The following is a 51,226-nucleotide window of genomic DNA, read 5'->3' as shown; positions in this document are numbered from 1 at the left end:
GTCGGTTCGGGCCTCTGAAAAGTCTGAAACACACTTTTATTTTTCAGTCTCTGTGAACATGAACTACAGAGGGAGGTACACATGTTTACAATTTCACTAGATTGTTCATAATATTTTGTTCCCACATGACCAGATAACAGCTACAGCCTCTCCCAATGGACAAAGCCTAATCTCCAATAAAGCCCCAACTTCTTGCAATCTTTTATCAAATTCTTCACACCTATTCCTGGCCCCTGTGCCTCCCACCCATACTCGCTATGGTCAACGTGATTTTACAGTCAGTTCTCCTGCTCTATGGAACTATCTTCTCTTAGCTATCAGTCAGGCCACACTTCTTGACTCTTTCAAACCCATGATAAAAATATATTTAAAAAAAAAAAATCATATTTTTGCAACTTAATGCTAATGTTTATACATTATAAGTATCCCTGTTATACTATATTACCACATTTTGATCTACCAATATATTAAAGTTTGAGCTATATAATTATGTAATCAATTGTTGAATCATTGTCTGTAAAAGTTTCTATTATTGTTAAATGTGCTTTATAAATACCATGTATTATTATTATTTTAAAAGTGGAGAGGTACATAAAAAATCTTACCCACTAAAAACTTCAACTCTAGAACAACCACCATCTACTACTACTACTACTCTTTAGCTGGTAATAGCAACAGGATCAATTACCAGACAGGCTACATCCACACACACACACACACACAAAATAGACCCTTCAACACCAACGACACTGCGAAACTCACCTGTACAAGAACTCAATAACAGGAGCTTTGTTATAGAAGTCGGTGACTCGGACAACATCCCCGAAGCGGTATCGGTAGAACCCACTCATGTTAGTCAGCACAAGCTCGTACGTGGCTCCTTTCTCCACTTGTTCCATTAGAAGGGTAGAAGGTTGCTCTTCATCACTGAAAATGTAACACAAAGTAATGAATCCACAGAAAACTCGCTGTCATGGCAAAATGTAGTTTGATAGGTAAATGTATCACAATCACAAATCTGCAATTTGACAATTTTAGGTTAAAGAAATGCCTGCTCAAATAACTGCCCAAATCCATAATCCAGGACATTTTAGGTCAGCGTGCAGTCATACCTCAAAAGTTAAGAGAGTAACCTGAGAAAGGATACTAAACAAACAGATACATGTATGATATGAAAGAAAGTTATCAGTGATATTAATATGATAATCAAAGAAAAATGTCAGTCCTTGCAGTGCAATTCAACTCTAATAGCAACTGAACAGAATTTTGATTTTGTTGAAAATGGCATGAATGTGAATCATGATAATTATACCACTACTATTTAATTAGTCTACTATAACATTAAATATGTATCAGACCTATGTGAAATTTAAAATAATGAAAATAGTACTTGGATTTATAGAATTAAACAACAGAATTAAACAATAGACATTAGATTCAGCACTAATTAACCAAATCTAAAGAAATTTGCAAACAACTAATCAATAGGATTGTAAGGCTATCCATTTACCTCTTCTCGACTGGTATGAATTCACAAAACATACTCTTTGGGACCAGCAGATAGCGCCTTTCCGCATCAAAAGGCCAGATATTGATTCCAATGAGGCCTTCACTGGCAGCGTATAGGCAGGAGTAGATAGGAATATCTGAGAAAGGAGTAAAATATTTAACATTATATGAAAAGAATTCTTGGAGTCTGTCCAATTGAAAAATGACGACTCTGTGTAAGGTTTTCTAAGTTTCAAACTAATATAGAAAAATGAAAAGTGGCCTATTACAATGTAGTCTACAAAATAATATTACCACTTAACCGACATTGGGAAACAGTATTGAATTTTTAACAACTTCTTACATCTTTTTAAAACATGTTGATACAGTGTAAAAATTGCAATGAAATTCCAATTTCCTTCAAATTAAAGTCTTTGTCAATTATTCACAACCTAAAATCTAACATTTTGGCTCATATCAATAAGCATCAAACATGCAATACCTTTTGTGTACTTTTCTCTTAGCATATTGCCATAGACCTGGAAGGCCCCTGAATCCACGGCTACGATGACCTGAACATTGGGCCATATTCTCTTGGCAATGTTGTCAAAACCTCTCTCAAACTCCTGCCTCAGCTCCTCTGCCCTTTCTGGATCGGGACTCAAGAGGGCGTTCAATTTCTGTCGCACATCTTCTGGAATGTTCAGTTGAGGGCTCACTTCTCCTCTCGCAATATCCTGGACCAACTGTTCCCAGTTCTCCTCCAGCTCCACAAAGCATTATGTATGAGAGGCACAAAATTTGCCTCGATGGCTCCAATCTCGCTATCTATAAGAGCAAACAGCAGATGCGCATACAATGCCTCCCTTTCTGTTGTTATATCGAAGGCAGCCATGGGCGTGCTGTACATGTCAATGAAATCCTTTGAGGATTTGGGCGTGGCCGAATTGGGTCCGATCGGAACTCCTCCAGGGGAGGTGCGTGACTTGGGGTTGTAGAAGATCTTGAGGGTTCGTCTAAGGTGCTGTGTTTCCGGAATCGCCTTACGTATAGAATCGAGACAGACAGTGACGCCGTTCAGCAAGAAATACGTAGACTGTGCCTTGATCATTGGAACCAGGTTGTGGTGTCCAGATGTCCCGGATGTCACAGCAAGAATGATGGGATCGTCTTTGGTGAGCACATGATGCGTGCCAGAAGCAATCTCTTGGACAAAGGGGTGGTAGTGATTGGCCCTGGTCAGAGGGTGCTTCTGGCAGTAGTCCTGAGGGGATTTGATATCAGCAAAGTTGAACTGCTTTCCATACAGCGTTTCACTTGCTGACTGCAGTCGGGACATTAGAATCTCTGTTTGGACCTGGAAAGGTATGAGAAATATATAGTCAAAAGTAGAAATTCATATTTATAAAACTATGTAATGATGTACATCAACTTCTCTTTCCCACACGGTGCCCCTCCCCCCCCCCCCCCCCCCCCCCCCCCCCCCCCCCCCCCCCCCCGTGTGCCCCCCTGGCAAGAAATTCCTGGATTCGCGCCTGCTTTAAGTGTCTATATCACAGTATATCCTTCCTTCCAACACCTGCATCTTCGAGCAACTTCTACCATTTCTAGCAATCCTGACTCTACAAATCAATTACATTAGTTGTTGCTATGTCTGGAATCCTCTAGCACGCTTTTCAGTTTCAAGAGAAACTTTCATTCAAGTAGTGCATATATTTGATAAACCCGAAACAGGTCTAAATACATATTAGATTCAAGTCAAAATGTTTGTTTCATAAAGCTAAATCACCAACCCTCTTTACAAATAATATCATTTTATGTAGATCTACTAACTTTCCTACAAAAACACATATATATGAGAAATGGAAAAAGAGCATCACCTCCTGACAGTTCCGAGTGTCCTTATCGAGCTTCTCTCTCATACGATGGCCAATCAGCTGAAAGACGCGGTTGGTCGCATACTGCTTGGCTGCCGACTCAAATGTGTGGCTTTTGGACTTGTGAAGTTTCTTGAAGTCGCGTCGGATGTAAAGGCCAGCAGCACAGCCTGCTACTACAGGAACCCCAATAACTAATACAATAGGAGAGAAAATCATACAGAGGCATTACTAAAACATTGAAGCAGTGCTCACTCTTGTATATATATATTCTGATCTGATTTTAATGGAATCGGATGTCTTATAATTAAAGCAATATTTTGAGGAAAGTCAGGACTAATAAATACTAAAAAAGAGGCTCTAGTCACATGAGTCAGGCACTAAATTCTAAATTGTTATTAAAGGATGATTGATCGAAATTGATAGAAAAATTCAAACTAATGCAGTACTAATTATGTAGGCCTACAGTTAAACTTGTCTACAGCGACGACCGCCCAAGGGAAACAATAAATGAGCTTGTTGTAGACGGGTGGTCTTTGTAGACAGGTTCCTTTAGTACATGTTTCAATGAGAAACCATTTTCAAGGGAAACAAAAAATGTGCTTGTACTAGACAGGTGGTCACTAAAGCAGGTTTGACTGTAGATCGAAAGCTTCAGTCTCTGATATCGACGGTTGTTCCGCTGAGATTGCATCTGGCTCCTCTGACCGCCTCTCAACAAATGTCAGTTTTATTAAAGAAATGACCCACATCAGACGGTTATTTCTGCCTAGTTTGACTGTATACTAACAAATAAAGTGTCCTCTTGACTCGGGTGTATTCTATGTGAATTTTCAACAATCTTTGAGGTCTTTTTTAATCCTTCCTCCATCCTCCAAAAGGAACACCCCCCCCCCCCTTTCCTCTCTCTCTCTCTCTCTCTCTCTCTTTCTCCTCCTTCTTCTTCTTCTTCTTCTTCTTCTTCTTCTTCTTCTTCCATCTCAACATCCTTCTACCTTTCCTTCTTCTTAATCCTTCCTTAAAATTATTTTGATATAGACTTCTACATGTATTTCTCATTTCTTTTTCTGAAACACTCATCATATCATATACACCATGCAAACGCTAATGTAATTATAAAACTAGATCTAGGTCTAGTAGTTACCACCCAAAGTGTAATTTAGCGTTGATTATATACCTCACTTAAGAAATCCAGCCATCTGATTGGTCGAAATTGCATTCATAAACTTTAACTATTTCTGTAAAATTCCCAGTAACCATGGTTAAAACAGTTCTAAAATCCCAGTAACCATGGTTACCGGGAAAATAGTTCAGTCTCCATGGTTACCCCACAGGTTTACATGTTAAAAAATGTTTTAAGCGATCAAGGATACCGTACGTGTGCGAAGAATTGGTCGGTATTTTCATACAAGACAAGACAATTCCAAACAAGACAAAAATGGCTAAAGAAACTGTCCCAAGATTTCAACTTATCAAATGCAAGACTCGCTGACAGCAAGAACAACAAAAAAGGTACGTGAAATTATCCATAAACATATTCGTTTAGTTGCTGAAAATGGAGTACCAGCATAGACGTAGACGAAAATAGATTCTAGATCTAGTTGTCAGGGTGTCTGATCGCGCACCCGGCACCCGATGTTGTGTGCTATATTCTTCCCATAGAGATTACACGCAATGCAGTCTCTATGCAGTCTTGCGCGACCATGCAAAAAAAGTTAAGTTTTTTTTTTTCAATTCGAGTCAAACCTTTGTTGTGATCTGTTGTGATCCTGAAGGTGATACTCAATAAGTGAGGTGTCATATGAAAGCGCAGGTTCTTCTCTCTATTCCCCACAGGGCCAGCCCACCCCCAAAATTGTAAAAATATCTTGCTTAGACTAGAATCTAGATCTAGTCTACTCTCAAAGATACACTCATAAAAAACAACCGTGCAGATAAACTAGAGAAAGGCCAAGGTGGTGTCATTAGTTGACTCTTTTGTTTTCGGCATATAAAAGTATTAATGACTGCTTTAATATTCAAGAAATACAACTGTAGTTGTTTTTATACGCTCGTCTCAGGAAGGTTACAATTGGGCCATTGCCCTCGGCACGCCTCAGGGCAATAGCACAATTGTAACCTTCCCTTGAGCGTATAAAAACAACTATTTCTCTCAAATACTATACCATTCCACTCATCACTCACTCTGTTCAGAGTCATATTCATTGTATTATTATTAATAGTAAACCACGGCAATGCATTATGCATGCATGCACGAGATTATTATGTACCCTGGCGAAAGACTCGCTGGTGTAATATTAACACCCACACTCATTCAGTCATCGGTCATGTCTCAATCTCATTATGCAATGTTAAGATTTACCTGCACCAATCATACGAAGAAAAATCCCCATTTTGACTGACAAAGTTGTAAGTTTCTGTGAGAAAATTACTCCATAATCTTCATCATTCCGGACGCATCGGCGCGGCAGGTCGAAAGAGTCGAATCGTGGAGTCTACGGGTACGGCGCGGCCGCGGCCCCTCATCCGCTGGCTGGTGGGTGGTGCAGGTGTAGACAGCAATAACCATCTGATTTGGGTCATTTCTTTAATAAAACTGACATTTGTTGTCATTCCCCAATCGGAGGTCTAGTGGAGCCAGACGTAGTCTCAGTGGAACAACCGACGATTAGAGAGACTGAAGCTTTCGGTCTAGTGCAGGTGGTGCTGGTCAACGGTACGGTCGCGCTGGATCGGAGGAGCTGTATAGTTGCAATGGTGTCTATACAAACGAAATTAATATATATTTATTTTACGTTCAAAACGTTCGATCATTATTTTTATAAATGTATATCACGATTTTATTCGGTAAAACAGAGACGAGACGAAATTAATCTCATAGTGGATTAGAAATAAAAGGAGCATGTCAGAATTTCGGGCTATCCGCTGTAGAATCATTGGTCTAAGTTCTGGTGTATTTAATTTTAACAAGATCCCCCATCAAAATGGAAACGGATTTCAAAAAGATTAAGAGAGGGAATTAATTCGCCTCACCTAAAAAGAGTGGGAACCCCCAATCAGGCGCGGATCCACTGTGGGGGGGGGGGGCGTCGGGCCCTGACCCCTGACCTTGAAAAGAAAATAATAATGTAACTGAACAAAATATTTTAAAATGTTTTATATATGGTAGCTATGGTGCTGACCCCCCCCCCCCCCCCCCCCCCCCCTCGGGGAAAACTTCATTTAGACGACTCGAGAACGGTACAACGAATCGTTTTCTTTCTCTCATAATTCGCGCAGAGGGAGGGGGGAAACTGAATTCAGATAAGGATTCAGAGCATGGGTGTCGACCCCGGGGGGATGGGGGATATATCTCCCCCCCCCCCCCAATATTTTAGGTGGGGGGGATGGCCTGTACAATCATCCCCCCCCCCCCCAAATAATTCACCATCAAAACAAGAAAAAGAGAAAAATTAATGATGAGAGCCCGATGAGAGTAGTTAATGGTTATTACTCGCAAGATGACCATCAATATACACATTTTGCTATCTCATTTTCATAATACATACATATATAAATAGGATACGAAGTAAATGAGACGACCGTATAATTATGAGAAAAGAATAAATTGAATTCTCGCTCATACGGCTTCATCAGGAATTGATGAATTTATTCAATTTATTCAATCAACAGCATTATATAAATGCAGTGCGCCAAATGCAAAGCCACAGCGTTAAAAAGCAACGAGCTTAGTAAATGTTAAACGCGAAGCGCAAAAGTGCAACGGTACAACGAATCGTCTTCATTTCTCGAATAATTTAATCAAACGTCAAAGCTTCCGCGCTTCGCGCGGGAAGGGGGGAGGGAGGAACTGAATTCAGCAAGGATTAAGAGTCGAGAATGGTACAATGAATCGTCTTCTTTCTCTAATAATTTAATGAAACGTCAAAGCTTCCGCCCTTCGCGCGAGAAGAGGGGAACTGAATTCGGCAAGGTATAAGAGTCGTGAATGGTACAACGAATCGTCTTCTTTCTCTCATAATTTACTGAAGTGTCAAAGCTTCCGCGCTTCGCGCGAGAAGAGGGAAACTGAATTTAGACAAGGATTAAGAGTCGAGAAGGGTACAACGAATCGTCTTCTTTCTTTAATAATTTAATAAAACGTCAGAGCTTCCGCGCTTCGCGCGGGAGGGGGAAAACTCCCTGCACTAACCCCTAGGAGGTGCTCACTACCGCCCCCTAAAATAAAATCCTGCCTATATGCTTGAGAGGATAATAATCTAGGTAGCAAGCATGTGGGACACACATGGGTCCCATATTCTCTAAAATGTTATCTTTATTGAGGGTGACTTAAAAAAGTTAAAAACTTGGAAAGGAGGGGGTGCAACCTGCCACACGCCTCTACCTCTTGGTTGCTTTGATCCATTGCCGAAAATATTTTGGCACCTATCATCCCCCCCCCCCCCCCCCCCCCCCCAACCGAGGCTACAAATCGACACCCTTGGTTCAGAGTCGAGAACAGTACAACGAATCGTTTTCCTTTCTCTATATTTTGATGAAACGCAAAAATTTCAGCGCTTCGAGCGGGAGAGGAAGCTTCATTTAGACGAGTCGAGAACGGTTCAACGAATCGTCTTCTTTCTCTCATAATTTAAGGAAACGTCAAAGCTTCCGCGCATCGCGCAAGAGGGGGGAACTGAATTCAGATAAAATTTGGACTTAATAAGAGTCGAAAACGGTGCAACGAATCGTCTTCTTTCTATAATAATTAAATCAAACGTCTAAGTTTTCGCGCTGGAAGGGGGAAACTGAATTCAGACAAGGATTAAGAGTCGAAAACGGTACAACGAATCGTCTGCTTTCTCTAATAATTTAAGGAAACGTCAAAGCTTCCGCGCTTCGCGCTAAAGGGGGAAATTTCATTCAGACAAGGATTAAGGCTCGAGCACGGTTCAACGAATCGTCTACTTTCTCTAATAATTTTACGAAACGTAAAAACTTCGCGCGGGAGGGGGGAAAACTAAATTCAGATACGGATAAAGCGTCGAGAACAGTACGCCAACACCGAATCGTCTGCTTTTTCTCATAATTTAATGATACGTCAACTTGCTTCCACGCTTCGCGCGGAAGGAGGAGAAACTGAATTCAGACATGGATTAAGAGTCGAGCACTGTTCAACGAATCGTCTACTTTCTCTAATATTTTAATGAAACGCCATAACTTCCGCGCTTTGCGCGGGAGGGGCAGCACTGAACTCAGATAAGGATTAAGGGTCGAGAACAGAACACCGAATCGTCTGCTTTTTCTCATAATAATGAAACGTCAAATCTTCCGCGCTTTGCTCGGGAGGGGGAGAAACTGAATTCAGACAAGGATTAACATCGAGAACGGTACAGCAAATCGTCTACATTTTATAATAATTTAATGAAACGTCAAAGCTTTCGCATTTCGCGCGGGAGGAGGGGGGAGGAACTTCATTCAGACAAGGATTAACAGTCGAGATCGGTACAATAAATCGTCTTCTTTTCCTAATAATTTAAGGAAACGTCTAAGCTTCCACGCTTCGTGCGGGAGGCCTATCACCCATCACCACACCCCCCTAATTAGCGCGCTTCGCGCGCTCTTTATGTGATTCGCTTGCTCACTACCGCCCCTCCCTAAAATAAGATCCTAGCTCCGCACCTGCATTCAAATATATAGCTTTGATGTTGACTAAGTTGACGAAATAATTCGTATATTTATGTCGTCGAGGAAAATGATCATTTGCGCATACGCAATTACTATAGATAGTCCATAGGAAAAACAATTTAGCCTTCGGTCCCGGGTTTATAGGGTTAAATTTGTAGATATTGGGACATTTAATTTTGTCGGTAATTGGTGGCAAGTTTTGTCGGTAATCATTGGCCTCTACACACCCCCCCCCCCCCCCCCCCCCACTGAAAAAGGTCTAGCGACGCCCCTGTCTTCAGGCACTTCCTGGAGTAATATGACGTAAAACTGCTTAAGTTCTATATACCCCCTCCAAGAGTAGGGATCTTTTACAATCTTTTACAACTTTGTCTGTAAGCAGACAAAGTACCTTGGTGTTGTGATCCAGAACGACCTCCGATGGAATGGCCAAACTCACCTCGCAACAACAAAAGCTATTGGGGTTTTGAGTTTTCTGAGACGCAACTTTCATCACTGCTCAACTTCCATTAAGGAGAAACTCTATCTCACCCTCGTTAGGCCACACTTAGATTATGCAGTTGCTGCTTGGGACCCATACACAGCTAAGAACATTTCTTCTATCGAACGAGTCCAGAGGCAGGCAGCCCGTTTTGTCACAAGCACTTATCAGAGAGAAGCAAGCGTCACCCACCTTCTAAATTCTCTTAAGTGGAACTCCCTCCAAGACAGACGCGAAGCTCACCGTCTAAGCTGTTTCCACAAAATGTTACATGGCCAGCTGGACATAGATCCCCGAACCCACATTAAACCTAAACCAGATCGTAGCAGACGCGGGCACTCAAGTCAGTTTGAAATACCATTAGCCAGATTGGATGTATACAAGAACTCATTTTTTCCTCGCACAACCGAAGCATGGAATAATCTCAATCCGACCTTAGTATCCCTGACTGACTCAGCAAAGTTTAAAGTAGCACTCCTTCCGAAATAAGTCCACTCTCTGCCACCACGACCTCCAGTTTAAATTCCACCAGGAATCTTTTGGAGGAACAACAACCAAGTACCAAGTACCAAGTACCAAGTAACCACATTAATTTAGCGCATTAATGTCCACCGGCACTTCCTGGAAAAAAACAAGACCTTCTGATTGGTTAGAAGTTAGAGAAAAGTGATCTGTCACGTCGCGATACGTTGTATATGCTTCGTTGCTGCACAAAGACGGTGGTCCGGTACTTCACCAGTAGTACTTGCAAAAATTATCTCGAGTGTATAAACTGTGTTGTCATCAGGGGCATGCATGTATAGAGGCCACCGATTACCAACAAAACTAGCCACCAATTATCGACAAATATTTTTCTGCCAATGTCCCAATGTCTACAAATATAACCCTATAGGCCGGGGCCAGGAACTAAGTTATTTTCAGTTGCCCTCCTCCTTTGACACTTCATTAGATAGTTAGAGAAAGAAGACGATACCGTTCCCGACTCTTTTCTTGTTTCGCCCCTCCCACGCGAAGCGCCGAAGCTATGACGTTTCATTAAATTATAAGAGAAACAAGACGATTCGTAGTACCCAGGCGCGTACGCAGGGGTTTTAGAGTAACCCCCCCCCCCCCCCTTGCGATTTTTTTTTTTTTTTTTTTTTAATTAAAAAAAATATATTAAAAAAATAAAAAATGATAATGGGTGACCAAAAAACCTAACCTTACCCCCACCCCCCACTGAAACGAAATATTGATCGATCAAATTTTGGGACCCCAAAAAACATTCTTTGTCCGATAAAAAGTCACAGTTCGTAGGGGAAAAAAATTTGCAGGCCGACCGACATAATACATCTCACCGACTTCAAACTTCTGCACCGGTAAATATAGTACACACGAGGATCGCGCAAGAATACCGACACAGCAACAAAATTATATATATGCGTATCTATCTTGCCCCCTCGCGGTGGTGACTCCACCCAACGTCCCCCTCTCTCTCCCATTCCCACCCCTCTTCTCTCAGGCTCTTAATCCCTCTCTCTCTCTCCTCTCCTTCACCCCCCCCCCCCTGTTTCTTATGTTTCCCTTTTCTCTTCTTTTTTTCCTTTTCTCCTTTTCTTTCTTTTCTTTCGTTTCCTTTCTTTCCTCTCCTCCCTCTTTTTCTTTTTTCTTTCTTTCTTCTCTTCTCTTTTCTTTCTTTTCCTTTTCTTTACCTAATTTCCCTTTCATTTCCCCCGACAGCAGCGCAATTTTACCGCCAATATCCTGACAGGTGTGGGATGTCGCACCCCCCCCCCCCAATACCCTTTAGCGACGCGACGCCCCTGGTTGCTATCCCATTATTCTTTTAAAATAAATGCAATTCCTCATGCTATTGCATCTCTCTTCCATCGTTGTTTAATTCTGTTTGATGTTTTCCTTTCTCCCTTAACTCACAAATTCTCTCTTTCCCCCTTTTTTCCATCTCTTTTTTGTTGTTCTTGTTGTGTGAGTGTGTGTTGTTTCATGAAATTATGCAAAACTTCAAAATTCCATAACTTTCTAATTATATTTTGTCCGATTTTGTCTGTTCGCCGTTTTTCTCGCTTTATTGAATTAAGCTTGCATGAAAATGGGCCGGGCTCGCCCTTTGGGAATCAGAGGTGGGGATATAGGACAGTATAGGCGTGAATGTTGTTATCGTGATTGCTGAATGAGGTTAATTCTGCTAAATTTCGTGCCCCCCCCGCCCGTTTCCCGGTAAAAAACAGCTTTTTACAATATCATCCCCTTTCTTTCTTTTTCCTTCTCATTATTCTCCCTTTTCCACTTTTCTCTCCTCTGTCTTTCCCCCTTTCTTCCGTTTCCGCCTTTTCTCTCCCCTCTCTTCCCTTTTCTTCCTTTCCCCCTCCTTTTTCTCCTCTGCCCTTTTCTATCCTTCCTCTTTTCTTCTTCTTTCTCTCTGACCTCTTCTTTCTTTCCCCCCTCCTTTTCTTCCCCCTCCCTTTTCTCCTTTTCTCCCTTTTTCTTTTCCTTCCTTCCCCCTTTCCCCGTTTTTCTCAGTACCGGTGGGAGGGGGGCACGTGCCCCTGTGCCCCCTGAGTCCGCCACTGTGGGCTGTATGCGAATTGGCGAGTTGATGATCATGGTCAGTCTATGTGATACATATCTGTTTCATGAAATTATGCAAAACTTCAAAATTCCATAACTTTCTAATTATATTTTGTCCGATTTTGTCTGTTCGCCGTTTTTCTCTGGGCCGGGCTCGCCCTTTGGGAATCAGATGTGGGGATATAGGACAGTATGGGCGTGAATTTTGTTATGGTGATTGATGAATGAGGTTTGTCTGTTTGAGAATTAAAACAAATGAAAACCAGTAATGAATACCCAGCTAGCTGAGGATTTATAGTTTTCTCTTTGGTCGGTTTTTAAGAGATAACGTAAATTGAATGTCCTCAACTCACTGATCTCTACGGAAGATTTTTCCGTAGAGATCAGTGCCTCAACTCCATTGGGCTACTTCTAGCGACCAATAAGAGAAACGGTCCGCGACCAATAAGAATTCGGGCGAAGTTAGCGCGGAGATCAATACACAAATACACTTTGGGCGACCTTCCACGCAAGCCGCCGTAAGTGGCGCTACAGTTGGGGGGCAGCTGGGGGGCTTCTGGATAGCACCTGAATGGGAAAGTTGAATGAGCGAGAGCTCGTTCGTACTTAGGCCCGCATCTACTGGCGGTGTGGTGAGAGTGCCTCCGTACCGTAAGATCGAACTCACAACTCTGCTCCAGCTAGCTAAAATTCCTTGAATTATTTATATTCTAACTCTAAATCATTCCGTCTCTCACTCTCTTCAATTCAATAAAATCATCTGCATGTTAACATACACGATAATGAATATGTGGGGCACCGTTACAACGGCGTCTCCCAAACTTCGATTGCCGAAAACGCACGCAAAACTCGCCAATGACGGACATCATCTACCCATTCATCCATCGTAAATGAAATAAATTTAGACAAAATGAAGTTGAAATGTCCGAAAGCGGCAAGGAATAATAAGTGGTTTGTCTGTGAGAAAGCAATGCCAATGATCGTTGCATGCAAGATGAAAGCGCAAGCTGATAGAAGCCCCCCAGCGTGTAATGATAAACGTAGAGGGCTCACATCCATGAAAATTCGCCCGTATCGGTGTATAGAATTAGGGCTATGGTGTCTTCAAAAAGAAACATGCAAAATGAATGTGTAACATGGGTGATAAAGAAAGACAAATTAAATAAAAGCTCCTAATAACTGATAAATTTGATTTAGGTAATGTCAATTATTCATGTGCATAATGCATTTCAGCGTGTTCAGAAATTGAGTTGAAAATCTCTTTATGGATAAACCGATACTGCAATATATATATTTTTTTAATCAAACAAAACCAAGATGGTATGGTATGGTATTTATTTCATTCTTCATAAAAATGAAATATATAAATGCATGTAGAAGGGTAACATTACAGATAATATGAATACAATAAAATAAATAAATAAAGGAAACTAGGTAAAAAAGCAAATTTATGTCGAATGAGGGGTCAACAAAAAAGAGCATTTTGCCTTGTTAAACGTTGACCCCTAGATAATTAGCCATTTCAAAATAGCTTCACCACACTGACGTTATATAAAAATGTCCGATATTCCTCTCAGAGGACGATCCCAACTCATAAAGCCTATTCTCTCCTTTTTCCCCTCTCGTGTTCCTTTTCTTCTGCAAGCGGGCGGGGGGGGGGGGAGGGGGTATTTGCCCGTGAAAATGTAGCTTTGCATTGATGGATTTACACATTTCTTCCAATGAAAGCCCAATCTCTCTGTTGCCCTCTTTTAGTTGATTTTCTTCAGCATGCGCGGGGGGGGGGGGTATGTACCCTGTGAACATGTTTTGTAACTTTGCCACACAAATATGATTTACGATATACAGACGTTTATATCTCATCTCATTTGATTTATAACTTTAATCCTCTTGGCTTAACATATCGGATCGGATGAGCAAATTATGAGGAGATTAGTTCAATTATGATTGAACATGCAATGGAAAAAACTGAACCACCTCGGTTTTGGTTCATATTTGATTAAATGTGACAGAGGCGGATCCAGGATTGTCTGTAATGGTTGACGGAAAAGTGCTAGCATTTTATTTATTTGCGGGAGGTTGTGTTTATTCTTTTGAGGACCCCTCAAAGAAGTATGTTCAGAAATAGACCCGTTAGAGGAAGACAATCGCACAGCACAGCCAGGCATTTCCTATATCTGCTGGTCATAAATGCATACTCTTCAGCCTTAATTACCTCGATCTCATGATCAAGGCTGAAGTGTATTTTGTAATTGAACTCAATTTGTAAATTGATACAAGCAGTAGCACTTCAGGCCAGGTGGGCCCCTGTAATCGATACTACCCATCAATTGCCAGGTACTCATTATTAGGCCCGTCTTCACTATCTCGAGATTGCCAAATATCCAGCTATTTGAACTATCCCGATCGCAAACTATCCAGCTAATTGCGTCTTCATTAGAACGAAGTAGCAAATTAGCTGGATAGTTGGTCGGGATAATATCCCAAGATATCTTGGGATAGTTTGCAAAATATCCTACTATTTGGCAAAATATCCAGCTATTTGTCCCGTGCGTCTTCACTAGACCGAAGATTCGCAATACACGCTAACGCTGAGCAAAATATCTCGAGCTAATTTCTCAAGGTCGAGTTTCAAGTTTCGAGGTCGAATCTCGAGATAGCGAAGACGCGATTTGTTACTTCGGGATTATTTCCCAAATAGCGGGCTATTTGGCAATCTCGAGATGAAGACGCACCTATACACATCGTTCGGGGGGGGGGGGGGGGGTAAGAGGACACTTTTTTTTTTTTTGTATCGAAATTTGAAAATTTGACATTTTGCTCCGTTGTGGGGGGGTAAGGTCAGCCATGGGAATATTTTTTTTTTTTTTTTTTTTTTTAAATAATTTTTTTTTTTTTTTAATCCAAAGGGGGATGCGCCTGTGTACGCGCCTGTGTACGCGCCTGTATGCGGTTCACCAAGGCTGCATCGCACCGCAACACCGCATACATTACTATAAAGTTTACACACTGAAACTTGAAAGAGAACGTCATGCTGAGTCACACCTACCGTACATTTGTTTAAGCCCGCCCCTCCCCCCCCCCCCGAGAAAAATAAGTTTCAGTTGCACGTACTTCAACCTGGTTATTGAGCGCAGAAGAGGATATACATGACAAGACACTCGGCGTTCATGATAGCTCGAAATATATCTTGACTATAGGACAGACCTGTATACCAGCTAAACCTATATCATACTGAACTTTAGAATATGTCGAACCAGGCAGCGATGGATCGGGAACGGTGGAGTTTGCGATTTGAATCTATTGGGACGAACATCGGCTTCGTAGCCTGTTTTCAGAATTTATGGCGCTTCCCTTACCTCTTCTACTCCAACGGCGGGGGTAAGTAGATGAAATTTTATTTAGATTATATTTCCTTGCTGTGTTGAACTGGCACGTACATCAGGGCCCCGTCTTACAAAGAGTTACGATCGATCCAAATCAATCGTAAGTCCTCCAATCAATCGCAAGTTTGCAGTCTCCTATCTCTTATGTACATAGTTACGATTGATATCAACTCTTTGTAAGACGGGGCCCAGGATTGTTGCTCTATGTGGGGGTGGGGTCAGTCAGACCTCAGTGGTATGCAACCGCGTATAGCTAGGATTTTATTTAAGGGGGCGAAGCACTTACAAAAGCGCGTTCCGAAGGAGGGTGGGTGCAAGGTAGGGGAGTCCCTCCCACCCGCCCCCACACCTCTCTTGCGAAGCGCGGAAGCTTTGACGTTTCATTAAACTAGTAGAGAAAGACGGTGATTCGTTCTCGACCTTTATAACCCTTGTCTGAAATTTCAAAAATAATATTTTCTTTATTGTTAGGTCTATACAAGATTTCGATTTGTTTTCTTTTAGAATTGAGCATCATGCATGTGATAAATATATTGACCAATCACCAAGCAATCAGTATTTCATCATAAGATTTCCTTAGTTGCTTGCGGGAAATATGTTAGTCATTATTTGCCACATTAGTGTGACTTATTTCTTGTTTATTTCTGGTATGAGAATATGAGAGCGGGGTTGTATATACATACTGGCTAGCAATTCCTACTCTCTCCTCAAAGAATATACAGCAAATACGTAAAGAACCCGCTGTACATAAAATATCCGTCGAGCAACGTTGAGTTGAGTTGAGTTGAGTTGAGTTGAGTTGAGTTTCAGTTTATTTTCATATTTCACACATGTTGTATAGTACATCATTACATTTAGCATTTGTTACATTTTGAACTCATTTTAGGATGCGTTTATACAAACAAAAAAAAGAATGATACATAAGACTAAGTTGAATAAGGGAAGAAATATGATGGAACTTAAAGAGAAAGCAATGCTTGTAGGTCATAGGCTCCGGAATTTACAACAATGACATAGTCTTTTGTATATTAAAAAACGTAATTTAATTAAATTGAAACTTATTATGAAGAAAAATAAACAATATTCATATACTTAGCAATATTTGTTTAACATTTTCACTGCCCGTGCGCAATGGCAATTCTCATAGGAGCATACAAAGATGTCGGCATCAATTGACAGGGAGTGTCGCTGGCTACGTGCCGGTAAAGTACGATGTTGTAGAAAATTTAAGTGTAGCCGCGCTGGCGAACAGACTGGTTGTCAATGACGCCAGCATCTTGGTATGATGGAACAAAAATGAATAGAACATTTTTATATATGTTTTTTTGTTGTTGATACACATCTATGTAAAACTAAATATGTTAGCCCGATGACAAGCCGCCATATCCACCTGTCGTAATCACTGGAACTCAACAGCAGGAGCGCGAAGTGCATAACCCGTCGCTGCGAGGTCGAACAGACATTAAAGGTAATACAAAGTTTTAGTATGGGGTCATGAATTTGGTTCAAATAAACATTGGAAGCATATAAAGATCCTACAATATTTAGTGATCGTTGTCGCGGTTGAAATCGAGTCTAAAGTTATGAAATTGTAAATAATAAACTCTTTATGTTGTATAGCTCCCTCTAAAGGTCAAAATATTATTAAAGTTATAAACAATGTTTCTTGACGAGAATCGACCAATTAGCTATTCCCATTAGAAAATTATATATCACAATATATCACATATTCTGAGAATTTCATGGTCGCAGCTATCATTGTACGGCCGTAGACGCTATTTGAAATTTATCAAAATTTACCGGGAGCACCGGTAAATTTCTATATTCAATTTTTCTCGAAAACAGAAGTATTTTAGAGTCTAAATTTTCTAGTGCTTTTAATACATCCACAGGGGCATCTAAATATATCAAAATTGTAAAGAATCACTATCCACCCAATTTTCAAAATTCCCAAAACTTTGTATTACCTTTAACAACAAACAAAGCATGCACCTCGCTCCCCGGCCACCGAAGCACAATGACATCCCAGCAGGTGAATGCAACGGCCCGTCACCAGGCACAGGGTACAGCAAACTAAAAGAAACATTCAGTCATTGTATAGGTACGTTATGTCGAGCAATACGAAAGGCGAACTGCGCTGGGCTGGGCTTATGGCTATAGAATTCAAAGCTCATTTCACAATTACATGAAGAAGAATATAATTATGATACATATCTGATGTTTCCTTTGTAATCTTGTTATTTGTTAACGCAGTCTAATCTGTCACGTTCCTTTGTCTGCTCCTTTTTCTTCCTTCGTCCTCTTATTTTTTTCTCATCTCTCTCTCCCCCCCCCCTTTTTTTTTTGGGGGGGGGGGGGGGAAGACCACCTCAACTCTTTTGCTTTCCAGTAATACCTAAAATATATTATTTCCAGTCAGGAGCTAGCGGAATACAACGATACTCTTTTCACACTGGTTTTGCTTAACCCCGCAAAAATACAACGCTATGTCAAAATGTGATTGCAAAAAGAACAAAATTAGCCGAATATTTGGGCTCAATTTGCATTAACTTCCAAGTTCGGAAATATTACAAATAATATACCAAAAGAAAGAGCAAGAATCGTAAATTCAGTTACCACATCATTTTTCCATGATACCTGAATATTTTTTCCAGAGGGAGGGGTTCTGTTCGCTCTTTCCAAATCTCGTGACATCTCGCACAAAATCTCGCGATTTGGGTTCGTACGGCCGTACGTGAATCTACAAAATTTCAAAAAATAGCTCATTAACACGGGCGCTGCGGTTTGACTGGAGTGCATCAGTGCCCCTTCAAGAGGGTGGATTGATTTCATTTATTGTTGTCATTACATTTATTTATTTAATCACGGTAAATTCGCTTCAGCCTAAACGATAGTTTTTCAAGGAATTTATTAACTGAATAACGTCTAATAATTATTTGATGATGATTATTAACCTAGTATAATTAAATGATTATTAGACCAAGTAGATAGTAGACAAAATTGGATTTCGACAAACAGTAATAATACTGATTAGGCTTATTATGTTATCGTCACTATTGTTATAATTATCATTGTCATCATTATCATTGTATTCACTATTAGTATTAATAGAAGAAGTATTATTAGCGGAGACCACTGCTCTACCAACTAGTAATAGTAGTAGTAGTACAGCAGTAGTAGTAAAAGCAGTATGCTTTGGTAACACTTTTGATTATGTTCTCTCTCTCTCCACAGTTCTGTTCCTCGTCCCATATTTACTATGTTCCATGTTTCTTGCGATTCCTCTCATGTTCCTGGAGACGGCACTCGGTCAATACACCTCCTCGGGTCCCATCAGAGCATGGAAGATATGCCCACTTTTTCAAGGTAAACATAACTAATTAATTAATATTTCTGAAAAGACATACAAAACATATATACATTGTTTAAAACAAGAATTTAGTAAGGGGAGACCACGAAAAGACGAAATGGCTAAAACGTGATTCCCAGATACGTAACAATACATGCGCTGTACGTACAGTACGTTAGGTTCACACAAAAGTCCGTAGTTTTAATCTTCAAAGTTATTTTAACCGTTGTTAGGCACCGTGTCGACGCAATTGTGGTTACGAAACTTTAAATGCGTAGACGTGGGCGTAGATGAGAGTTTATATCTTGGGATGCATTTGTACTGAGAAGAAAATAAATATATAACAAAATATTTTGGGGGTGCCTTCATTTTCGATAACCCTCTAACAGGCAAACAGACAAAAGAAAACGTAATCACATGTTTGATGGTGAATTTTTGCTCTTAAGTCACGGTTGGTTTAGAGTAGTCTTTCTGTTTGTTTATGGAGGGGTGATGGTGCGTGAATAAAGAACAAAATCGTGAGGGAATTTTGATAGTAATCTCCCCCTGTCCAAATCGGAGAGAAAGTGTCAACCATCCCCTGTATTTCCGACCATGGAAAGACATAATAAACTAGCATTCACTCAGCTTCGACTCCCATCTTGGGGTTCAAGGGGGTGGCCGGAGGGGCAGGGAGGCGATCGAATTCTTGTCATGTTCGGCAAATGAGGAAAGTTATAGCGACTTAGCATGAAAGGGTGGTAAGGGGCCACCCCTCCATTCATAAGAAAGAATAAAAGCACATGTAAATAATGCTCAATAAGATTTTCCATAATTTAACACCAGATTTTATCCAGACTAATCTCTTTTACAAAGACACCAATCAGGCCTATGACTTATGAAATAGAGTGGTGAAGCATTACGTCATAACAAATCTATTTTTAGAATTTCTCAATTTTGTCTTCATTTTCCGAAAGGGCATCAAAAATAATTTCCAAAATTGTCGAAAACCAATTGTCTATGTTAGGTATTGGCTGAAATATGACCATCTGAATAAATATATTTCCTATAGGAACCCAGTGTTATTTTGCTCTGGCTCCTAACCATTACGAGTTGGTCATTAGTAGTTATCAGATTTGTATATTTCTCTTTCTTTATTCCTTTTGAATGATTACATTTTTCGTAATTCATGCATGTACAGCGCATAGAGAAACTTTTGTTTATTATGCGCTTTATATAGTATTAATATAATTATTATTATTCCTTACCTCGGATTATTCATTATTTTGTATGACTACAAAATCAACCTTTTGCGATAGATCAGTTTACCAACATTGACGAGTTTACATTACTTTTTTCTCAAAGGAAACTCAATAAACTTTGATCCCTGATCATATAGATCAAAGGATTCAATTCATGACCGTGATTTTTTTTGTTCTCAATACTATGTTTATAAACAGCAAATGCTATTTTCACAAGCCGTTGCGAAACACAATGACGTAGATTTACATTGATTGACTTTGATAAAGGGAATGGGTGGAATTCCACTCTTTTGAAAAGTCATATTAGGAATCACTTCTTGAGTCGTCTAATCCACTCCAAATTATAGTAGAATCCAGTCCAAATTAGAGGGTAAATAACTCTTTGAATTTTGGTTTGAATATATTTATATAGGTTTCTGCATCATCTTGTGAGATAGGAATTCCACTACTTTTGATCGTGAATGCACTTTATTTGCGCATGCGCAGATAGATTCTCCAAAGTGGCTTATTACGACGACCATAAAAAATGTATTTTGAAAAATATCCTCCAGTTTAATATATTTTCACGGAGGCTCATAATAAAAACATGATAAATGATCTCTCTGTTGGCGTTTCATGTTGGTACATCAAAGGTGTCTTAGTCGAGGGGTTTACACACTTGACTTAAGATGCGAAGGCCGTGGGTTCGAGCCCCGTGGCTGTACCACTGTCCTTTGGCAAGTCATCAGTTTGACATTTCCTACATTCGAATCAACCAAGGTAGTTTTAAATGATATATTTCATTACAGAGCACTTGTTACTTTTTTTATTCTCAAGGGGTCTATAAAATACAAGCCATGCCTTTTTAAATAGACCCTCCACTATGTTTAAACCACCTTGCCAATCTTAATTGATTTATTTGAATAATTGTTTAATTATTTGTCGTATAATTTGTTTAATATTGTGTTATTGAACGCTTGTATATTATATATATATATATATTGCATATTCATTTTATTACATTATGTGGTAAAAATATTTTAAAAACTTGAAACCTTGAACCTTGTATTATTACATGGATACCTGGCCGGTAGGAAGTGTTTCTTAAATTATGTGAGCATACAGCAAAATCGGTAGCCTAGCTGGAGCCGGGTAAGTTTTTATAAAATATATGTTGAACGTTTTTTTTTTTTTTTTTTTTTTTTTTTTTTTTTTTTTTTTTTTTTTGTAATACTCCAAGCCCAAGGCTTGTACAGAAATGACGCGGCATAATCACGGCTGTATTTTTGTTTAGTGATGACGTTACGTGTACAATACACGGATCTCAGTGAATACGCAGAAGTCCTTTGTTGCGCGTAGTTGCCATTCATATTACATGTACAAAAACCCGGGCGGCTCTTTTTGTGGCGGTTTACCACGCCCACTCCTGAACACGCCTTTAATTTGATCATCGTAGGTATTGGTATCGCCACTACTGTCGTTGCTTGGTGGCGTACCATCTACTATAACACCATCCTGGCCTGGACCCTGTACTACCTCTACAGTTCGTGCCTTGGCGGTGAGCTCCCCTGGGAGAGATGTGATCATGAATGGAACACAGCTTCATGCCGTGTTGGCTCCGTAAGTCTAGACTCTGTACATCCCCCCCCCTCCCCCTATCCCTCTCCATCCCATTATTTAAAGCTTCCTCAGTGGTGGATCGGGGAGAGTCGGGCACACAAGTCACCCCCCCCCCCCTTCCCCTGGTAAAGGGCAGGTCCAAGCTATTGTCCCCTCTGGGGGTCAAATTTCATCTTTTTATATATATATATATATATATATATATATTTAACAAACTATACATCATTTTAAAGCTGAAACTATGAAGTTTATGAATCTGATAAAAAATATAATTTTTTTTCAAGATACGTCGAATGCCAAGGTCACGAACTTCGATTTTTATTAATTAGTGTGACGTACGGGACATTACATTTTTATTTTTGTATCCAATTTGAATTATTTGTTTAAAATTAAATATATGAGGACATGCAGACCATCATGCTAGAAAATTGGAAACAAATATAAAAACTTTCAAAATTAATTAATTATGCAAATGAGGTAGGTTCCAAAGTGTGATGTCCCGTACGTCACAATTTGACATTAATTTGTTTAATTTTAATTATGAAAATAATTTTTTTTTTTAAAGATATTCTAGAAAGTTCTAATTTATATGAATACCTAACAAAAAATAGGTTTAACAAAAATTACAAAAATTCTGTGTTGATTACATAATCAAATTAAGAAATGTGACGTACGGGACAAGTGTGTGACGTATGGGACAACCCTATATAAAACCAATGCAAGATGTGAAAAAGGAAATGACCAAAAGGAGAATATATACTGTGTTAGGAAACTTGTTGTATACAGGGATAAATGAACATTCCAACTGGGTCCCTTCTAGGAATTTAGTTGTACTGAATTTGATGTACACTGTAATAAGTCTTCAAGCCAGACCCCTGGTATTATCAACTTTGGTATTTTGCCAGTTGATGTCCCCAACATTGGCAGGATGCTAAATATGTAAATCATAATAGTGTACTAGTTCCTGGAATGAGTCTAAAGAAATTATAATGGTAGTAGATGCACCAGAAACTGGCTTTTACAACTCATAGATGCTGCAAGCAAGAATAGCACATGGTATCAAGCTCTCCATGTGAGGTTGTCTTTTTGATATTCTATTTATATATGATTGTAAACTAAAGGATTACAGCATACAACATATTATGGAGTCAGCTCGGGAATTCTGATCTCCTAAAAAAAATAAAAAACTTTTAAGGAAGGATAGCCTTTTTGAATATTTCACACTCTCACCCACTTAAGATTTTCATCACTTTTACACCCAAGCGCTTTTGTTAATTTACGCTTTAATCTTTTTTAATTGTGGAGAAGGTCACACAAACCTTAAAGGTTTTAATTACTTATATCTGGTGGTGTTAATAAGATGTCTTTAATCAATACAAAATACATTCAAGATTTATATTTTTGTATCCATCATTCACAAACATCTACATTAATGTACATCAAAATTCTTGAATATATGACAGCAACATATACATGTTCTGTAATCTGTAATAAACAAATAAAAAAGAATTATGTTCTGCATTATCTTTGAATTCCATCAAAATTCTGTAATATTACTCAAACAAGCTATGAAGAAAAAACTTCATACTTGTAATGTACATGTGTATCTTTGTTCACAAACACGTAGAGCATAAGAAATGTTCTTTGACAAAATGTGATGTGCCGAGTGTGCCCCTGTGTTTCAAACAAGTTTAAAACAAAGTTTTCAAGTTCAAATTCATCTTCCTCATTAATTTTCATTTAAAAACATTTAACAATGTTGAATGGAGTGGATGAATGAAATGAGAATAGAAGCATGACTGCACATGACAGATGGGTAAATGGAATAAAAATGGTAATATACAACTGTAGTGTGTGTAATTCCAAGTGTTTTCTTTATTAAAGTAATGTTTGTATTGATTTACCTCATAAATTAACACAGAGGATATTAAGTGATGGTCAGAGGATCTAGTTGGGCCCTAAAACACTCTCATTGTCACTGATTTAAGTTAAAATTGTTCACATTTAACAAATTTGAACGAAAATTCTTCATTTCAATGCATTTTCCATACAGACATTTATGTTTTGGTATATTACATAACAACGGAGGGTCAGAAAAATATGGTAATAGTTGTGATTAATGCTTGATTCCATAATGAATTAAGATATCATTACCATAAATCTCATAACTTAATAAATTCAGAGATCTTTTACGATGAACTTATTTTTGAAAAAGTCAGAAATTCTCTGGTCCCGTACGTCACGCAGCACATTAATTACATTAAAAATTAATTAATGAATTGGTCAGAACTAAAACTTTCCACAAATGAACTGGCCCATAATAGCCACAGACTCATACCAAAAGATAGCCATATAAATAATTTCATCCATTGTTATTTCTTGTTTAAAATCTCTGAATGTCCCGTACGTCACAATCCAAATAGCTTGGACCTGCCCTTAACCAAATATGGCAGACTTATACGACAACGACACGTATCTAGGGAACAAACAAAAATGTAATCAAATTTAATGCAGAAATCTTTCTTAAGAGCCTCCTTACAAATTATTCTTTTCACAGGCTACGAATTGTATTTCAATAGACAGAATGCAACTTGCTAACATAATGGCCCGAATTCACAAAGGAGGTTTGTCGACAAACCGAGGTTTATGTACGTCATAGACGCGTTTTGACGCGTTTTTCACAAACCTGGTTTGTAAAAACTCGTCGAAACGCGTCATATGACGCACAAAAAAAAAAATAATAATAATAATAGATCACATTTATAACGCGCCTAATACATTGTAACGAGGTACTTAGAAAAGATTTTTGCATTAAATTTGATTCCATAACGAAAATTGTCTATTCCAATACCCTATGGTACATGTATATCACATATAAATTCTATTCAGATTCTCTTATCATACATTTATCGCACATTTCAGTAGGTAATGGACTAGGCTATTGAGGCCAAGGGCTTCGGCAGTGAGTTCTCGAAGGTCTTTGTGATCGTGCATAGCTCTAAATGGGAAGGTTGAGTTGAGTTAATGATACAAGTAATAATAAACACGATCGCAACTAATTTCGAAATATCAATTTATTGTATATCCCACAGAAATCCTGTTCAAATTACGTCACACGTCTTTTTAAAGGGAAAGTCCACCCCCAAAATAAGTTTGTTTCGATAGAGGCAGAATAATAAGAAAATCAGGTGAGTGAAAGTTTGAGCAAATTCTGAATGAAAATAAGAAAGTTATAAATTATTGAAGTTGTGATCAATCAAATACAAATTGGCAACTCTGTGACTTATTATACGAGCTCTCCTTCATTTGCTTTGTGCATAATATTCCATAAAATCATGTTTTCTTCGTTATTGATGACGGAATATATATTTGTTCCTTGCAGGGGGAGTATAGAAACATATTTGCAATTATTATATTTAGGGTGCATGTATGGTTGAAATTTTTCTTGAGGGAAAATGAAAATTTTAGATTTTTTTAGTACTGAGCAAATGGAAGTTGAGCTCGCATGATACGTCATAGAGTTGCCAATTTGTGTTTGATTGATCACAACTTCAAAAATCCTAACTTCCTTATTTTTAATCGGAATTTGCTCAAACTTTCACTGACTTGTTTCTCTCATTTTTCTACTCCTATTAAAACTAACTTAATTTTAGGGTGGACTTCCCCTTTAATGTTCGCACATCTCAAAAGGCGATGTACAAATTAAGGCCATTGAAATTGCCTTAGGCTGATTTTCGAAGGTAGTTGCAATCGCGATAATGATGATGATAATAATGATAATAAAAATGATAATAAATATGGTATTAACAGTTGTTGTTGCTATACTGTATCACGTTGAATTCATTGACTCTAGTCTAAATGGGTGTGCTTCAACGGAACCTATATCGGCAACGAGTGGGATTCGTATTCGGATGTAGCAGGGTCTTCAGATAACCCTGACCATTGTGGTTATAATCCGGCCTACGAGTTCTGGAAGTAAGTTTCATGATAATGATGATGATGATGATGATGATGATGATGATGATGATTCTAAAACTCACAGTATCAATACTACTATATCATCAACGTTTCCCACTTAGACCGGTTTACTAACATACTCAAATTGTATACATACTTTTCAGACGAGGTTATTCTTGATAAACCGAACGCTTGTTCGGCGCTTCCCAGACATTTCAACAAGTAATGTATACTGGATTCCAAGAATTGTAGTTCTTTCATTAATAACAGGTTAATGGGATAACTCATGACTAGGTCCCCTGAATAAAAACTTTCTTAACTTTGAATATGTTACCCAAATGTGGCAAATGTAGATTAACCGCTTTTTAAAGAACATTAGCGTTGGGCCGAGGTTCGAACTCTCTAAGTTATGATCTACAATCATAACAATTAAAGCGGACCGGGTCAGAACTATTTGGCTTATAGAAAATATGTACGCCAAATTCGATTCAATTCAATTTAATTCATATTTATTTCATTTCCAACAGAAAGATAAACAAAGGTATTAAATTTTTCATACATAATTCATTTTTTCTGGTAACTATACAAATACACTTTGCACATAATTAAATTTATAACAATAAATGAATGATTTTTGAGGAAATATGGGGCTCCACTGATAAGCAGTGATTGTAGTTTGTGGATCCCTCAGAAAAAAATATCATTGTTTCAAAATTGTATATAGCATGGCTGAATGTCTGTGAATAAAGTCTGGATTATGTGATATCCGATATATACAAAGGGGCTCCGGTTGAAGTAATGTATTTTGTTAAAGCTGATTGGCATATTTTGTGAGAGGCGCAGTCATCCCCCCCCCCCCTCCCCTCCCCTATCAGGCGAGGAACTAGAAGAATAATGGGGATAGGGGAGCTTGGAGCCCTTGCATTCATTTTCTACATGTTCCTCGCTTAAATTCATTTATAATCAATAATTTGAGGGGGCTTGGAGGGAAGAAGGGTCCCCTTAGCCCCTCTCTTGAACCGCTCCTGCCTGAAAATGAGTAAAGTCAACATCTTTGTCTAAAGCCACATCTGGGTGTATTACTGGTTAAGTCTACTGCAGGATATGGCATAAAAATCTGGGGAAATAGAACATGATGGGGGGGGGGCTCCACTTCATCTTTATTTCATCTTGAATATCGAGTGTTCCTAACATTCACAAATTTCTTGACACTCCTTTATCTACTAAGGATTCCATACCTCATATTATCATTCCTGTTTTTATGCATATTTTATGTAAACATGCATTATTGGTCCCTGGACTACTGCATTGTACATTGTGTATGTTGATATTAATAAACCGAAATGAATTGAACCGATGTCACCTTGCAGCCTCAGTGATACCACAAACTGATGCTGTAGTTGTTAACGCTTCCGTCAGGATAACTCTGTATTATTTTCTGTATTCTTTGAATTAAAGTATACTTTGAGAACAAATTCGTATTTCTTAGTAGATAAAGGAGTGTCAAGAAATTAGTGAATGTTAGGAACACTCGATAATAAAGATGAAATAAAGATGAAATGAAATGAAAAATGGGCTCTAGTTTTATCAGTTGTCATTTTCCTTTGCTAGATTCAAGGTGCTAGGCCAGACAGGGATAGACGGGATACATAACGTAGGAGGTATTGTTGGGCATCTTGCCCTAGCCCTCTTCCTCGCATGGACGCTCATCTACTTTGGCCTCTGGATGGGAGTCAAATGGAGCGGCAAGGTAATGTTATATTTTTTGTTTGTTGTTTGTTTATTTGTTTGTAATTTTATGACGAAAAAAGGGCCCCCAAAATACGAAATTGCAATGATTTGTTTACAGTCTAGTCCTTGTAATTGTAATAATGATGACGACGATGCTGATTGTGCTCGTAATAATTACAATAATGGTAATAATGATACTTACAATAATAATCATCATAATAGAAATAGTAATAATAATGATGATAATAATGATGATGATAATAGTGACGATGATAATGATAATAATGTTAATGAAGAAAAGAGGAATAATATAGTGGGTCCTTGTACAACGAATATGTCTGTCACACTATGAGCTAGACACCCTGTTCTACTGCTAAAATGACCCTGCTTTTTAGCTGCATTGGTCATACTACGTACCCATTTGCTTAATTTACTTTTTATTGTTGGCTGTGAGCATAAACATTTAAGCAATGCTTATTGTAGTTAAACTAGTTAAATAGCTTGGTTTGATTAAATACACTACATTAAAAGGTGCACTCAATTCATAATTCGACCAGTACACTGTGAAAAGGTTGGGCAAAATTTTCCAACACTTTGCCAATAGTCAACCCAACCATCTATTGGGCAATATTTTCGTATTTTGCCCAACAGTTGGTAAAGATTTTCCCAACAAGTGGGCTACCGTAGTCGGGCAGTTGAAGGGTCATATCTTCGCCCAAATTTTTGTCAAAATACGAAACAATTATGCACGTGTAAAGTAGGGCACTTACGTTTACCAATACCACTGGGCAAAATATTGCCCAATAGATGGTTGGGTTGACTATTGGCACAACGTTGGGCAAAGTGTTGACAAAATATTGCCCAACCTTTTCACAGTGTAAATCCGAGAAATAATTTGTATATTACTACTTTTTGTTCTGTTTTCTTATTTTTAATACCAATGATCATTCTTTTATCGTGTGATTTCGATCAGAAATTAATCATGTTTTTTTTTTCCTTCAACTTGCCCTTTTTTTAAATTGAATTGAATTAAATGTATTGTCTTGTGCAACAAACAAATCAAATTACATTTCAGCGATACGACATTATTTTGTTTGAACGTTTACAAAGTGTAATAATAACAAAAGTTGACATTAAAACAACATGATACTGATGACACTACCAAGAATTATTCATGAAGAAGCCTGCAGAAGAAGGGCTATCACAGTCAAGCGCTTGCTTGATAACGTGATAGTCCGGGGGTGGGTGTTAAAATATTATTAAAAACGGTGATGGTGATGATGATGATGATGATGAAAAATTAAAAATAAAGTTTGTATCGAAATTCCCACTTTATGACCATATTGAGTGTAAAATTGTTGAAACCGAACTAGATGTGATATAATTATTATTCTTACTTCTCTTAATTTGCAGATGGCTTATGTCACCGTTCCCTATATACACCTTGTACTAGCCGCATTTCTTATACGTGGGGTCACTTTACCAGGAGCGTCTTTGGGTTTGCGGATTTTTTTCTACCCCAAAATATATTTACTTGGAAGAACACAGGTAAACGGTCTTCAAAGCTCGTATAATATCTTGCATCTGTTGATTTCGCGAAGGTATTTCCTATCGTGTTTTCTCTCTGATTAGAGGACCTGTATGTATTCCCATTTTATGTAATCATTTGAATTTGACGAATTTATTTGACTTTGAAAATTGTATTGTTATGCATCGATATAAGCGCATCTCATTCTCATAAAATAAAATCATTACTTGACAAAGCCCTAAGGGCGACAATTTGTAGAACAATATCTTCGTCTACGGAGCATTATTATTTCTTGTATTTTATATATTATATTACATATATAATATATATATATATTCATATATATATATATATACACATTAAATATATTATTTTTTAATCATTTGTTTATTCTGACAAGAACACGTATATATAAGGATAAATGCGAGAGATCATGTACTTGAAACTCCTTGAACATATATAATACCATTAACTCGTTTATAATTCATTTCATTTATTTCATTTCATTTATTTTCATATTTCTCATAAACATACATATATTTCAAATGAATTACAAAATTGTTTTTTTCAATAATACATAATAATAACAAAGATAAGTGGTCAATATGAATTAGTGATTTAACTAAGAGAAATATGATGGGACCTACATGAAAGCAAGCTTGTAAGGCTGTAGGCCCCAGTAAAGTATTTGTGGTAATAAATGGAGGACGGATATGCATGTAATAGTGACCAGTCTAAATGAATCAAAAAATAAAAAGGAAATAATAATAATCTTGCGGTGGTGCTGTTTATATTATTCCTTCCTTTCTTTAAGTGTAGATAAAAGCACACGTACTTAAATTATCATACAATGGGTGCTCAGCTGGTAAACGAACATTACAGATAATAGTAAAATTAATACATTTGTATATTACATACATAAATAGAATAACGAAGCGAGCAAGCACACTGTGTCAGCCGTCGCACTCTCGGATATAGAAGTAAAGATGTTTTATTGTTGTTGTTGGGTTTTTTTTAAATACGTATTTTCGAAAGCACGACAACCAGACACAACGTGCTTGCATGCAAAAGTCATACATACATTGACATCAAGATATGCTTTGAAAAGCAGTTCCTTCAGTTTACGTTTAAAAGTATATAAGGACTGACTTTCAATTAACTCTAACGGGAGGGCATTCCAGTAACTGGGTCCTGTAAACATAATCGTTTTTTGGACAAAAACAGTTCGGGTACGTGGAAGGTGCAGGGGCGTACGCAGGGGGGGTGTTTTGGGGGTTCAAACCCCCCCCCCTTTGGTATTTTAATGTATGTAAACCCCCCTACAAAAACCTAAAAAAAAAACCCTTTGGCTTTTTTTTTTTTTTTTTTTTTTTTATTTAAAAAAAAAAAAAAAAAAAAAAAAAAAAAAAAAAATTATACCCACGGCTAACCTAAATAAGGTGACCTTACCCCCCCCCCATACGTAAAAAAATGTCAAATTTTGAAATTTTGAGACCAAAAAAAAAAAAAAAAGTGTCCGCTTACCCCCCCCCCCACTGAGCGACTTTTCTGCCGGCTGAGTCGATGCGATTTTTTTTGGCCTCCAAAAAAAAAAAAAAAAAAGTGTCCGCTTACCCCCCCCCCCACTGAGCGACTTTTCTGCCGGCTGAGTCGATGCGATTTTTTTTGGCCTCCAAAAAAAAAAAAAAAAAAAGTGTCCGCTTACCCCCCCCCCCCCCCCCCCCCCCCCCCCCCCCCCCCCCCCCCCCCCACTGAGCGACTTTTCGGCCGGCGCGATTTTCAAATTTTCGGGAGCAAAATATTTTAAAACCCCCCCCCTTGAAAAAATCCTGCGTACGCCCCTGGGAAGGTGGTATGCGTTGCTCTGACATGTGGGATAATCATGTAGGGATCTATTTCTCCGGAACATTCGTACAATATTTCAGGTAGGTTATTAGTAGATAAATTGTACATGAATATACCAACATTGCAATAGAATAAGTCTGATAATTTTAGGATTCTGTTTTCATGGAACAGGTTGTTGGTGTGAAAAAGGTATCCTACATGATTAATATTTCTAATAGCGCGTTTTTGAATGCGAAAAAGCATATTTATTAGATTTCCATTAGCGTTACCCCCAGGCGAGAATTCCATAGGTGAGGTATGGAGTCATTATAGCAGAATAAACTGATAATAACATTTTACTGGGAAAAAAGTGTTTAAGTCTATTAAGTATACCAGTATTTCTTGAGAGGACCTTGCTCAAATTAGTAATGTGGGATTTCCAAGATAAATCACTATCAATATAAAGTCCCAGAAATTTAGTGCAATCGACTTGTTCTAGTTCTAGGTGGTCTTGAGCATTTATGAATCTACCTCGAGAGAAAAGGTTAATGTGTATCAAAGCAAACAACATTAACCATTAACTTTGTGGCCCGAATTCACAAAGGAGGTTTGTAGATAAACCTAGGTTTATGTGCGTCACATGACTTGTTCCGACGCGTTTCGGACTAAAATTTGTCTGAACCTTGGTCTGAAATGCATCGGAACGCGTCATATGACGCACATAAACCTAGGTTTGTCGACAAACCATCTTTGTGAATTCGGGCCTTTAGGATTTGTTTATTTTAATATAATTAATATTTCTCTTTGTCTTCAAACTAGTCATTCCAATATTTGTAAAGCTCAGAACGAGTAAAACTATGCAGCGCTACCTTAACCGTGTCTGAATTTAATAGGCAAAATAATCTCCCTTTTATAAATCATGATTTGAATTTATATCTGCATTTTTTCAAAATACACTGAATAACAAAGAAAATGTAAACGTTAGGTATAATAAAAATACGCTAATAATATAACTTCATTTTAAATTGTGATTAATACAATATATACATATATAAACGAACTTCTTCTATACTATATTATTATGAATTTGAAGTATTATCCTAACTATCTGTGGACAAAAGTCCACGAGACTGCCATCATAAGCGACGCTTTACTATGATGGCGGTCTACGGTTCATTGTTTTGTTTTGTTTTATTTGTTGTTGTTTTTCTTTCGTGTGTTTGTTTTGGTCTCCATCCACTTTCTTGTTGTTGTTGTTGAATGATTTAACTGGAAATACCGACCCAATAGGAGAACTGCATTCAGTTTACAATAAAAGCACATGAAATACATAGCAATCGACAGGCATTTGACTTTATTTTTCTTCATCAAATGGTCTGTAAAGGTGTGGATAGCCGCTGGAACAGAAGTTTTCTATTCCTTCTCGATTGGACTAGGTGCTTTCACAGCCCTTGGAAGCTTCAACAAATTTCATTACAACTTCTATAGGTTGGTACAAAAACACTCGCTTGTAATATTCTCTTCTCGTGGCAAGAAAAGAAAAGCAGCGGGCACTAAGGCAAACTCAGAATCGCTCGATCAGCTATAAGATTTCAAGAGTTTCATTTAATTGCTAGCACCGGAACTCCATACGAAAACCATTAGTTTCGTGGAGCAGTAAGTAGACCAGCAAATGATTAATAAATAAAATATTTACTTCAACCGCATTGGATGAATCATATTCTTCATGAAATTATTGTTCTCAGGGTTTGCAGAACTTTACCGTCTGAAATTTTCAAATATTACCTTTATTTCATATATTCCACTGTTTTCGCACTAGGTATTTGAAAAAGACGGTTAAATTTTTGTTTAAATTCATGCAAGTGTAAATTCAGGTCAATTAATTGGGATAAATGATACCCCAACCTCCAAACAAAGTAGCGAAAACACGTCTTTCAACGGTTTCCGGTGCATCAGGAACAACATGCTATAAACAATCTAAGAAAATCGGACACCGGAAAAGTGGTTACTTTAAAAATGGCGTCCAAGATGGCCGCCAATGAACAGATCATCAATCACAAATTAGTCGGGTTAATATAATTATGGTTAGACCCCCGACCGTTGCGGCAAGAAAAGGATTTTCAACGGTTTCCGGTGGTGTTTGACATCAGAAACAACATAATGAACAATCTAAGAAATTAAACCCCCGGAAAGTGGTGGTTTTCAAAATGGCGTCCAAGACGGCCACCCAAGCCTCAAATAGCTGTAAATCATAATATAATCATCTTAAAGATTTAATTTTGGTGTCGATACCTAGGTTTAGGGTTCGAAGAATCCATTTATACCACTTACATTACTCATTAGGTTATACCTACCAGAAAATCGGGAGATCCAAAATGGCGTCCAAAATGGCCGACAGTCTCTCAAAATAACCGGAAGTTATTATTTACAGGAAAGCTGTAATACATGTAGCAATATTAAAAAAGTATGACCCGCCGGAACCACCGGAAACCGTTGAAAAAAACTTTTTCTTCTTTTTTACAATTTTGGGGGGCAAACCGACTAATTTGCGATCGATGATCTGTTATTTCGGATAATAATAATAATAACACTCAGTTTTTTTATATAGCGCTTATTACAATCACTAAGCGCTTCCAAACTTGGAGATTATTACCCCGGCGGCTTTAGCTGTGCTGCCATTATGGCGCTAAAAGCATTTCAAGGAATTAATTCCTGCCAGGTACTCATTTACATCACCTGGGTTGAGTGTGGACAATGTAGATCAATGCCTTGCCAAAGGACATTAGTGCCGCGGCAGGTCTCGAACAGCGGACCTTGTGCCCAGTTAGCCCGGATCATTGATTCATTCATTTTGTTAAACTTTTTCTACTGATTTCCTTTATCTTTTGTTTTGCTTAACGATATAATCTTATAGAGATAGAAAGAGACAGAGAGAGAAGAGGAAATAATGGAAAAGAACACGGATGAATGACCTTTATTATCCGCTCAAGGGAAGTAATATATACTGCAATAAGATCATAGCTGCGGGAAGAAAACATAGTGTATTTTTAATTCAGATATGGTAGACCTCCGTTCATGCATTTTGATGATTTTAATTTGTCTCGATTTTTACCCGGTATGTCTTAAAGGTATAGACCAGTTTTGGAAACGCCCCCCTCTCAAAAAGAGAAATGGAAGCTCTTATTACTTATCATCTGAAAGAATATGATTTGACTAATACATGATGATACAAATTTTGCCGGGAAACCGCCTACTAATTGATATATTTGGTAAATTATCATATCGATCCGGCCTAGATAGATATATAGATATATATCCAACATTGAACATTTGGGCATATATTTCTGTTTTTGCGAATTTAGTTTGAAGTTCTGCCATCTAGAACCTCTGAAGGCAATATTTAAACAATATTGAATGGTAATTTTGCACCCAAAATACTTGAACCGCAATTTTACCACTACCGGTCTATGTCTTTAAGAAAAATATTTTTTAAATAGAAGATTGGGTTTTCGGAAAGTTGAAAAATATTTATGAGCTTAAAATTCTTTGTATACGGTCAGTTTGAAAGAATATCATAGCGAAAGTGTCTCCTGAAAAGGATCGCTATTAAAACGTCGTCTTATATGATGAACACAAGAAAAGTACGAAAAGTGTGGACCAAACATTTATATGCAGTCCCATAACTGATTTCTGTGTGATATTTCGCAAAATGAGTCTTTTTATTAATGTTATCTGAAGCGGTTCTAGGAAAACAAAAGGGGGCCTTGGAGAAATGAAAATCAACATCCCCCTTCCCACCCCCTCCCCCCTAAAGCCTAACCCTAGATCTGCTACTGATGTTAATCATTACAAGCTTTTTATTATGTTTATTATAAACATCAATTCTCTTGTACTCCATAATCAGCCTTTCCCAGTTGCTTCTAGATTGTTTCTTTCACAATTTACATGTATGATTATTACTGATTTTTATCTTCAAGGCTATTTTTTGTATTATTGATTGTCTTTAGGGACAGCATGATCGTAGCCTCCTTAAATGTGATTACAAGTATCTACGGTGTTCTCATCGTCTCTTCATTCGTTGGCTTCGTATTGACCAGTGAGGGATTCCAAGAAAATGATGTCTTTACTGGTAAGAGTAGTGTCGTGGTAAGAGTAGTGTCAGCAGTCTGGTCAGCACCACTACCCTAATCCTTGCGCCACTATTCTTCTGGTGGGGAAGTGATGTTAAGGGCTTCATCCCTCCCATCCCTAACCTTAACCCTAACCCTATCACCACTGACCTACTGGTGGGGAGGGGGGTGAGGGCTACTCCCCTCCCACCCTCTAACCTTAACCCTAACCCTGTCACCACTGACCTACTGATGGGAAGGGGGTGAGGGATCCTCCCCTCCCACCCTCTAACTTTAACCCTAACCCTAACCCTATCACCACTAACCTACTGGTGGGGAGGGGGATGAGGGCTCCTCCCCTCCCACCCTCTAACCTTAACCCTAACCCTATCACCACTGACCTACTGGTGGGGAGGGGGTGAGGGCTCCTCCCCTCCCACCCTCTAACCTTAACCCTAACCCTATCACCACTGACCTACTGATAGGGAGGGGGATGAGGGCTCCTCCCCTCCCACCCTCTATCCTTCACCCCAACCCTAGCACCACTGACCTACTGGTGGGGAGGAGGATGAGGGCTCCTCCCCTCCCATCCTCTAACATTAACCCTAACTCCATTGACCTACTGGTGGGGAGAGGTGAGGGCTTCACCCCTCCCACCCACTAACCGTAACCCTAACCCTAACACCACTGGTCTACTGGTGGTGAGGAGGGGTGAGGGCTCCCCCCCCCCCCTCCCACCCTCTAACCCTAACCATAACCTTAGCATCACTCGCCTACTGGTGGTGAAGAGGGATGAGGGCTCCTCTTCCCACCCTCTAACCTTAAACATATACCTAACACCCCTGGCCTACTGGTGGTGAGGAGGGTGAGGGCTTCACCCCTCCAACCCTCTAACCTTAAAGATAAAGACCAGTTATATAAGTAGACTTGTGGGTGCACCATGTGAGATAGAGGGAGGATTGAGGAGTCCTGAAAAGGACTTTCGGTAATCTGTCTTGAGGGTTTCTAGTCCTGAAAAGGACATTTGGTATAGTCTTGAAAAAGACTGTTGGTTATCTTTCTTAGCATAATAGTTCTAAGGAGAACTATAGCGCTTGGAGAGGATGAGTGGCGGGAGTGGCTCTACGTTTCGAACAGGTTGACTATCCGTCGTCAGGAGTGATTATACCAACAGTCCTTTTCAGGACTACAAACCCTCAAGAAAGATTACCCGCAAGTCTACTGTACAGGCGCGTACGCAGGATTTTTTCAAGGGGGGGGGGGGGGTTTAACATTTATAAATCGGGCCGAAAATTTCGCCACGACTCAGCCAGCCGCGGGGGGGGGGGGGGTAAGAGGTCACTTTTTTTTTTTTTTTGGTATCGAAATTTGAAAATTTGACATTTTGCTCCGTTGGGGGGGGGGGGGTAAGGTCATCTTTTTGATGGGATTTTTTTTTTTTTTAATTAAAAAAATTAAAATTTAAAAAAAAAATCCAAAAGGGGGGGTTAGGGAAATTTAGGGGGGGGGAGGGTTTACACACAAAAAAAATACCAAAGGGGGGGTTTAACCCCCCAAACCCCCCCCCCCTCAATGATTATGAGGAGTAGAGGATTTTCTCTCCCCCCCCCCCACCCCCACCCCCATCCTGTCTCGTACAACGTTTGAAATAAATACGTTGTGGGCGACTGAGTACCACATTAGTCTACCAATGATACATCTTGGTGATGAGGAACATTTTCAAAATGTTTATCTCCTTCCTTTTGATAAATTATCATTTTCTATATTTATATCAGTTATTTCGTTTTCTTTTTAATTTGGATTTATATTAATACGAAATACCGTCTCTAAGATATCTTTACCCCAGTCATCGGATTCATTCACGCAAAATGTGCACTACTTATATCGAGCGTTTTATGAAACAAACCACGTGAAATTCGAATCCCTCATCGGCACCCTCGTTACAACATACGCAGTAAATCATTCATTTTCTCCCATCTGATTTTGTTTGGTTTTGTTTGATTACTTCAGGTCCTCGTCTATTTTTCGAGGTCTTTCCACGTGCGTTTGCTCTAATGCCTCTATCAAGGGTCTCGGCAATTTTCTTCTTCCTAGTGGTCCTAAAGATTGGGCTCAACTCTCAGGTAATCGGGGAAGGATCAAGGACTTGGCCAAAATGGGATGGCGGGGGTCAGAATTCTGACAAGAATTAGAGGCATCAAAATCATCAGAATATCTCTACTGCTCTTTTTTACTCGTACCCAGAGTGTCTGACAAGCAATAACAAAAGTCATCACATATTTTCTATAATGATTTGTAACACAAATTAAGTTAGAAAATCTCTGACAAGAAAAAAAAGAGGGATCTGGACCGCATTGACCCCCCTCTGGATCAGCCTTTGTAAGTTTAATGTCTATAAACGAAATGGCTATAAGAAAGACATTGTGGATCTTCATACCAAAATCCTTTAATTCCAATGTTTTTAATTCGACTGTTTTCATTTAACTTATTTGTAGCATAAGCAGGTTTCAGAATGTATTAATCTATGCCTGATATTTGTTTTAAAAAAAGACTCGATCGAGAATCTTTATCTGTAGATTGCATTTGCTTTACCTATACTTAATTTCCAAATAGTTAGACCTATATTTTATTTCCCATTCGCCCTTTTAAATATGTTTAACTTTGATAACCTTTTCAACCTCTACAACATTTCAACTGTGTAAGGTCTGTACTGGCCGAAAAGGCCAACCCTTTTTCAACTTCTTCAAACTTGTTCAACATTTTCCGACCTTCAATCTTTTCACCTTTTTCTCAACCTCTAAACCGTTTCGACCTTTTTCATCCGCTTGATTTAAGCATTGTCATTCCTTTAAACATCTTAAACTTTTCCAAAAAATTTGAGAAAAAAAAATATTCTTCGTTCTGCTCGATTCAGGTAATATTTTGATACTTTGATAGTGTCGACAAAAGACCATGTGGATGAGAAAGCATAGCTTATAATTTTCTCTCTAAACACACAACCAACAACTCCCCATTTCATGAACTAAAAAAATTATTTTTATCCTCCATTTTCGACGTTAGCTCGTCATGGTGAAGGCGTTCATCACGTCTGTCTTGGATCTTTTCCCTACCTGGCTGCGGATTGGGTATTATAAAGAGCTATTCGTGTTGGGAGTCTGCTTTGTAAACTTCCTCATTGGCCTCTGTATGGTAACTCAGGTAAGCTATCGACTCGTGTAGATATTTAGTGGTCTAATAAATAAGTTAATGGAAACATAATACTACCAATGATAAACTTAATGCTATTGGACATTTGCATATAAATATATAGGGCACATCGTGCACGGTAGGAGCTCAAGGTGCTCCAATATTACCCCGGCTTTGCGAGGCTACCGATTTCGGTGCTCACAGCATTCAAGGAACTCTTTCCTACCAGTACCCAATTAACACCTGGATGGAGAGTGGCGTATGTAGATTGATGTCTTGCAAAAGGACATTAGTTCCGTTGGAGAACTTGAACTGCATCCCTGCGATCCACAATCTGAAGACGTTTCCACTTGACCACGACAGCTCTAAACTTCTGAGGGTGGTTGATGAGGAATTCATTCATCAAATCTATCTCATAGAGGGTTGTATGATAATATCGGCCTAATAATAGATATTTTCTCTAGAGAATGGGGATTTTCATCTGTTTTGAGCAAGGTGGGCGTTAACTCGTAAACTTTAAAACGGACTAAACGTCAATCTGGCTCTGAGCAGATGTTGAATTATTATTTGTTAATACAGAGCAACTGGGAAAGGTCCTCAAAAGTTATGTCATGGATTTACCAATTTGCATTCAATTGCTGACAATTTATAACATGTATAGTTTCAAAAAGCCAGTGAGGAATATGGACTGTACCTCATTATTAAGAAGACAAAGGTAATGATATGTGGAGGAAAGAATGACCATCATATTCAAGCTGATGGAGAGGATATCGAAGTAGTCAACCCTGTCAACTTCCCGGGCTCTCTGATTGTGGATGGTGGTGGAAGCTCACCAGAAATTAGATGACGTCTCGACATGGCTACATTATCTGCCATAAGCCTTACTGACATCTGGAAAGACAGAGGGATCTCAAGGAACACCAAGATTCTTATGATGATTGCTCTGGTCTTTCCAATCGCTACATACGGGTCAGAGACGTGGGCGCTTGGAGCAGCAGATAGAAAGAAAATCAATGCTTTAGAAATGTGGTGTTGGAGGAGGATGCTGAGGATATCCTGGAAGGCTCATAAATCAAATGATTTTGTCAAGAACCAAATTGGAGCGGAAGCCACCCTATGCCAGAAGATAGATAAGAACAAGTTGCGGTATTTTGACACATTTCTAGGAGAGAAGGTGACAACCTGGAGAAGATCATTACCCAAGGTCATGTTGAGGGTCAACGGAAACGTGGTTGGCAAAAAGTTCGATGGGCTGATGGAATAAAAAGGATTACTGGCATGAACATCTGCACAGCTAATCGCTATGACCAGCATAGAATTGGTTGGAACTTCATCATAATTATGGGGTCAAAAAGGGTCAGTCATGACTCATAGGACGCCGACGACGACGAGGATTATCACTAATGATATTATCATTATTATTAGTAGTAGTAGTTGTAGTAGTAGTAGTAGTAGTAGTAGTGGCAGTAGTATTGTTATCACTATTATTATTATTATATCCCGCATACTAAGAATCTTGCAATCTGATTGGTCTAAACGAGGTCACATGATCAATGAAAGATAAGTACTATCTCCCTGCCATAGGACTTTTGTACCGTAATTTTTTGCTGCTGCCCCACTTGCCCATTGAATAAGCGTAGCAAAGTAGGTTACGCGAAATGTCAATGTCAATGTCAATGTCAATGTCAAATGAGCGCGCATCGACTGTATTACATGTATGCGTGTTGTGCTTTGTAAAATCTAGCTGAAGATAAACTGTCTGCAGAATCAGTTCTGACTTTTAAATATGTAAAATTCACTTTAAATAGACCTTATTGCCGATATGGGATATAAAGCAAATATTAACATCCTTTACTCGGGCAATGTATACAAACTATCATCGCCTCTGTGATCTCGGGGCTACCATCATCCCTCGCCTTGCGGCTCGGTATGATAGTAGCCCCGACATCACCTCGGCGATGATAGTTTGTATTATATACCTCATTTTAAGATTCTTTACTAATCCTGTCTTCTGATTGGTTGAAAATGCAGTCATGTTCTTAACCATGCCCGCTAATTGAAATTCATAGTCATTTTCCCGGCTCTACCGGTTTATATCCATTTTTCATAGCACTTTTTCCATGGCTGTAAAACGTGACGTCATTTTGCTGCGATCCCCATTTTGGTTTACGTGTTACCGTATAAGTTTCTTTTGTGCGATGACCAGTGGCGGATCCAGGGGGGGGGTTGGGGGGTTGCAACCCCCCCCCCCCCTTGGGCGGCCCAAAAAAAAAAAAAAAAAAAAAAAAGGGAAAAAAAAAGAAAAAAAGAAAGAAAAAAAGAACGCACGCTGGAGAGAAACCCTTTCAAGTGCAAATATTGTGAGAAGATATTCAACTCATCTGGTAACTTAACCAAACACATGATAACTCTGGATATAACTATGTATTAAACTGTTACTTGATTTAAAAAGACGTTATCATGCACTGCTTTTTATGGTCTCCATTGTGTTAATAGATGCCAGGAAAACATCACTTACGGGGTTCAAATAAACACCCCCCCAAAAATCGGCTCGCCGCTTCGCGGCTCGTGGACGATGCTCCGCATCGTCATTATTTTGGTCAACCCCCCCCTTAGCAAAAAGCTAGATCCGCCCCTGGATGACCGATGCGCAATACCGTTAACGGTGTTTGAGTGCAATTCGATTTTGGTCGCTGCATTCAGGCGACGAATCTACCAATCCACGCAGCGCAGACGACCGATCGCCATTTTGTGTACATCTACACCAAGTAGACTAGACGCACAGTCTGTGTAAATATGTTGCGAATTTGTGAATTTATAAAGTTACTGTTCATGTTCTACTGTTCTACTGGAGCACAGCTTGTTGGTGATATCATCCTGTACAAAAGTTACTGTTCGTGTAAACGTGTTTGGTATTCCCTGTTCTACTGGAGCACAGCTTGTTGGATTTCATACAGTGTACACAAGTTATTGTTGGTGTTAATATTCATGACTTCAAAGAGATGGAAACCTAAATGGGTGAGTCAACATTTTCCTTTTTTTCGGTATATAAAATATATATTGACTGCTTTTAATATTCGAGGCATAGTTGTTTCTATAGGGTCTCGGGAAACTCACAACCTGCTATGACCCCGCGGCGCAAGCGCCTTGGGGTCATAGCAGGTTGTGAGTTTCCCTTGACCCTATAGAAACCACTATGCCTCTCAAAGCAGTCAATATATCCTTACCATAACCCTCGTAGTCGATTAATATTTGCTTATTGTCATCATCATTATGATTATGATTGTTATATTTTTTGCTATTATTGATTACATTTTAGGGTGGTCTCTACGTCTTCACGCTCTTTAGTCACTATGGGGATAGTACCTTCCCTATCGTTTGGATATGTTTCTTCGAGAGCATCGCCATCGGATGGTTTTATGGTAAAAAATTCTCTTTAATTTGGTCAGAGTTAAGGAAACGAAACAAGCCATAGCCCAATTAAAATCAATGTAATCTATGACTTTTACTTTATCATCACCAAATTTAACCATGTTTTTTATCATATTTCTGTTCTTTGCAAACTGTGGATGAGCCTTAACTCTAGTACATGTGAGCGAAACAAATATCCATGTTAAAGGTATATATTGGACAAATAAAAACATTGAATTGTGGCTATAAACTGCCCCTGGTCCCGATTTAGTCTGGATACTTCTTCAACGAATCGTTAACATTGCTAGGGGCGCCAGCAGACCGCGGCGTTAGGCTAGAAGTTGAAAAATAATGATAAAAATAGGACCCTGGTGGTTGCATGTTTCGTTATTCATATTGTAGAAGAAAAAACAGTTAAGGACAGTCACTATCAACTGTTGAAATTGAAGAGTAAATCCTAAAGGAGAGAGGCGAAACTTTACCTGTTTGTGGTTTTAAAAAATGGAACATGTATGTCTGTTGGGTTTAATTTTACCAAACATTGGGTAAATTGTCACCAATTTTGGTACATGCGTTGAATCGTACACAAAATGTTTTCACTTTCCTTGCTTTTCCATCATAAGTAAACATTAAACCAATTTTGTTTAGGTAATGACACTTAGGGCAATAATAATATTATTAAAGTATTGAAACGAGTGTAAATTTGTTTGGAGTGTGCTACTCTATGGATTAGAGGCATGAATTATGAAACAACGGACATCAAAACGTTTTGAATGTGGCTGCGGGGGGGGGGGGGGTGCGTGATGTGGCAGAAATAGGTTTGGTCAATAGAGTTACAAAGTGAAGTCTCACGAAAGAGTGGGGGAGGAGCGAAAGATTGAAACATCATGGAAGGAGAAACTGAAGAAATGGATTAAACAGACTCTACGGCATGATACAGACTCCTGATCAAAAGATATCATTGAGGGAAGGGTGGAAGGAATAAGACCGATGGCAAGGAAAAGAATAATGATGTTGGATGGTATCAAAGCTAATGATACATGCCGAAAGATGAAGGAAATAGCGCAAGACAGACAAGGGTGGGGGTGTTTTTTTGTTTAAAACCTGCGTATAGCATAGCAATATAGAAATAAATGTTGCATGTATCTTTTCGACCATTTTTCAATTTTAATTTATGTATTTACATTTTTTGTGTGTATCTAAGGTAATGGGACGATTCTCATACAACATTGTCGAGATTCTAACATGGAGACACTTTATGGTACATCGTTATAAGCTGGTCAGTCACTGTCACAACGTATGAAAACTAGTTTTAAGTGTAACTTTTGACATCTTCAGATTATCGCAAATTATCAAAGTATTGAAAGGAATGTGTAACTTCTTAATTTTCTTCCCTCTTTTGCTTAAAGGAGTTAGAAGGTTCTCCCGAGACATTGCCGAGATGCTAAGATGGCAACAGATTGAATGGTACATAATCTGCTGGCCAGTCACTGTTCCTATTATTGCTCTGGTAAATATCTCTCCGAATATAGATGGCCCTTATTCTACTGACATTAAGGATATATTTTTCTCTGAATGTTAAGGATTCCAAGTTGCTGTACTACAATGAATATTTGAGCTTCAAATAGTATTATAAAGAGATATTGCGAGGTCAAATACTCTCTCATTAGACACATAAGCTCCAATCTAAAAGAGTCAGAAACAAAATAACGGTTTTGTTTTTTACTCTTGTGCCCCAATCCCTTTTAATTTTTAGAACGAAGAGGTTTTAGAACAAAAAGGCACTTCAAAATGAGACAACTAGTCTTTTGTTTGCTTGCTGGTCAGAATGTGCTTTTTTTTTCTTCAACATGTTCCCGCCCGTGTCCAAAGATTGCTTTTTCCGCCCCTATATTTCAATCCCACTTTTTAAATACCGATATTTACCATGAACTTGCACATCAATATTAAAGTTCACACAAAGTTTTGGGAAATTTTGAAATTGGTTGGATAGTGATTCTTTACTATTTTGAAATATTTGGATGCCCCATTGGATGTATTATAAGCACTAAAAAAGGGTAGCACCTAAAAGTAAAACGCTTCTGCTTTCGAGTAAAGTTGAATATCAACATACCGGTGCTCCCGGTAAATTTCAAATAGCTGCGACCATGAAAATCTCAAAATATACATTTTTTATTTTTAATTTCCAAACGGAAATGGCCAATCGTTCGATTTTAGTCAAGAAACATCGTTTTATGGCTCGATTAATATCTTGACCTCAAGAGGGAGGTATACAACATTATTATTTATTATTTACAATTTGATAACTTTAGACTCAATTTCAACCGCGACAACGATCACTGAATATTGTAGGATCACATATGCTTCCAATATGTTCATTTGAACCAAATTCATGACCCCATACCAAAACTTTGTATTACCTATAACAAATGAATGGTGATTAATTGATTTGAGTCTAACTAAATTGAATTCATTGATTCAGCTGTCATTGTAACAGAAATTGTTCTGTTTTAAAATCTATAATCCGATCGCAAAGACCTTCCAAAAATCATCATACGTAAAGATCCACTCTTAAAAATTGTGATATATCACTGTGATTACTATGGGAAATTACACATAAACACACAATCAACGTCGGCATGCATAGCGCAAACGCGCGAAATATAAAACAGATCGCGACTTGGTCACCAAACTTTCCCAGAGTTCATTTGAAATAGGACCCGAACGTATACTGGTATTTCTAAAATATTGGCTATTGGATAGCAAGAATTTCAATACATATCAGTACAAAGATGACAATGGTATGATATATATTCTGAGCATGATTTCTATAGGCAATACAATACTTGGACACTTGGTATTAGAACTGGCCTATACAGCTGATTTCTTGAAAGTCTTTGCGACCATTATTAATTAAAAATAATTGAGACACATGGAACAAATCAACACGATCGGTTTATCCTGGGAGGTGTTCCTGATTTGTCAAATAATCATGTAAAATACATTCTATTCTCAGCTCGTTTGGATCGGCAACATAGTGTACTGGGCCCCGCTGTCCTATTCCTCTGGCTACCCGAGCTGGGCCGACAGGCTCGGCTTTTGTATGACCCTCTCGTCGATGGTGTGGATTCCCGCAGGAGGGGTCTACTCCATCTATTACCACATGATCAAAGGTGAAGGGCCCACTATGACGGTAAGATTATGAAGAGGATTTTAGGGCTTATAATTGCTGATCCTCAAAGGGAATACGGCTTCCTTTTGAGCAACGGGTGTGCCGAGTAGCACAAAAATAATGCATCTTCTTTGTTTTTGTTGCTGTTGTTTGGTATTGTTGTGCCTACAGGGATGTAAACAGGGAGCCAAGGGGACTACCATTTTTCTCATGCCGCCTCCTAGGCGGAAATTTGTAAATAAGTGCACCCCCCCCCCCTAAAGTAAAATTCTAAATGTAGGCTAGGCCTGGACTTTTTTTATTTGTTGGAGGAAATTCACTTTGTTTTCTTTTATTGGGTGGGGGGGGGGGGGGTTATAAGTGCCAATTCCAAAGAAGCCTATAAGGCAAGTGTGTGTGAAGATTTCCGGACAATTAGCCTTATGAGCCATGTAACCTGTAAGTTGCTCGTAAAGATCATTCTCAAAAGAATAAAAATTCAAATTGACAATGAAGTAGGAAAGGAACAGTTTGGTTTCAAACCTCAAAGTGGTACTAGAGAAACCATATTCACTTCGTTTGAAGTCCACTCCATGCTGTCAGATAAATAGTGAAATTCACTCTCATAAGAATTATTAAACCATTCTTCTTTCAGTGCAATTATTTCAGTCCTCTGGGTAGAGTATTTTCGTACTTTGGTGCAGTTCTGTAAACGAGTGCATCATGCTGCATATCGTGTGAGCCTCAACAAAGGTTCTAACGGGTTAAGGAAGTAGTAAAAAGTGCTCCTTGTGCAAGTAAAAACTAGCTCCTTCTCCGACTTCTTCTGACCAGGTGTTACCCCCAACCAGCTGCCTCTGAATCTGCTCCATTTCTTTCAAGTAGATTTAAAACCAAACGAGTGATTTTTTTTTTTTTTGGGGGGGGGGTTCACTCCTCACATTACTGCGTTTCAATAATTTTTTTTGTTTTTATTATTATTTTTTATTTGAAATTTGTGCCTTTTAACATGTTTAACAATGATTCTTCATTTCGTTTTCTCCATTTCAGAGGCTGAAAAAGGTTATTCAACCCGCTATCGTTCCCTTTCGTGACGAAGTACCTGTAGAACCAGCTGGTGTGGAAATGACCTAATATCATGAGTGTCAATTAAACAAAAACTTCATGTAATAGTGGAAAAGATTGAAAAAAATAATCACTTGCAGTTTTGAAGTCGTATGCTATCTCTGAAATGATACGGAATTATATAAATACTTTAAATTGTTTAATTTTCTTCGCTTTCAATTTATATTTGATGAGAATTCCAAGTCATTGGATCGCAAACTTATAATAGGCCTATTCAATTTTACCTGATTACAAAATTGTGATTTTGAAATATATTGGGCAAAATTCGTAAAAAAAACAAAAGCGGTTCAATAATTATGCTTTTTTTTTTTCCTCCTCAAAATTATTATGGTAGCTTGGCTTACAGTAAATTTTATTCGTATTTGAAAAGATCGGCGTAGGCGTAGTTATGGGCGCAATTTGTTTTAATGAGCTAACGTTTAATGTTGTCCAAAATTAATACTTCTTTCGATTTTCTATATCTCGCGAACGAAATAGCCAAATGTAGGCCTGTAGTTTGGTTATTACCATATCATGTCGAATTTGTAGTATACCTTTTTTTACATTCTCATATACTTGAAATGCCTATATCATGAAAAACAGGAATTTAACTGAATGCCCTGAAACGCGGCTGCACGCTGCACTCTGTGCGTTGGAATTTACGTGTGTGTGTGATTGATTGATTGATTTTTATTCGACAAGCTTCCAACATACAACAATATACAATAATAACAGATCAAAAATAAGTCAGCTTGAACAGGATAACCCACGAAAGCTCGAGAGCTTATTTCCAGTGGGGTCCCTTACAGACATGTATACAATTAATAAATTAAAATAGTAATATTTACAGACAGATAAGAAAATTAAAAGAACTACTTATTAAAGATAATAATAACAACATTAAACTGATGATAGAAATGATATTAAGTACAAGAAGAAAAAGAAGAAGGAGAAGAAGAAAAAGAGGAGAAGGAAGAAGAGGAAAATAATGATGAATTTGTAGAATTTCTATAACGTACGAAAACATAAGTATATACAACATGAAAAAGTATGAACCGACAGAAGAATAACAATTTCAATCATATAACATGTCATTCACTTCTCTTCTCTGACTGTCAAGTATTAGGTATTCCTTTAATTTCCTCTTAAAATGATCATAGTTTCCTATTTCTTTTACACCATTGGGAAGGGAATTCCAATGTTTTATGGCATTGTAATAAAACGAATTTCCAATACTACCTACTCTTTCTGGTAAGTTAAAGTTGAATCGTCTATTTCTTGTATTATAATCATGTACGTCAGTAACAAGATCGAAGTTGGATCGAATATAATGATTCGCCCTAGTATGATATATTTTATGCACGTGATGCAATGCGAGTTGTTTTGATCTTTGGTCGACTTCAAGAAAACCAGCTTTAGAAAGTTCGCTATAGCCAACATGAGTTCTTGGACCAGAACAGTTGATAAATCTCACCATTTTGTTCTGTATAATCTTCAACTTCTTTTGATCTGACTTGTTTATGTTACTGTACCATGCAGGGTTAGCATAGTCAAATAAACATTGAATAAGAGCAAAACAGAGTGTACGTCTTGCTTTTAAATCCATACAACTTTGATATCTGTACAAAAATTTCAGACGAGAATTTGCTTTTTTTACAACTGATTCTACTAAACATGAAAATGAAATTGCGCTAGCCAACTCAATGCCTAAATACTTCACAGACTCTTTTCTCTTGATTGCTTGATTATTGTGTGTCACTTTGAATTCAAATGACTTTTTAGAACTACTTTTAGAACAAAATAAAATGCTTTCTGTTTTTCCCAAGTGTAAAGAAAGCTTATTATCAGTCATCCAATCGACACACGTAGACAGCTGTTCACTGAGCTTTTCCTCTATATATTTAGGATCAGGATTTGAATAGAGTAGTACGCTGTCATCTGCGTACAATAATAGTTTGAAGTCTTTTATACAAATACACATATCATTTATATAACTTGAAAATAGAATTGGGCCTAAAATACTTCCCTGAGGAACACTGCATGTTATAGGCATTAGTTTGGAACGAATATCATGAATGGCCACTACTTGGTGCCGATTAGATAAGTAGGATCTGAACCAATCTAAACTTGCCTTATCAAAACCCATTAGTTGTAACTTCTTCAATAAGACGCAATGATTAACTGTATCAAAAGCTTTTTGCAGATCAAGGAGCACCATACCAACAAAGCGTCCTTGGGAAGTTTCTCTCCTCAAATAATCAGTCAAATGAATTAGACATGTTTCAGTCGAATAATCATATCGAAAACCAGATTGAAATTCATAAATTATATCATTTTCTTTGAAGTATCTTTCAATTTGAACACAGACCGATTTTTCTAGAATCTTTGATGCTACGCTTAAAACACTAATAGGTCTATAGTTGCTAACATCAGTTTTATCTTTCTTTTTATAAAGTGGAGTCACTTTTGCTATTTTCATATCTTCTGGAAAAGTACTCGTCAAGATAGATAGGTTCATTAAGTAACTTAGAGGCTTAAATAAAACCTTCGCACCATCTTTTAGAAATTTAGCTGGAATCAAGTCTAACCCAGTACTTTTTGATACATTCAACTTACGTAACTCTTTGAAAACAAATTGTTCACTGATTGGTAATAACTCGAAGCTGTTTTCACGTACACCTTTTCTTTAGTAAAGGAACAGGAAAGGAACAGTTTGGTTTCAAACCTCAAAGTGGTACTAGAGAAACCATATTCACTTCGTTTGAAGTCCACTCCATGCTGTCAGATAAATAGTGAAATTCACTCTCATAAGAATTATTAAACCATTCTTCTTTCAGTGCAATTATTTCAGTCCTCTGGGTAGAGTATTTTCGTACTTTGGTGCAGTTCTGTAAACGAGTGCATCATGCTGCATATCGTGTGAGCCTCAACAAAGGTTCTAACGGGTTAAGGAAGTAGTAAAAAGTGCTCCTTGTGCAAGTAAAAACTAGCTCCTTCTCCGACTTCTTCTGACCAGGTGTTACCCCCAACCAGCTGCCTCTGAATCTGCTCCATTTCTTTCAAGTAGATTTAAAACCAAACGAGTGATTTTTTTTTTTGGGGGGGGGGGGGGGGTTCACTCCTCACATTACTGCGTTTCAATAATTTTTTTTGTTTTTATTATTATTTTTTATTTGAAATTTGTGCCTTTTAACATGTTTAACAATGATTCTTCATTTCGTTTTCTCCATTTCAGAGGCTGAAAAAGGTTATTCAACCCGCTATCGTTCCCTTTCGTGACGAAGTACCTGTAGAACCAGCTGGTGTGGAAATGACCTAATATCATGAGTGTCAATTAAACAAAAACTTCATGTAATAGTGGAAAAGATTGAAAAAAATAATCACTTGCAGTTTTGAAGTCGTATGCTATCTCTGAAATGATACGGAATTATATAAATACTTTAAATTGTTTAATTTTCTTCGCTTTCAATTTATATTTGATGAGAATTCCAAGTCATTGGATCGCAAACTTATAATAGGCCTATTCAATTTTACCTGATTACAAAATTGTGATTTTGAAATATATTGGGCAAAATTCGTAAAAAAACAAAAGCGGTTCAATAATTATGCTTTTTTTTTTTCCTCCTCAAAATTATTATGGTAGCTTGGCTTACAGTAAATTTTATTCGTATTTGAAAAGATCGGCGTAGGCGTAGTTATGGGCGCAATTTGTTTTAATGAGCTAACGTTTAATGTTGTCCAAAATTAATACTTCTTTCGATTTTCTATATCTCGCGAACGAAATAGCCAAATGTAGGCCTGTAGTTTGGTTATTACCATATCATGTCGAATTTGTAGTATACCTTTTTTTACATTCTCATATACTTGAAATGCCTATATCATGAAAAACAGGAATTTAACTGAATGCCCTGAAACGCGGCTGCACGCTGCACTCTGTGCGTTGGAATTTACGTGTGTGTGTGATTGATTGATTGATTTTTATTCGACAAGCTTCCAACATACAACAATATACAATAATAACAGATCAAAAATAAGTCAGCTTGAACAGGATAACCCACGAAAGCTCGAGAGCTTATTTCCAGTGGGGTCCCTTACAGACATGTATACAATTAATAAATTAAAATAGTAATATTTACAGACAGATAAGAAAATTAAAAGAACTACTTATTAAAGATAATAATAACAACATTAAACTGATGATAGAAATGATATTAAGTACAAGAAGAAAAAGAAGAAGGAGAAGAAGAAAAAGAGGAGAAGGAAGAAGAGGAAAATAATGATGAATTTGTAGAATTTCTATAACGTACGAAAACATAAGTATATACAACATGAAAAAGTATGAACCGACAGAAGAATAACAATTTCAATCATATAACATGTCATTCACTTCTCTTCTCTGACTGTCAAGTATTAGGTATTCCTTTAATTTCCTCTTAAAATGATCATAGTTTCCTATTTCTTTTACACCATTGGGAAGGGAATTCCAATGTTTTATGGCATTGTAATAAAACGAATTTCCAATACTACCTACTCTTTCTGGTAAGTTAAAGTTGAATCGTCTATTTCTTGTATTATAATCATGTACGTCAGTAACAAGATCGAAGTTGGATCGAATATAATGATTCGCCCTAGTATGATATATTTTATGCACGTGATGCAATGCGAGTTGTTTTGATCTTTGGTCGACTTCAAGAAAACCAGCTTTAGAAAGTTCGCTATAGCCAACATGAGTTCTTGGACCAGAACAGTTGATAAATCTCACCATTTTGTTCTGTATAATCTTCAACTTCTTTTGATCTGACTTGTTTATGTTACTGTACCATGCAGGGTTAGCATAGTCAAATAAACATTGAATAAGAGCAAAACAGAGTGTACGTCTTGCTTTTAAATCCATACAACTTTGATATCTGTACAAAAATTTCAGACGAGAATTTGCTTTTTTTACAACTGATTCTACTAAACATGAAAATGAAATTGCGCTAGCCAACTCAATGCCTAAATACTTCACAGACTCTTTTCTCTTGATTGCTTGATTATTGTGTGTCACTTTGAATTCAAATGACTTTTTAGAACTACTTTTAGAACAAAATAAAATGCTTTCTGTTTTTCCCAAGTGTAAAGAAAGCTTATTATCAGTCATCCAATCGACACACGTAGACAGCTGTTCACTGAGCTTTTCCTCTATATATTTAGGATCAGGATTTGAATAGAGTAGTACGCTGTCATCTGCGTACAATAATAGTTTGAAGTCTTTTATACAAATACACATATCATTTATATAACTTGAAAATAGAATTGGGCCTAAAATACTTCCCTGAGGAACACTGCATGTTATAGGCATTAGTTTGGAACGAATATCATGAATGGCCACTACTTGGTGCCGATTAGATAAGTAGGATCTGAACCAATCTAAACTTGCCTTATCAAAACCCATTAGTTGTAACTTCTTCAATAAGACGCAATGATTAACTGTATCAAAAGCTTTTTGCAGATCAAGGAGCACCATACCAACAAAGCGTCCTTGGGAAGTTTCTCTCCTCAAATAATCAGTCAAATGAATTAGACATGT

The 51,226-nt window shown here is 38.0% G+C and overlaps 3 protein-coding genes across 3 annotated transcripts in view; 2 read left to right on the top strand and 1 right to left on the bottom strand.

The window, feature by feature from the left end:
- The window catches only part of LOC590319 (GH3 domain-containing protein), a 10,159-nt gene extending 4,248 nt beyond the window's left edge, over nucleotides 1-5,911 (bottom strand). The window contains 6 exon segments of the mRNA XM_030980620.1: nucleotides 763-927; nucleotides 1,511-1,646; nucleotides 1,991-2,266; nucleotides 2,269-2,845; nucleotides 3,369-3,559; nucleotides 5,728-5,911. Coding sequence (XP_030836480.1) covers nucleotides 763-927; nucleotides 1,511-1,646; nucleotides 1,991-2,266; nucleotides 2,269-2,845; nucleotides 3,369-3,559; nucleotides 5,728-5,758 — 1,376 coding nt within the window. The 5' untranslated portion in view covers nucleotides 5,759-5,911.
- A 17,540-nt stretch (nucleotides 5,912-23,451) lies between these two features.
- Nucleotides 23,452-35,469, top strand: LOC756322 (sodium- and chloride-dependent GABA transporter 2-like). The gene is made up of 7 exons (XM_030981276.1): nucleotides 23,452-23,472; nucleotides 25,510-25,631; nucleotides 27,225-27,363; nucleotides 28,758-28,892; nucleotides 32,081-32,184; nucleotides 34,704-34,825; nucleotides 35,291-35,469. Exons 1-7 carry the CDS (start codon nucleotides 23,452-23,454, stop codon nucleotides 35,467-35,469), a joined length of 822 nt encoding a protein of 273 aa, XP_030837136.1.
- A 1,353-nt stretch (nucleotides 35,470-36,822) lies between these two features.
- On the top strand, nucleotides 36,823-45,823 carry LOC115922219 (sodium- and chloride-dependent taurine transporter-like). The gene is made up of 6 exons (XM_030980618.1): nucleotides 36,823-36,928; nucleotides 37,866-38,003; nucleotides 41,311-41,413; nucleotides 42,812-42,912; nucleotides 44,419-44,595; nucleotides 45,604-45,823. Exons 1-6 carry the CDS (start codon nucleotides 36,860-36,862, stop codon nucleotides 45,685-45,687), a joined length of 672 nt encoding a protein of 223 aa, XP_030836478.1. The 5' UTR covers nucleotides 36,823-36,859; the 3' UTR covers nucleotides 45,688-45,823.
- The last annotated feature ends 5,403 nt before the right edge of the window (nucleotides 45,824-51,226 follow it).

Source organism: Strongylocentrotus purpuratus, unplaced genomic scaffold, assembly GCF_000002235.5.
Source record: "Strongylocentrotus purpuratus isolate Spur 01 unplaced genomic scaffold, Spur_5.0 spur5_scaffold_11, whole genome shotgun sequence".
In the NCBI taxonomy this organism is placed as follows: Eukaryota; Metazoa; Echinodermata; class Echinoidea; order Camarodonta; family Strongylocentrotidae; genus Strongylocentrotus; species Strongylocentrotus purpuratus.
The sequence above is the reverse complement of the archived record's forward strand: the minus strand, read 5'-3'. Positions and strand labels throughout refer to the sequence as shown.

Coding starts and splice junctions, on each gene's coding strand:
- LOC756322 (XM_030981276.1), top strand. CDS start 23,452: ATGACTGCACATGACAGATGG. Junction 23,473..25,509: donor TGACTGCACATGACAGATGG/GTAAATGGAATA, acceptor CATTGACTCTAG/TCTAAATGGGTGTGCTTCAA. Junction 32,185..34,703: donor TTTCATTACAACTTCTATAG/GTTGGTACAAAA, acceptor GATTGTCTTTAG/GGACAGCATGATCGTAGCCT.
- LOC115922219 (XM_030980618.1), top strand. CDS start 36,860: ATGCCTCTATCAAGGGTCTCGGCAATTTTCTTCTTCCTAGTGGTCCTA. Junction 36,929..37,865: donor AGATTGGGCTCAACTCTCAG/GTAATCGGGGAA, acceptor TTTCGACGTTAG/CTCGTCATGGTGAAGGCGTT. Junction 44,596..45,603: donor GTGAAGGGCCCACTATGACG/GTAAGATTATGA, acceptor TCTCCATTTCAG/AGGCTGAAAAAGGTTATTCA.